Source organism: Somniosus microcephalus, chromosome 31 (assembly GCF_052327205.1).
Source record: "Somniosus microcephalus isolate GS21.2 chromosome 31, FLI_Smic_1.0, whole genome shotgun sequence".
Lineage (NCBI taxonomy): Eukaryota > Metazoa > Chordata > Chondrichthyes > Squaliformes > Somniosidae > Somniosus > Somniosus microcephalus.
Window position 1 is genome coordinate 5,392,293 of NC_141017.1, and position 72,089 is coordinate 5,464,381.

The 72,089-nt window shown below is 48.8% G+C and overlaps 1 protein-coding gene across 1 annotated transcript; it reads left to right on the forward strand.

Annotated features, from left to right (window-relative positions):
* Positions 1-8,141: 8,141 nt before the first annotated feature.
* Positions 8,142-59,812, forward strand: LOC147097544 (uncharacterized). Its single transcript, XM_085971396.1, has 5 exons — positions 8,142-8,203; positions 38,885-39,081; positions 39,276-39,730; positions 59,002-59,203; positions 59,697-59,812. The coding sequence occupies exons 1-5, from the start codon at positions 8,142-8,144 to the stop codon at positions 59,810-59,812; spliced, it is 1,032 nt and encodes a 343-aa protein (XP_085827522.1).
* Positions 59,813-72,089: the final 12,277 nt, after the last annotated feature.

Below are 72,089 nucleotides of genomic sequence, written 5' to 3' on the forward strand. Positions count from 1 at the left end.
TGTTGTTGGGGCCCATAGCATTTGTTGTATCTAATGTGCTCAGCAGTTTCTTGATATCACATGGAGTGAATTGAATTGGCTGAAGACTGGCGTCTGTGATGGTGGGGACTTCAGGGGGAGGCTGATATGGATCATCCACTCGGCACTTCTGGCTGAAGATGGTTGCAAATGCTTCTGCCTTGTCTTTTGAACTCACATGCTGGGCTCCACCATCATTGAGGATGGAGATGTTCATGGAGCCTCCTCCTCCCGTTAGTTGTTTAATGGTCCACCACCATTCATGACTGGATGTGGTAGGACTGCAGAGCTTTGATCTGATCCATTGGTTGTGGGATCACGTAGCCCTGTCTATAGTATGCTGCTTCTACTTTTTAGCATGCATGTATCCTGTGTTGCAGCTTCACCAGGTTGGCACCTCATTTTTAGGTACACCTGGTGCTGCTCCTGGCATGCCCTTCTACATTCCTCATTGAACCAGGGTTGGTCCCCTGGCTTGATGGTAATGGTAGGGTGAGGGATATGCCAGGGCATGAGGTCACAGATTGTGGTAGAATACAATTCTGCTGCTGCTGATGGCCCTCAGCACCTTCATGGATGCCCAGTTTGAGCAGCTAGATCTGTTCTGAATCTATCCCATTTAGCACGGTGGTTGTGCCACACAACACGATGGAGGGTGTCCTCAGTGTGAAGACGGGACTTCGTCTCCACAAGGACTGTGCAGTGGTCACTCCATGGACAGATACATCTGCGACAGGTAGACTGCTGAGGATTAGTCAAGTAGGTTTTTCCCTCATGTTGGTTCTCTCACCACCTGTCGCAGGCCCAGACTGGCAGCTATGTCCTTCAGGAATCGGCCAACTCGGTCAGTAGTGGTGTTACTGAGCCACTCTTGGCGATGGATATTGAAGTCCTCCACCCAGAGTACATTCTCTGCCCTTCCTACCCTCAGTGCTTCTTCCAAGTGGTGTTCAACATGGAAGAGTACTGATTCATCAGCTGAGGGAGGGCGGTAGGTGGTAATCAGCAGGAGGTTTCCTTGTCCATGTTTGACCTCATGCCATGAGACTTCATGGGGTCCAGAGTCAATGTTGAGAACTCCCAGGGCCACTCCCCACCGTGTCAGCACCTCTATTGAGTCTGTCCTACTGGTGGGACAGGACATACCCAGGGATGGAGATGGAAGAGTCTGGAAGGTATGATTCTGTGAGTATGACTATGTCAGGCTGTTTCTTGACTAGTCCGTGGGACAGCTCTCCCAATTTTGACACAAGTCCCCAGATGTTAGTGAGGAGGACTTTGCAGAGTCGACTAGGCTGGGTGCGCCTTTGTCGTGTCCGGTGCCTAGGTCGATGCCGGGTGGTCCATCCGGCTTTATTATTAATATACTTCTTTGTCGGGGTTTGGTATAACTGAATGGCTTGCTAGGTCATGTCAGAGGGCAGTTAAGAGTCAACCACATTGCTCTGGGTCTGGAGTCACTTATAGGCCAGACCAGGTAAGGGCGGCAGATTTCCTTCCCTAAAGGGCATTAGTGAACCAGATGGGTTTTTATGACAATCCGGTAGTTCCATGGTCACCATTACTGATACCAGCTTTTTATTCCAGATTTATTGAATTAACTGAATTTAAATTCCCCAGTTGCCGGGGTGGGATTTGAACTCATGTCTCCGGATCATTAGTCCAGGCCTCGGGATTACTAGTCCAGCAACATAAAAACCAAAGACTTGCATTTCTATAGCGCCTTTCACGACCCCAGGATGTCCCAAAGTGCTTTACAGCCAATGTGGGAAACGTGGCAGCCAATTGCGCACAGCAAGCTCCCACAAACAGCAGTGTGAGAATGACCAGATAACCGCTATGCTACCGTACCCCTATTGTAGCTGTGTACTATATATACACACACACACATTAAAAACTAACTCACATTGGCATCTTCAGCATTTGAGGTTTAATTGCAACAGCCAGCTCTTCTCTGAAGCTCACAAGCATTTCTATAAATCGGATTATTGCAGAGCTAACAGGACCAGCAGTGTTTATATCCGAGGCCTTTGAACCGCTCTACATTGGCCATTATACAGTAACAGCTGGAAGAAACACCGCATGTCCTTCAAAGTCATTAAACGAACAGATTTTAATGTCTGCAGTGCATTCTGCATGAAATGTTGTACTTATTAGATTTGTTCAAACGCACTTTAGCGCATACATCACATCAATGAGATTTTCTCGGGGAACAACTTTCAGCGACATCAGAGACCTGAGAGCCCCCCCATCCCTGTCCCCTGCAGATTATTGATTCTACAATTTACTCACGTTTCTTACCGATAAACTATTTTTCCTTTTCTCTCACAGCACACTGCAGCACAGCAGTAAAAACAGAGGTTGCTACTTGCCTGCGAAGCCTGTGACGGGTAAAGGCAGGAGAGGACCAGGTACAGAAAAAGGCTGTACTGAATCCCAGGAACCATATCGCCTCTGCTCCTTTACTCTTAGGGAATGCCTTCAAGATCTGCACGTGTGTGGGTTTTTTCTCCCCCCTACACCGGGAAAACTCCTAGTTTTCACTGGCAGGTGCATTCACATTGGGCTCATTGTGGAGTCAGTCGGTTTCACTCCCTGGACAGGATGACGACAAGTGGGAGTTCAGCAAAGTCTTTCAAGGGAGCTTCTTTTCCAGACTAGACTGAATTCACATACTCAGGTTTGTTCCCTTGCTGCGGGACGGGAGTTGATCTCCACTGGACTGTGTGCTCAGGGTGAAGGATTGCTTTGGTCTCAGGTTCCTGTCAGAATGATATTGTCCCGCCCCTTTAAGGAGCTGGAGGGCTGGTGGAATTGAGACAAAAACAATTGCTTCAACTTTGCAGCTATTATTATCTTAAGGTAGCAAATCGCGCTTTAAACAATTACCTTGATGATACACGTTAGTGACAAGGGCTACATCATAACAACAACATAATAAGTATGTTGTCAAATAAGGACTGATTTACAATTGGTTTATATGCGCACACATACATGTAAATGTAAAAACAGAATATTGTAAGGGTTCTATGTACACGATTTATGTTGCTTTCAGATTTCAAAATTGAGCCCCACAGACTGAGAATGTTAACAATAAAAGTTTACATCAACTGCATTCGTGCTTTTAAAACACTATCAAAATGGTCAGTGATAAGGTATCTTTTTAGCGTCAACAGGGATTAGAAAAATATTTTGCTGTGAATCCTGTCAAATGGCATCATTTCCCTGCTTAGCTTTTAAATTCCAATTACTATGCACTTATAATAAATAATAAAATGATGTAGCAAAATATATGTAATGATACAGCACCTTATCACATGCAAAGCGTTTGACGACCAATGCAACACTTTTCAAGTGCAGTTTCACACACATCAAATGAGATGAAATGAACCTGTAAGCTGCTTTTGGTGTCTTTGGTCGAGGGGAAAAGGTTAGGACAGTGGGAGAATTCCCGGCTCTTTTCAAGTAAGGATTAGGGGATGGGTGGGGTGCTGGGCGGGTGGTTTCGTCTGTTTCCGACTACTGCCCTGTTACAAAGCCTTAAACGTAGTGTGTGTGTGTTTTTAAGTACCTATTGGGCATATGGATACATAATGAAATCACATTTCCCCTTCGTTTGAAACCGTTCTGCCAGGACTCCTGAATCAACATTGCAAGATGCATGTGATTCAATTGTCCCTCGTGTTCATGAACATATCACCTGTATTGTATTGATTAAAGTAGTGATATTAGATTACTGTCTATCAGCTTTCTACTGTGAGTATCTGCTCTCTATATCCAGCAAAGAAAAAACCTTTCTGGGCTGTTTGATATGAAACGAATTCATCAGAAGGAGAGGAATGCGGCTGCTGCTAGTTTAACAGCCCAGAAAGGGCTGGATATAGAGAGAGCAGATACTCACAATAGAAAGCTGATAGGCAGTAATCTAATATCACTGCTTTAATTAATACAATACAGGTGATATTTTCATTTTCCAGGAATGCACACTTGAATTGACACCCATCTATGATATATATCACTGTTACAGTGAGGGGTGTGGGGTATATCACTGCTACAGTGAGGGGTGTGCGATATATCACTGTTACAGTGAGGGGTGTGGTATATATCGGAGTTACAGTGAGGGGTGTGGGTTATATCACTGTTACTGTGAGGGGTGTGGGGTGTATCACTGTTAAAGTGAGGGGTGTGGTGTATATCGGAGTTACAGTGAGGGGTGTGGGTTATATCACTGTTACAGTGAGGGGTGTGGGGTGTATCACTGTTACAGTGAGGGGTGTGGGGTATATCACTGTTACAGTGAGGGGTGTTGTGTATATCGGAGTTACAGTGAGGGGTGTTGTGTATATCGGAGTTACAGTGAGGGCTGTGGGTTATATCACTGTTACAGTGAGGGGTGTGGGGTATATCACTGTTACAGTGAGGGGTGTGGGGTATATCACTGTTACAGTGAGGGGTGTGGTGTATATCGGAGTTGCAGTGTGGGGTGTGGGTTATATCACTGTTACAGTGAGGGCTGTGGGTTATATCACTGTTAGGGTGCGGGGTGTGGGTTATATCACTGTTACAGTGAGGGCTGTGGGGTATATCTCTGTTACTGTGCAGCGTGTGGGATATATCACTGTTACAATGAGGAGTGTGGGGTATATCACTGTTATAGTGAGGGGTGTGGGGTATATTACTGTTACGGTGCGAGGTGTGGTTATATGTTCGAGGCCGGGACCCAGGAGTGAGGACGAGCCCAGCAGCGAGGTCAAGGCCCAGGAGTGGCGCAGCGTTGACCAGCAGCGGGGTCGGGGGTCGGGGCCCAGGGAAGGTGCAGCATGGGCCAAAGGCAAGGTCGGGAGGACCACAATGCATCCTACGAAACCCAGGCAGAGAGGACCTGCAGGAAGGAGGGAGGAGGACAGTAGGAGTATGTTTGTGTGTGTGTGCTAGGCCATTGTAGCAGAGCCTGGTCTCCAATTGTCTTGGATCCCCTTGCCATTGGACCAAGACCTTGCTCTGTCAAGCCCGTGTGGAGGCTGGTGTGCAACGGCCACCCCATGTTAAAAGAATTCACGCACAGGCATCTTCCACCCTTTAAAATGAAGTTCGGGACCTGGAACGTCATGGACAACCCCAACAGTGACAGACTACTGCTATCGTTGCCCAGGAGCTCAGACGTTTCAACCACCGTCTGCCCCACCTGTGACAGACTGTAGGTCCCGCATTGGACTCATCAGTCACCCGATTTTAATGTGGAAGCAAATCATCCTCGGTTCCGAGGGACTGCCTAAGAAGAAGAAGATATTAAAAAGCGTACATTTATATGTGATTTCTGTTCGTACAACCTTACTTCCTATTGTGACATTTTTGTCAACTTGTCCCCATTATAATTACTATGCCCACATTTGCCTATGTAAACATGTCACACTGTAATGACACCCTCCTGACAATGGTGGTGCTGTAGAGTTTCAATTTTCCAGCTCCCTGCTCCTCAGCCAAACTCCTATGTCCCAGGCAACTGTACTTCACTCCTTCCCAAACTACCACTGCTTTTGCTGTTTAAAAATCAAAATATTAGATACAATTAAGAACAGAATGCATGACTTTAAAACGAGGATGATGTCTGCACACTGTGGTCCAGTTATCACCTGCTCTCTAACCTCACTTCACTTGAAGACTACGCTTAATCTTGACTCCCCATGTGCAATGCCACCGGTGGTCGACTAGTATAATAGCTGAAAAAATGCCAAGGGTTTTTTCATATCCTCCATTTATATCGCACCTTATCACGCCTCTCAGAAATACCTCAACACTTCACAAACAATGGATTACTTTGGCAGGAAGATCCCAAAAACAACAGTGAGATGAATGGCCAGTTAATCAGATTGTGGCGGTGTTGGTTGAGGGAGGAATACTGGCCAGGTCACCGGAATAGCTCCCTCCTTCTCTTACAATACGGGAGCTTTTAACATTCATGCAAAAGGCAGGATGGACATCTCTTTTAATGCCTATCCGGAGGGCAGGGAGATCACTTCAGGAATGGATCACCATTCATAACAGCGGCGAAGCTGGATGGAGGAAATCCAGCCCCACAATCTTTTTTTTGCTAAAAGGTACCCCTAAAATGCTTTGTAAAACTGATTACCCTAGTGCTGTACGTATCTGGATTGAGACGATGGTGGTGGGGCTACCTCATTGTCCACATAAAGCAGGACCCAGCTAAGGTCCAGATTGATAGAAGTTAGGCTACCCATTAATGGCTCATCGTGAGTCCCAGTGGATGGAGTGACTGTCCAGACACTGAGAGAAGGTGGGTGATCCAGGGCTAATTGGACACAAAGGGGAGGGTTAGTTTGAAGGCTGGGTTGCAGACGAGCCAAATGTGATAGCTAGCAGTGCCCTCCGCTGGTTGTTATCTGGAAGGACTCCACAATAAATAATCGACTTCAGAAACACAGCTGGTGAGCGTCCTCTGCCGGACAAGAGGAAGAAGTGGCGACAAGGTTCTGGCTTAAAGGGGCAGGCATGTACAGAAGCCTGACATCGGTAGTGGGGAAAATGCTAGAGTCCATTATAAAAGATGTAATAGCAGAGCACTTGGAAAGCAGTGACAGGATTGGACAAAGTCAACATGGATTTACAAAAGGTAAATCGTGCTTGACTAATCTACTGGAATTTTTTGAGGATGTAACAGGTAAAATTGATAAGGGAGAACCAGTGGATGTGGTGTATTTGGACTTTCAGAAGGCTTTCGATGAGGTCCCGCTTAAGAGATTAGCGTGTAAAATTAAGGCACATGGGATTGGGGGCAAGGTATTGACTTGGATAGACAACTGGTTGGCAGATAGAAAGCAAAGAGTTGGAATAAACGGGTTGTTTTCCGAGTGGCAGGCAGTGACTAATGGGGTACCGCAAGGATCGGTCCTAGGACCCCAGCTGTTCACAATATATATTAATGACCTGGACGAGGGAATTGGATGTAGTATCTCCAAATTTGCAGATGACACAAAGCTGGGTGGGAGGGTATGCTGTGAGGAGGATGTCGTGAAACTCCAGTACGATTTGGACAGGTTGGGTGATTGGGCAGAAACATGGCAAATGCACTATAATGTGGATAAATGTGAGGTTATCCACTCTGGTGGCAAAAACAGGAAGGCAAATTATTATTTGAATGACAATAGATTGGGAGAAGGGGAAGTGCAAGGAGACCTGGGTGTTCTTGTGCACCAGTCGCTGAAGGTAAGCATGCAGGTGCAGCAGGCGGTTAAGAAGGCAAATGGTATGTTGGCCTTCGTAGCAAGAGGGTTCGAGTACAGGAACAAGGATGTCTTGCTGCAGTTGTGCAGGGCCTTGGTGAGACCACACCTTGAGTATTGTGTGCAGTTTTGGTCGCCTTATCTGAGGAAGGATGTGCTTGCCATGGAAGGAGTGCAGCGAAGATTCACCAGACTGATACCTGGGATGGCAGGAATGACGTACGAGGAGAGATTGGGTCGATTGGGCTTGTACTCACTGGAGTTTAGAAGATTGAGAGGGGATCTCATCGAAACCTATAAAATTCTGTCAGGCCTGGACAGACTAGATGCAGGAAGGATGTTCCCGATGGCCGGGGAGTCCAGAACTAGGGGTCATAGTCTAAGGATAAGGGGTAAGCCATTTAGGACTGAGATGAGGAGGAATTTCTTCACCCAGAGAGTGGTGAACCTGTGGAATTCTCTACCACAGAAGGCAGTGGAGGCCAATTCATTAAATATATTCAAGAAGGAGTTGGAGTTATTTCTTAAGGCTAACGGGATCAAGGGATATGGGGAGAAGGCAGGGACAGGGTACTGAATTTGGATGATCAGCCATGATCTCATTGAATGGCGGAGCAGGCTCGAGGGGCCGAATGGCCTACTCCTGCTCCTATCTTCTATGTCTATGTTTCTATGACACATTCAAAACTGTTCTGTGGTGAGATCCTACACTGTTTCTTTTGTGAACAGCCAAGCTAATGGGAATCAGCAACATATTTCAAAAATCAACAGAGGTGTTTAGAGAGAGGGTCGATTGGTTCCCCAGTGATTGTAGCTCCAGATTGTACTGATGTGTTTGTCGAACTGAAATTCTTCAGGTTGGAGGTTTCTCCAGCCCTAGAAATGGACGGCCTAATGGATGATACACAGGAGAATGGAGAGAGAATGAAGGAACTGAAGAAAAGGTTAGTGCTGGAATCACGATTGCAGAGATCGAGAGCTCAGTTGCTCATCAACCGGAAACATTGGCCCCCGATCTTTACTGGGGTGAGATTTCAAAGCAGGAGAGAGGATTTCTGGTCGGGAGTGGGTTTTTTCAACATCATCCCCACCCGGAAGCCAGCCTGATTGACAGGGGTGGGGGGGAGGCTGCAGAAAAGGCCGCAGCCCAGGAACAGGGATAAAGATCGCAAGGGTGGGGGGAGGGGGATACAGTGTGGCTTCGAGGGTCGGGGTGTTGGCGAGAGATTGGGGCAGAGATGAGGGCATCGGGAAGGTCGGTGATCACCGGGGGATCAGTGATTGTGGTGGGGGGGCTGGGGGAGGTCCGATCTTGGGGGGATCTGATTGTGGGGGGGTCCGATTGCATGGGGGCTCCGATCCCGGGGAATGAAGCAGGTTAGCTTGGGGGCCGGGGGGAAGCACACTTGCTGCTCCTGGCCCACAAGCTGGAAAGGCACTTCCAGCCTGTTCCTGTTCCATGCACCAGTCCTCCGTTTAGCACCCGGGGAAACCCGGCCAGCCAGCGTTAAAGCTGGACAAGAGAGAAAATCTCAGGCACACATCCTCATTCAAATATTTAAATCAGCAACCTGCCTCCTGGGAGCGGGTTGGTTGCCATTTTAGACTGGGTATTGTGCAATGAGAAGGGACTTATCAGCAATCTTCTTGTACGAGGCCCCTTGGGTCAGAGCGATCATAATATGATCGAGCTCTCAGTCGAGATGGAGAGTGAGGAAATTGAATCAGAGACTAAGGTCCAGAACTTAAATAAAGGGAATTACGAGGGTATGAGACGGGATTTGGGTAAGATTGATTGGGTGGTGTTTCTGGGGGGATTGACAGTGGATAGACAATGGCAAGCATTCAAAGATAGAATGGAAGAATTCCAGAACATGTTTATACCGGTTTGGCATAAAAATAAACCTAAAAAGGTGACTCAACCGTGGATAACGAGGGAAATTAGGGACAGCATAAAATCAAAAAAAAGGGCATATCAACTGGCAAAAAAAAGCACCAGACCGGAAGATTGGGGGCAGTACAGGATACAGCAAAAGAGGACAAAGGGATTAATCAGGAAGGGGAAAATAGAATACGAAAGTAAACTTGCAGCAAACATAAAGACAGACTGCAAAAGCTTTTATCGGTATATCAGGAGGAAAAGACTGGTAAAATCCCAAGTCGGTCCCTTGCAGTCCGATTCGGGAGAATATATAATGGAGAATAAGGAAATGGCAGACCAATTAAACTCATACTTTGGTTCTGTATTCACAAAGGAGGACACAAATAACCTCCCAGGAATATCGGCAAACATAGGGACTAATGAGAGGGAGGAGCTGACAGAAATTAGTATCTCTAGGGATATGGTGTTGGGTAAGTTGAGGGGACTGAAGGCCGACAAATCCCCGGGGCCTGATAAACTACATCCTAGGGTACTTAAGGAGGTGGCCCTGGAGATAGCAGATGCTCTAAGGATCATCTTCCGGAACTCCATTGACTCGGGAACAGTACCCGTGGATTGGAGGGTAGCTAATGTTACCCCAATATTTAAAAAGGGGGGTAGAGAGAAAGCAGGGAATTATAGACCAGTAAGCCTTACATCGGTTGTGGGCAAAATGCTAGAGTCCATTATTAAGGATAAAATAGCGGAGCACTTGACAAATGGGGAAAGGATCGGACAGAGTCAACATGGATTTACAAAGGGTAAATCGTGTTTGACTAATCTGCTGGAATTTTTTGAGGAAGTAACTGGTAAAATAGATGGGGGAGAGCCAGTGGATGTGGTGTACCTTGACTTCCAGAAAGCCTTCGATAAGGTTCCACACAAAAGATTATCATGCAAAATTAAGGCTCATGGGATTGGGGGCAAAGTATTAACGTGGATAGAGAACTGGCTGGCGGATAGAAAACAGAGAGTTGGAATAAACGGCTCGTTTTCGGAGTGGCAGGCAGTGACCAGCGGGGTGCCGCAAGGATCTGTCCTGGGACCCCAGCTGTTCACAATATATATAAATGATCTGGATCAGGGAATTGGATGCAATATTTCCAAATTCGCTGACGACACTAAACTAGGAGGAGGGGTGGGCTCTGATAAGGATGTCAGGAGGCTACAGTGCGATTTGGACAGGTTGGGGGAATGGGCGGATACGTGGCAGATGCACTATAATGTGGATAAATGCGAGGTTATCCACTTTGGGGGTAAAAACAGGAGGGTGGATTATTATCTAAATGGCAATAGATTGGGAGATGGGGAAGTGCAGAGGGACCTGGGTGTTCTTGTGCACCAGTCACTGAAGGAGAGCATGCAGGTGCAACAGGCGATTAAGAAGGCAAATGGTATGTTGGCCTTCATATCAAGGGGGTTCGAGTATAGGAATAGGGATACCTTACTACAGCTGTACAAGGTGCTGGTGAGACCGCATCTGGAGTATTGTGTACAGTTTTGGTCGCCCCATCTGCGGAAGGATGTTCTTGCCATGGAAAGAGTGCAGCGGCGATTCACCAGGCTGATACCTGGAATGGCGGGAATGACCTACGAGGAGAGATTGAATAGTTTGGGCTTGTACTCACTGGAGTTTAGAAGATTGAGAGGGGATCTCATCGAAACATATAAAATTATGGCAGGCCTGGACAGGCTGAATTCAGAGAGAATGTTTCCAATGGCAGGGGAGCACAGAACCAGGGGCCACAGTCTAAAAATAGCGGGCAAATCATTTAAAACAGAGATGAGGAAGAATTTCTTCACTCAAAGAGTGGTGAGCCTGTGGAATTCCCTGCCACAGAGGGCTGTGAAGGCTAATTCAATAAATATTTTCAAGAGAGAATTGGATATATTTCTGAAGGCTAAGGGGATTAAGGGTTACGGAGAAAAGGCGGGGACGGGGTACTGAACTGGTAAGATCAGCTATAATCTCAGACGAAGATCAGCCATGATCTCATTGAATGGCGGAGCAGGCTCGAAGGGCCGAATGGCCTACTCCTGTTCCTATCTCTATGAAACTATGAAACTCTATCCGCCATCCCACCACCGTTAACACTGGAAGTGGGCTGCCCGAGGCGGGTTTGACAATTTTTTAATTTTCACATCCCACCCGAAACCCACCCGTTTTGCGGGGTTAGAATTACCCCCAAAGATGCTGCCTGACCTGCTGAGTGTTTCCAGCATTTTCTGTTTTTATTTCTGATTTCCAGCATCCGCAGTATTTGGCTTTTGACTCACTTGCTTACTTGATGTAGCACGGGAATACACAGCTAATAGACTACCAACACCTGACAATTTATGTGCAAGATCATAAGAACATAAGAACATAAGAAATAGGAGCAGGAGTAGGCCAATCGGCCCCTCGAGCCCGCTCCGCCATTCAATAAGATCATGGCTGATCTGATCCTAACCGCCTATCCACTATCCCAGAACCATCTCCTGAATCTAACAGAATTAGACACACGAAATAGGAGCAGGATCAGGCTACACGGCCCCTGGGCCCGCTCCGCTACCCACAGGGCCATGACCGATCCGAACCTAGACTCATGTCCAAATTCCTGCCCGCTCCCCGTAACCCTTAATTCCCTTTACTTCTAGGAAACTGTCTATTTCTGTTTTAAACTTATGTAATGATGTAGCTTCTACAGCTTTTTGGGGCAGCATATTCCATGGACCTACCACCCTCTGAGTGAAGTAGTTCCTCCTCATCTCAGTTTTTAAAGAGCAGCCCCTTATTCTAAGACTATGCCCCCTAGTTCTAGTTTCACCCATCATCGGGAACATCTTCCCCGCTTCCACCCGATCCAACCCCTTCACAACCTTATATGTTTCAATAAGATCGCCTCTCATTCTTCTGAACTCCAATGAGTAGAATCCCAATCTACTCAACCTCTCCTCATATGTCCATCCCCTCATCCCCGGGATTAACCGAGTGAACCTTCTTTGTACTGACTCGAGAGCAAGTATGTCCTTTCTTAAGTATGGACACCAAAACTGTACGCAGTATTCCAGGTGCGGTCTCACCAATACCTTGTACAACTGAAGCAATACCTCCCTATTTTTATATTCTATCCCCCTAGCAATGAAAGCCAACATTCCATTGGCCTTCTTAATCACTTGCTGCACCTGCATACTAACCTTTTGAGTTTCGTGCACCAGGACCCCCAGATCCCTTTGTACTTCAGTACTTTCCAGTTTCTTGCCATTATCTATGATTTTTCCTGCCAAAGTGCATAACCTCACACTTTCCAGTATTGTATTCCATCTGCCAAATCTCTGCCCACTTACTTAGCCTGTCTATGTCCCCTTGCAGGTTTTTTATGTCCTCCTCACTCACTACTTTCCCTCCCATCTTAGTATCATCTGCAAACTTTGATATGTTACACTCGGTCCCCTCCTCCAAATCGTTAATATAGATTGTAAAGAGTTGGGGACCCAGCACTGACCCCTGCGGAACACCACTAGTTACTGATTGCCAGTCTGAGAATGAACCATTTATCCCAACTCTCTGCCTTCTGTTAGATAGCCAATCCTCTATCCATGCCAGAATATTACCCCCAATCCCGTGATTTTTTATCTTAAGCAATAATCTTTTGTGTGGCACCTTGTCAAATGCCTATTGGAAGTCTAAATACACTACATCCACTGGTTCCCCTTTATCCACCCTATACGTTACTTCCGCAAAGAACTCCAGCAAATTTGTCAAACATGACTTCCCCTTCATAAAACCATGCTGACTTTGTCCTATTAAATTATGATTATCCAAATGTCCTGTTACTGTCTCCTTAATAATGGACTCCAAAATTTTACCTACCACAGATGTTAGGCTAACCGGTCTATAGTTTCCAGCCTTCTGTCTACTGCCCTTTTTAAATAAGGGTGTTACATTTGCAGTTTTCCAGTCTGCTGGGACCTTTGCTGAGTCCAGGGAGTTTTGGAAAATTATTACCAATGCATCCACAATCCCTACCGCCACTTCCCTCAAGACCCTAGGATGTAAGCCATCAGGTCCAGGTGATTTATCCCCCTTGAGTTCCATTATTTTACCGAGTACCACTTCCTTAGTGATTTTGGTCGTGTTTAGCTCCTCCCCCCCTTTAGCCCCCTGTTTGTCCAGTGTTGGGATATTCTTAATGTCTTCTACTGTAAAGACTGATGTAAAATATTCATTCAGTGTTTTTGCCATCTCCATATTTCCCACCATTAATTTCCCGGTCTCATCCTCTAAGGGACCAACATTTACTTTAGCCACCCTTTTTCTTTTTATATAACTATAAAAACTCTTACTCTCTGTTTTTATATTTTTTGCTAATTTACTTTCATAATCTATCTTCCCTTTCTTAATCAATCTTTTTGTTATTTTTTGCTGTCTTTTAAAGTTTTCCCAATCCTCTATCCTCCCACTAGATTTGGCTACCTTATATGCCCTTATTTTTAGTCGAATACTATCCTTAATTTCTTTACTTAGCCACGGATGGCTGTCTTTTCTTTTACACCCTTTTCTTCTCAGTGGAATATATATTTTTTGGAAGTTGTAAAATAACTCCTTAAATGTACACCACTGATCATGTATCGTCTTACCCTTTAATCTATTTTCCCAATCCACTCTACTCAATTCTGCTCTCATACCTTCATAGTCTCCTTTATTCAAGCTTAGCACGCTTGTTTGAGATCCAACCTTCTCACCCTCTAATTGAATATGGAATTCAACCATGTTATGGTCACTCATTCCAAGGGGATCCTTTACTAGGACATTTTTAATTAATCCCGTCTCGTTACACAGGACCAGATCTAAGGTTGCTTGCCCCCTGGTCGGTTCAGTTACATACTGCTCAAGAAACCCATCCCTAATACACTCAATGAACTCATCCTCAAGGCAGCCCTGCCCAATTTGATTTGTCCAATTAATATGATAGTTAAAATCCCCCATAATTATAGATGTTCCCTTATTACAAGCCTCAACTATTTCCTGATTGATACTCCGTCCAACAGAGTTGCCACTGTTCGGAGGCCTATAGACTACGCCCACTAGTGTTTTTTTCCCCTTATTATTCCTTACCTCCACCCAAACTGTTTCATTATTCAGATCTTTTGACCCAATATCATTTCTCTGTATTACAGTGTGTAGGGGGTTTCTCTTGCTCGTTCTGGTCTCCTACCAGGCTTCGTGCAATAATTACCCTTGAGTGGTTCGACCCACTCTCCCCTACGGTTCTAGACATTGGACTTAGGTGCAGGGAACTGTAGTGCAGAGAAAGACTCAATAGACCAGGTTGAATAGCACGAAATGGATGCTTTTATTATTAAACAGTTTGCAGCATTATAAAATACATGTCATAAGCACAGATTAAAGCGACTACAAGCATGCACGTATCTATAAACTTAATTCCATGGAAATGGGAAACACACGGCACATCGAAAAAGGGGAAACACATTACGATTACCCTTACCCCCTCCCCTAGACCTAGACTAAGTTTTGACCTGAGGAACTCGGAATCATGCTCACCACTTTCAGATTCGCAAAAGAGGGGGTTCGCAGCCTTTTGGTACAGCTTTCCGTCGTCACGTGGATTTGGAAACTTCTGGCGCAGCTTGTTTTTCTCTCTCTCTCAGGCGATGAGGCAGTGGACACAGCCTTGATGAGCGCTCGTCATGGTTGAATCTGTTAACAAGCCGTTGAAGAACTGGATACACATGGGAGAATCCGAGAGTTTCTGGCCGAATGGTATGTCGAGGCCCTGACTGGCTAGGCCTGGAATGTCTTTTTATTTATTTCTCGCTCCCACCTGGCTCGGCGGTTTTTCAGAGGGTGTCTTCTCCTTCGGCTTGGGTCATCGCTGATCTCCCGACAAAAGTACCCAGGCCACCCTCCTTCGTCTTCCCGTCGTAGTCGAGCCTTGCCTGGCCGAGCTGGCTTCCCAGCCAAAGTCTTCTCGTCGTCACCGAAGTTACGAATTGTACCGAAGAAGTGAATCGTCCTACGAATGAAGCGTAGCCGTCGAGGTGAAGCGTTGCCTCCAGTGTGTGTGTCTCTTTCTTGATGGACTTTCAAATCCATAATTATACTCTTTTGGGACAGTCTTATCTCCCGCCAGATCATAGTCCAGTCTTTGTAATATTTTTGGCAGGCAGAAATCTCTGCAGGGGCGCTTTGTCTTGTAACGGGAGCCGGTGATAGCTTAACTGGCCTTCCTGGCCGATAATGTCTTTTACTTTGTCACCGTAACTCGGTTCGCATATTGATCGGTCTGGAGATTGCTCTTGATGGCTGTTAAACGGTTCTTCCTTTGTACAGTAAATGGGTTTAAGTGTTCATTCAATTGTCCGCCCATATCTTGATGGGCCCCATCCTGTTACCTGAAACTGTCTTGTACTTAGAATCCAATTAAATATGTATGCCCATTTCCCTGAGTTTCGGTTTCCCGATACTGGCTTTCGCGGGCTTACTGTCCTCAATCCACAAGCCTGTCTGGCTTGCAGTAACAGAAATCAAATGGTCCCAGAAACTGATCACGAGGTCCGGCGGCCATTTTGTATGCCCCTTTTTATAAAAGGGTTTTCTGTATAAGCTTCTTTTGGTCAATAAAGCTGTATTATTAATCCTGTTTTCTTGCGTGATTAGTTAATGAAAATTTTCGAATCTTACAAGTGATTCCTTCCTTTATTAACATAGCCACCCCAACTCCCCTTCCTTCCTGCCTGTCCTTCCTGATTGTTAAATAACCTGGTATGTTTAATTCCCAGGCATTGTCACCCTGCAGCCATGTTTCTGTAATGGCCACAAGATCATACCCATATGTAGTTATTTGTGCCATTAACTCGTCTATTTTGTTACGAATGCTACGTGCATTCAGATACAGAACTTTCAAAGATGTTTTGTGACACTTAGTTCCTGCTTTTGCCCTTTTTATTACTTTACCTTTTACTCCATACCTTCTGCCCCTTCCTGACATGCTCTGGTTTTTAATTTCCCCACTGCTACCTAAGTCTATGACCTTCTCTGTTGTCATTTTTATTATTTGCTCTCTAGGAACCTCCCCCCCACTAGTTAGTTTAAAGCCCTCTCTACAGCCCTAGTTATATGATCCGCCAGGACTCTAGTCCCAGCACTGGCCAAGTGAAGCCCATCCCGACGGAACAGCTCCCTCCTGCCCCAGTACTGGTGCCAGTGTCCCAGGAAGCAAAACCCATTTCTCCCACACCAGTCTTTGAGCCACACATTTAACTCTCTAATTTTATTTGTCCTAGCCAAATTCGCTCGTGGCTCAGGTAATAATCCAGAGATTATTACCCTTGTGGTTCTGCTTTTTAATTTGGCCCCTAGCTGCTCAAACTCCCTCAGCAGAACCTCCTTCCTTGTCCTATCTATGTCGTTGGTACCAACATGGACCACGACAACTGGATCCTCCCCCTCCCACTCCAAGTTTCTCTCCAGCCCAGAGGAGATGTCCTTAACCCCTGGCACCGGGTAGGCAACACAGCCTTCGGGACTCTCGCTCTCGGCTGCAAAGAACTCTATCTATCCCCCTAACGATACTATCCCCTACCGCTACAACATTTCTTTTAACTCCCCCCACTTGAATGGCCCCCTGCTCCACGGTGCTGTGGCCAGGTTGCTCATCCTCCCTGCAGTCCCTGCTCCTGTCCCCACAGGGAGTAAGAGCCTCGAACCTGTTGGACAAGTGCAAGGGCTGTGGCTCCTCCAACACTACCTCCTGGATCCCCGTACCTGCCTCACTTCTAGTCACACCATCCTGACCCTGGCCACGGACTACATCTGCATTAATTAATCTAATTGGTGTGACTACCTCGTGATACACAGAGTCCAGGTAACTCTCCCCCTCCCTGATGTGTCTCAGTATTTGAAGCTCGGACTCCAGCTCTTCAACACGGAGCCGGAATTCCTCGAGCAGCCAACACTTACTGCAAATGTGATCACCGTGAGCATCAATGGTGTTCACCAGCTCCCACATATTGCAGCAGCAACACATCACCTGATCTCCCATTCTATGTAATTAATTAAATTTATTAATATTATTCTTAAATATCCTCGGCCCCGATTCTAGATGGTGAATATCACACCTTTGAAACTATAAACCAAAGAGATTTAAGCTTAAAAGGGAGAAATATTTACCAACCAATCACTTACCCGCTTTCTGGTGACGTCACACTTGGATTACTTTTTACCTCTCTCCTTCCAGGCTGGAGACTGGAGATTGGTAAACCTTACCTGGTCTGTGGGGACTTTTATACCCCGCTCCGCCGCTCAGGTTTCCCGCCGACGCTGTGAGGCCTTACCTGGTCTCTGGGACTTTTATACCCCGCTCTGCCGTTCAGGTTTCCCGCCGACGCTGTGAGACCTTACCTGGTCTGTGGGGACTTTTATAGCCCCGCTCTGCCGCTCAGGTTTCCCGCCGACGCTGTGAGGCCTTACCTGGTCTGTGGGGACTTTTATAGCCCCGCTCTGCCGCTCAGGTTTCCCGCCGACGCTGTGAGGCCTTACCTGGTCTCTGGGACTTTTATAGCCCCGCTCTGCCGCTCAGGTTTCCCGCCGACGCTGTGAGGCCTTACCTGGTCTCTGGGACTTTTATAGCCCGCTCTGCCGCTCAGGTTTCCCGCCGACGCTGTGAGGCCTTACCTGGTCTGTGGGGACTTTTATACCCCGCTCTGCCGCTCAGGTTTCCCGCCGACGCTGTGAGGCCTTACCTGGTCTGTGGGGACTTTTATACCCCGCTCTGCCGCTCAGGTTTCCCGCCGATGCTGTGAGGCCTTACCTGGTCTCTGGGACTTTTATAGCCCCGCTCTGCCGCTCAGGTTTCCCGCCGACGCTGTGAGGCCTTACCTGGTCTCTGGGACTTTTATAGCCCCGCTCTGCCGCTCAGGTTTCCCGCCGACGCTGTGAGGCCTTACCTGGTCTGTGGGGACTTTTATACCCCACTCTGCCGCTCAGGTTTCCCGCCGACGCTGTGAGGCCTTACCTGGTCTCTGGGACTTTTATACCCCACTCTGCCGCTTAGGTTTCCCGCCGACGCTGTGAGGCCTTACCTGGTCTGTGGGGACTTTTATACCCCGCTCTGCCGCTCAGGTTTCCCGCCGACGCTGTGAGGCCTTACCTGGTCTCTGGGGCGTTTATAGCCCCGCTCTGCCGCTCAGGTTTCCTGCCGACGCTGTGAGGCCTTACCTGGTCTCTGGGGCGTTTATAGCCCCGCTCTGCCGCTCAGGTTTCCCGCCGACGCTGTGAGGCCTTACCTGGTCTCTGGGGCGTTTGTAGCCCCGCTCTGCCGCTCAGGTTTCCCGCCGACGCTGTGAGGCCTTACCTGGTCTCTGGGACTTTTATACCCCGCTCTGCCGCTCAGGTTTCCCGCCGACGCTGATTGGTTCCAATTGGTTCCACATCCCCAATGGCCCAGTGAGGCTCTGCCGACTGGGACAGGCCCAGGCCTGATCTCCGACTGTGCGGAGTTAGCTGGCGTCCAACTGGACAGCGGTAACAGGGCTACAGTATCTCTGGGATTGGAAATGGGAAATCAGCCAGGGTTCCCCACTGCTGATTGCTATCCGGCAAACTCTGCTGGAAGCGGATCTGTGTAGATGTTATGAAAGCAGATGATTGGCTGATGTCCCTTGTGGTCAAATAGCCTACCAACACTAACTGTCAAAGCTCACACATGACTAATGGGTCAGGTACCAGGGAGGGACCAGCATTCAAAGAACTAAAGCCAATGCCTTTAAGAGGAGTGGGAAGAAAAAGAAAATTGTTCGAATTTTTATCCAGTAAAAATGAATGCACCAGAGGACTGACGGTGCCACATGGCTAATGCAACTTATATCTTTAAGAAACAAATTGTCTACTATTTAGCAGTTTTGATTTAATGAAATCTTTACCTTTTTTTAATAAATTGATGGTGTCCTGTATTTATTCTTAATTCTTCACACGGCCTTGTGTGGATGAAACTGGTATTGTCCCCCTCTCCCTCAAATCTGCCGTCATCACCCCTCTCCTCAAAAAAGCAACCCTTGACCCCTCCGTCCTTGTAAACTACCACCCCATCTTCAACCTCCCTTTCCTCTCCGAAATCCTGGAACATGTTGTCGCCTCCCAAATCCATGCCCATCTTTCCCGCAACTCCATGTTTGAATCCCTCCAATCAGGTTTCCGCCCTTGCCACAGTACCAAAACAGCTCTCATCAAAGTCACAAATGACATTCTTTGTGACTGTGACAAAGGTGTAAACTATCCCTCCTCGTCCTTCTTGTCCTGTCTGCAGTCTTTGACATGGTTGACCACTCCATCCTTCTCCAACGCCTCTCCACCGTCATCCAGCTGGGTGGGACTGCACTCGCCTGGTTCCTTTCAGGAAAGTGGTAGATGGAGTTTAATACAGAGAAGTGTGAGGTGATGCATTTTGGCAGAAGGAACAGGGAGAGGCAATATACACTTAATGGCACAGTTTTAAAGAGTGTGCAGGGACAGAGGGACCTGGGAGTTAATGTGCATAGGTCCCTGAAGGTAGCAGGACATATTGAGAGAGTGGTTGGCAAAGCATATGGGATCTTGGGCTTCATAAATAGAGGTATTGAGTACAAAAGTAGAGAAGTTATGCTGAATCTTTATAAAGCGCTGGTTAGGCCACAACTGGAGTATTGCATCCAGTTCTGGTCACCACACTTTAGGAAGGATGTGAAGGACCTTGAGAGGGTGCAGAGGAGATTTACCAGAAGGGTTCTGGGGATTGGGGGATCTTAGCTACAAGGACAGGTTGGAGAAGCTGGATTTCTGTTCATTAGAGCAAAGGAGGTTGAGGGGTGATTTGATCGAGGTGTACAAGATTATGACGGGTTTGGATAGGCTAGACGGGGAAAGGCTGTTCCCACTAGTTGGTGGTACAAGGACTAGGGGACACGGATTTAAGGTTTTGGGCAAGAGATATAGGGGGGACGTGAGGAAAAACTTTTTTACGCAGCGAGTGGTGAGGACCTGGAACTCGCTGCCGACAGAAGTGGTGGAAGCGGAGACACTTCTGTTGCCTAGGCCCTAAGCTCTGGAATTCCCTCCCTAAACCTCTCCGCCTCGCTACCTCTCTTTCCTCCTTTAAGTCGCTCCTTAAAATCCATCTCTTTGACCAAGCTTTTGGTCACATGCACTAATTTCTCCTTATGTGGCTCGGTGTCAAATTTCTTTGTCTTTTAATACTCCTGTGAAGCGCCTTGGGATGTTTTACTATGTTAAAGGTGCTATATAAATACAAGTTGTTGTTGTTTACAATAACCCCACCGTAGTAATAGAGATAACCAATCTGGTCACATTAGTGATGTTGCAAACATAGTGGGAAGATTTCCTGAAATTGCTAGTTCGAGCAAAACCTTGAAAATTTTGTAAAGCAATGTGTGCTCAGAGGAAATGGACTCCTTGTATATGGAGTTGATTTTCACGGCCTCCTGCCCAGCAGGAACAGGATGATAATGGCAGTGGACCACCTGCTGCCCTCTTCCCAGTCCCAGTCTGGCCACTGCTGTTCTCGCCGGGGCCTTTCACCTGTTTCAGGCGGGAACCTACTTTTAGTACAGTCCCCGCTGCTTACAGTGGGCGCGTCAGTGTTAACGCGATTTCCCCTCTATACACGGTGGATGTTTAATGGTTCCATTAAAAGCCCGTTAATCTCCCCCATCGCTGATTAACTCTCCTGTATTAATCAGGAACACGGGAGGCACTGCTGGAACCCAGCGCTCTATATTTCCAACCCACTCACGCTATTCTCTGGTGCCAGGCACACTAATCATTCTGTAAAATTTTTGCACGATTCTCACACTGACGGGACATGGCAAAGAACCACGAACTCCTCACTGGCGCTTCCAGACTGATGCTGTCCGCAGAGATCAGTCAAATTCGCCCAGCTTCTCATCACCTGAATTCCTCGTCTGGCTCCACACAGAGAAACATAACAGGTAATTGCACCTTAACAAGGTGCGAACTACTCACTGAACGCCTGTTTCTGCCCGAAATAACCGACGCTGTTAGCGCCAACTTGGTCATTTACAATAATGGTAATGACAAATTGGCTAGTGCTATTTACCCAATTTAAACGTGTGCATTTAAGTGATAGGGATTGTATACTAATCAGGGTCCTGTGACGTACATAGGATCCCAATGTGATTTTGAGGTACCATTGGGCGGAGATGGGACTATGCACACTACACCCATTGGAACCAGGCATGCAGCAGCCTCACCAGCAGTCCTTAAAGGAACTGCTGCATACTGCTCAGAAAAAAGTAAGTACAAGTTTTTTGAAGAGATTTCTGTGGGGCCGGAAGGAGCACGAAAGTCACATTAATGAGGATATATGATAGACTGCCAGACAAAGGAAAGGAAGTTGTAGGTGAAATTTGCAGAGGGGCATGTGTTATGATAAGAGTTATAATTTTAGGAGATTTTAACTATCAAAAGTTAGGCTGGGATAGGAGAAATGTTTGTGGAAAGGAAATTGAGTTTTTTTGCAGTGTGTTCAGGATTGTTTTCTCAGTCGGTAGATTGCTATTCCAACAAGGAAGGCAGCATTGCTTGACCCTGGTTCTGTATAATTAAGCAGAGCGAGTAGACAACCCAGAAGTAGGGCAATGATCACAATATAATTAGGTTCAGTGTAAGAGTTGGAAAAGGAAAATGAAAAGCTGAGGGCCAGGGGTACTTGACTGGAAAAAGCAAATTGTAACGAGTTAATAAGAGACATTGCCCAAACAAAATGGAAGGAAAAGCTGGCAAATAGAATCTCAGATCAGTAATGGGAAAGGTGCAAATCAGGCACATTCCAGTAAGGACAATGGCAGTGCACCGAAGGTTGGGGTCCTAAAGATGAATAAGGGGAAGTAGATCAAATTTGAAACTGAAAAAAGAACCGACGCAGATAATAAAAATGAAAGCCAGGACAAATATAGATAGGAAAACTACAACAAGGAAGACTAGAAAAGCTAGGAGGATGTATGTACAAAAATGAGCAAAAAGAACAAAAGAGGCAACAACTAGCCATCTTTGTATAGGTATATTATTCTTAATAGGAAAAGCCAGGTAGATGCAGAACCACCAAGAGACAAGGAAGCAAACTTGTATTTGAGAGTCAGGGAATACTAAATGAGTATGTTGGTTTCAAAGAGGAGGTGGATATTGAGATGTAGAACCATCAGAGGTAGATGGGTGGAGGGGAACTTATTATGTAAATAATATTAAAGAAGCTGCTCAACCTTAAGGTAGGCAACTCATCAGGACTGCATGGTTTACAGCTATGAATCATTAGGGAAGCTAGGGAGGAATAGCAGAGGCTTTGACTATAATTTTCCAAAATTCAGTAGAAGAGAAAATTGTGCCAAAATATGCCATCCTATTCAAAACAGGAGATGAGGACAAGGCAGAAAATTATAGTCTAGTTAGTCTTATTTCAGTTATTAGTAAACCACTCGAGTCTATAATATCTAAAAACAAAGGAATAAAAGGGCCAAATGGAGTGTATGAGAATAGATTAGCAGCTAACATAAAAGAGAAACCAAAAGTCTTTTATAAACATATAAATAGTAAAAAGGTAGTCAAAGGAAGGGTGGGGCTAATTAGGAACCAAAAGGGAGATCTTCCTGGGGAGGCAGAGGGCTTGGCTGAGGTTCTAAATGAGTACTTTGCAATTGTCTTCACTAGAGAAGAGGATGCTGCCAATGTAGCAGTAGAGGAGGAGGTCGTAGCAATATTGGATAGGATAAAAATAGGAGATACTTAAAAAGTTGGCAGACCTCAAAGTAGAACAATCACTTGGTCCAGATCTTAGCATCATAGAATCATAGAATGGTTACAGCACAGAATGTGGCCATTTGGTCCGTCGAGCCCGTGCTGGCTCTCTGCAAGTGCACTTCAGCTAGTCCCACTTCCCCGCCCTTTCCCCATCGCCTTGCAAATTTCTTTCCTTCAGATACTTATCCAATTCCCTTTTGAAAGCCACGACTGAATCTGCCTCCACCACCCTTTCAGGCAGTGCATTCCAGATCCTAAACACTCGCTGCGTAAAAAAGTTTTTCCTCATGTCGCCTTTAGATCTTCTACCAGTCACCTTAAATCTGTGTCCTCTGGTTCACGACCCTCCGCCAATGGGAACAGTTTCTCTCTATCTACTCTGTCCAGATCCCTCATCTTGGACGGTAGCGAAAAACATGCATCGGCCGCCCGTTTCACCTGTCTGAGATCCGATAACTCAGCACAGACTGCAGATTAAACCAGGAGCTGAAACCCGTCCTGGGCGGGAGCTCGATTTTCTTCTCTATTGACTCCAATGGAACCGGGCAGAGTGTAAAACGGGCGGCCGATCCGCTGTCGCACGACTTGTGCTGCCGTCCAAGACAAATTTCACCCATTGGGTCCTTCCTGGTCTGTATGGTTTAGTTCCACAACGCAGGAGAACTTACCAACTGAGACAACCGTGGATTTTCAGACATATTTTTAAACCAGGGGGGTCATTGTGACTTTGGCGGGTAGCATAAAATGGGCGCTATCCGATCAGCCGCTCGTTATACATCTCTCCCGATTGTCATTTCTATTGAAGGGATGTATAACGGGCGGCTGATCTGATATCGGCCAAAGTCAAATTTACCCCGAGGTGTGTGTAGTGATCAATAGCATGTCATTCTATAGTGGACACTAGGTGGAGCCGTAGAGCTGTATATAGCTGTATGTATAAGACTACACTACCCAGCTATATATTATATGAAGACTACATTACCCATGAGGCTAGGCTACCCACAAGGCAGCAGTCAAGATGGAAGCCTCTACAAGATGCTGTACAAGTCCACATGTGCTCAATAAAAGTAGCTAGCAAAAGCTAGCTGTGTTCATAATAAGAATGTCTATTTATTAATGAACATAACATGGTACCAGGGTGGTGAAGATCTGCTGAAAATTGTGAAAAGCGACATGGAGAATTTGAAGACACCAGAGCATTTGAAACTCACAGAAAAAATCGACTACAATTGGCAGACTTTTAAACAGCAATTCGAACTCTACATTGCAGCCATCGGATTTGGTACGAAGCCAGACGCAAGGAAGATAGCGTTGCTGCTTACGGTTGCAGGCCCACAGGCGATAGAGGTATTTAATACATTTGTATTTAATCCAGTGGAGAACAGAGACAAATTAGACGATGTGCTACAGAAATTTGATGCACATTGTTCTCCCAAAAAGAATGAGACGTATGAAAGATACATCTTCCGTTCTCGGACACAGCAACAAAATGAGACTTTTGATAGTGTAGTGGCGCTTCTTAGTTTCCAAACAGGCAGGCCACTGAGCTGTGGGGCCTTTAACAACGAGTAGACGCGTGTCGAAATAAAACGTTCCCAAACGTAGCTTTGTCTTTTAAACTGTTTACTATAACACTTAACAAACGGAATTACAAAGCAAACACGTATAAACGAACACGCGTCTACTCGTTGTTAAAGGCCCCACAGCTCAGTGGCCTGCCTGTTTGGAAACTAAGAAGCGCCACTACATTAGTCAAAAACTCGCTCCCTAAGAAGGAAGGGACGGAATCGTCGGCGAACGTATACATGAATGGTCACGGAGCCAGACGACAATATAAGAAAGCGAAGGTACAGTGACTGTTACTTGCTTTGTTCATTCTATTGAGAAGCTAAATAAGAGCTGCGGGTAAAATGGCCGAGGCCTTGCGGAGCCAGGAGCTTCCCTCAGCCAGAAGGATTGCTAGCCAAAAGAGGGAAATAAAGCTCACCCCAAAGGCAATGGAAGAGAAGTTACATAGAAGCATAGGTGCAAGGAAGGCTAAATTAGCTCAGATAACTGGAAAAATGAAGATAATTGATCGCCTCATGGAAGATAATGCTAATATTAAGAAAGCTGAAGACATAATGTATTACGATTTCTCCAAGCTGCATGAAGAATTTAATGTACTCAATGAAGGTGTATTAGCACTTCTGTCTGAAGAAGAGGGAAACGATGATCAGCACAACTGGTTTGATCTTAAATCAACCAGCATTAAGGACTATATCAAGGCCACGGAACAGTGGATTTTAAAGATTCGTCAAGATGCTGATACAGCAGAGAAAGATAAAGTTGACGATGAAGTCGGACCAGACGATAGCATTTCAGAGACTTCCGCCAGACCGAGCAAAAATCGAAAAGAAGGTAGCTCTGTTTCTGGACGCAGGTCAGTCGCTTCCACCACAAGCTCGTCGCGACGCATGAGAGCGGAGGCTGAACGGGCGGCGTTGATGGCGCGCGCAGCATCTTTAGCGGAGAAGCAAGCTCTTGAATGGGAAGAGGCCCGACTGCAGGTCCAAGAGGCCCGACTGCAGGTCCAAGAGGCCCAACTGCAGGCCCAACAGGCCCAACTGCAGGCCCAAGTGCAGGCCCAACGGGCCCAGGTGCAGGCAAAGAAAGAACAGCTGGAGATAAAAACAGCTATCGAGGTCTCAGACGCCAGGTTGAGTGCGTACGAAGATTATGAAGGCTCACGGGATGGCGGGAGCCACTGCCAGTCAACGTTGTCACATAGAGTTGGATCCAGGGCACCCTCAAGAGTTACAACAGAGCCCGAAGGCAATCCCCTGGCATTACAGCGTGGAAGAGTGGCCTCGTCACTAACAGGAGCACGTGATGCTACCCCAGACGTCAGACGGTCTAGACTAGACCCTGCTGATGACCACCAGAGGCCTGAAGACACAGGGAGAAGCCTATACCGAGTGATGCAACGTCAGAACGAAATTACAGAGATGCTTGTAAAACAACAGAATCTGTTTCGACTCCCTCAAAGAGACATACCAGTGTTCCAAGGCGACCCACTCAAGTATAAGCCCTTCATCAGATCCTTTGAACAAGCCATTGACTCCAAAACAGAGAGCAGCAGTGATAAGTTGTACTACCTGGGACAGTACACCAGTGGTAAACCACAAGACCTGGTCAGAAGCTGTGAACACATGAGACCGGACCGGGGATACATAGAAGCCAGGAAGTTGCTGCAGGAGCACTATGGTAACGAGCTGAAGATAGCCACTGCATATATTGAAAAGGCTACCAAGTGGCCCCAGATCAGATCGGAGGACGGAGAGGCATTGAACGCATACGTTCTTTTCCTCATAGGATGTCGCAACACCATGGAGGATGTTGAATTCATGGAAGAGATGGACAATCCTACGACTATGAGAATCATCATCACTAAGCTTCCTTACAGGATGAGAGAACAATGGAGAAGAACAGCCTTTGAGATAATGGAGAGACGGAAAAGTAGAGCCAGGTTTGCAGACTTAGTGAATTTCATAGACAAACAGGCTAAAATTGCTAGGGACCCATTGTTTGGAAACATCCAGGATGTCAGCCCGACTACTGATGGAAGAGTGAAAGCCAAGCCTGTTGAATCAAAGACTCTCAGGAAAGGTGGTTCCAGGGGAAGCAGCTTTGCAACTATCGTCACTCAGGCCAAGGAAGAAAGGTCCCAGAACTCCTCTACCAAAAGGAGCAGCACAGGGACGTCTGCTGATGCCTTTCAGAAGCCATGCTTATTCTGCCAGAAGAATCATACATTGGATTTCTGCAGCGACATCAAGGCACAGCCACATAAGGACAGAATCGAATTCCTGAAGTGCAACGGCCTATGTTTTGGATGTCTCTCTCAGGGGCACCTGAGTAGAAACTGTAAGCAAAGAACAACATGCAGAGAGTGCACTCGGAAACATCCCAGTCTGCTGCATATCCATAAAGAAGAACAAGTCCCTAAGAAGAGTGAAGAAAACAATACCGACGAGACGGTTGTTTCAAGTGCTCTGGTGTCGCTAGAACCAGAGACTTGTGGACTTACTGGGGCCGGTGACAGTGATTGTATTCTTGCCATCGTACCAGTAAGGATCAAGTCTAAGAGGAGTGAGAAGGTTGTGGAGACTTACGCCTTCATGGATCCAGGTAGTTCAGCAACGTTCTGCACAGAATCACTCATGCGACAGCTGAACGTTAGAGGCAGAAGAACAGAAATCCTATTACGCACCATGGGTCATGAGAAGGCAATGCAAAGTTATATCCTGTCAGACCTAGAAGTGTGCGGACTTGAAGAGAAGGACTTCATAGACCTGCCTAATGTTTTCACACAGAGGGAGATTCCTGTTAGAATAGGGAACCTAGCCCTGCAGAAGGATGTGGATAGATGGCCTTACCTAGAAAAGGTGCGTCTCCCATACATTGAAGCAGAAATTGGCCTATTAATTGGAACCAATGCCTACAAAACTATGGAGCCATGGCAGGTGATAAACAGCAAGGATGACAGACCCTACGCCGTCAGGACAGCCCTTGGATGGGTAGTCAATGGACCGGTAAGGAGAGATGATGGCAACAAGTCGAACAAGGAGGAACGACAAAATGTCACAGTTAATCGCATCTCGATCGCAAGCATTGAAGAGCTGTTGATACAGCAGTTCAACACAGACTTCTCAGAACGCAGCTGTGAGGAAAAGACAGAGATGTCACAAGAAGACCATGGATTTGATGACAAGGTCTACACAGTTCATTGATGGCCACTATCACATTGGTTTGCCACTGAGAAGACAGACCGCGAAGATGCCGAACAATCGCTGCATAGCAGTGCAACGCGCCATCAGTCTAAAGAGAAAGCTGAACAAGAACCCCGACTTTCACGAAGACTACAAAGACTTCATGAGAAACATCATAGCGAAAGGCTATGCTGTAAAAGTGCCTGAAGAACAGTTGAACAGAGACAATGGAAGGGTCTGGTACATTCCTCATCACGGGGTGTATCACCCAAAGAAGAAAAAGATCCGTGTAGTGTTTAACTGCGCTGCCTCATTCAGAGGAACTTCACTGAGTGATCAGCTGCTTCAAGGTCCTGATCTTACTAATACCCTCATTGGCGTCTTGACTAGGTTTAGACAAGAGCTCGTTGCCATGATGGCAGACATAGAATCAATGTTCTACCAAGTCAGAATCCCTGATGAAGATGCTGATCTTCTGCGTTTCCTTTGGTGGCCAGGTGGCGACGTTAGTCAAGCGATGGTGGAATGTAGAATGGCCGTACACTTGTTTGGAGCCACATCATCTCCCAGCTGTGCAAGCTACGCTCTCAGAAAAACTGCAGAAGATGGCAAAGGCAAAGCACCATCAGAGGCCGTGGAGACAATCTTCAGAAACTTTTATGTCGATGACTGTCTGAAGTCCGTGTCAACAGAAGACGATGCCATCGCACTGTCAAGAGACCTTAGAACTCTGTGTTCGAATGGAGGATTCCACCTGACTAAGTGGATAAGCAACAGCAGAGCAGTTCTAGCTTCTATCCCAGAAAAGGAAAGAGCCACTGAAGTCAAAGATCTGGACCTGAGCCACGATGTCCTTCCTATCGAGAGAGCTCTTGGTGTACAATGGTGCATCGAGTCAGACACGTTCAACTTCAGGATAATGGTGAACGAAAGACCATCCACAAGACGAGGGATTCTCTCCGTGGTCAGTTCCATCTACGACCCTCTCGGATTCCTGGCACCACTCATTCTGCCGGTGAAGCTGATGCCACGAGAGCTGTGTAGAGACAAGAGAGGATGGGATGAAGATATCCCAGAAGGTCAAGCTCAGAGATGGCACAGATGGCTGACAGATTTGCAACAACTTTCTAGCTTCAACGTCAGTAGATGCATCAAGCCCGCGAGCTTTGGAGTTACAAGGACGGCTCAACTACATCATTTCTCGGACGCCAGTGAGGACGGCTATGGCACGGCTACTTACCTCTTGCTGACAAATCAACAGGGCCAGAAACATTGTGCCTTCCTCATGGGGAAATCCAGGGTGGCTCCGCTGAAGCAGGTCGCCATCCCGAGACTGGAATTGACGGCAGCGGTTGTTGCAGTTAAAGTTGACCAGGTGATGCGTAAAGAGTTACAGCTCCCATTAGAAGAATCTGTCTTCTGGACGGATAGCACGACGGTGCTGAAGTATATAATGAGAAGATACGCTTCAAGACCTTCGTAGCAAACAGAATCTCATCCATTAGAGAAGCTACACAACCATCTCAATGGAGGTATGTAAACACCTCATTAAACCCAGCAGATCAAGCCTCACGGGGATTGAAGGCTGAAAACTTCACGAGGAGCGAAACTTGGATACAAGGCCCAAGTTATCTGCTGGAAACAGAGAGATCATGGCCAGAAAGACCAGATATGCCAAGTCAGATTGCTGAAGACGACGTCGAAGTCAAGAGATCAGTCACAGTAAATCTCATAAATACGAAAGTGAACTTCGACACAGTGAACAAGCTTGTTAACCATTTCTCAGGATGGCACCAGTTGAGGAAAGCAGTTGCATGGTTCCTAAGGTTGAAAGAGTTGCTGCTACACCGGAGCGGTAAGAGAAAAGAGTACCGAGCCACTATCCATCAGTCTGAAAGTAACCCTGATAAGCAGAGAATGCTTCTACAGCAGTACATGCATCAGCACAAGACCACATTGGGCAAGAATTCACTGACCGTGGAGGATTTGGCCAAGGCTGAGAAGGAGATAGTTCGCTTCAGTCAAAGACAAAGATACCCAGAAGAAATCGAAGCTCTACAGCGAAATACTCCAATCAAGAAAGGTAGTCATATCGACAAGCTGGACCCTACACTGCAAGATGGAGTACTGAGGGTGGGAGGGAGACTAAACAAATCTGCTATGCCAGAGGAGGCCAAGCATCCTGCTATCCTTTCTAAGGACCTCCGGGTTGCTACCCTCATTCTTCAGCATATACACCAGAGTATTGGACACAGTGGGAGGAATCACGTGCTTGCGAAGCTAAGACAAAGATACTGGATTCCAGGAGCTAATTCCGTAATAAGAAAAATACTCTCTGAATGCATTGTTTGCAGACGGTTACATGCTAGAGCTGGGGAGCAGAAAATGGCAGACCTGCCTGAAGACCGTTTGTTACCAGACAAGCCCCCATTTACAAACGTAGGGGTGGACTATTTTGGGCCTTTCGAGGTAAAGCGAGGACGGAGCCTTGTCAAGAGATATGGTGTGCTTTTCACTTGTTTGACCATCAGAGCAGTTCATATTGAGGTGGCACACACGTTTGACACTGATTCCTGTATTAACGCCTTGCGGCGCTTTGTCTGTAGAAAAGGACAGGTGTCCATTATGCGTTCTGATAATGGCACCAATTTCGTCGGAGCGGAGAGAGAACTACGGGGAGCGATTGAAGGTTGGAATCAGCTTAAAATACAGGAAGCCATGATGCAAACAGGAATTAAGTGGATCTTCAATCCTCCGGCTGCATCCCACCACGGAGGTGTCTGGGAAAGACAGATACGCACCGTAAGAAAACTACTCAGTTCTGTACTGAAGCAGCAAGCGCTTGACGACGAGGGACTCCAAACCGTTCTGTGCGAGGTCGAAGCCATCATTAATGACCGACCGATAACTAAGACATCAGATGATCCCAATGACCTCGAAGCCCTGACTCCGAACCACCTGTTGTTGTTGAAAACACAGCCAGCCATGCCCCCGGGAGTCTTCAAAAAGGAAGATCTGTATGCCCGTCGGAAGTGGAGGCAAGTTCAGTATATGTCAGACCTTTTCTGGACCAGATGGACAAGAGAATACTTACCTCTGCTACAGGAGCATCAAAAATGGTCCAAAACAAAGAGGAACTTCATTGTCGGAGACATTGTCTTAATCGTGGATGATTCAGCCCCTAGAAATTCTTGGTTGATGGGAAAAATAATTAAGACCATGCCAGACTCCAGAGGCGTCGTTCGTCGCGTTTGTTTGCAAACCAAGACCAGTACCCTGGAAAGACCGATCACAAAGCTCTGCCTGCTACAAGAAGTAGCGTGAAAGGTTCCTGAACGAAAAAAGTGGACATTTATATTGTAAATATGTTGAACTCATTAGTTTATGACTCTTAAGAATGTTTGAGTAATTGATATGCTTCATGTGCCTAGTCAATTAGGGGCCGGAATGTAAGAGCCATAAAAGCTTAAGAAAATACTTTAAAATAGTGGCTAAATGGCATAATACAGTTAATTTACCTGACCGACTTATTGTATTAAGAAACCCCCTATTTTCTTGCTCCAGTAGTATAGTCCGACACCCCCTTCATTCTTGCCACAATGGAACAGTCCTTAAGCCACACATGGGTGCAGCCATTTTACAGTTTAAACTGCACGTGGTCGAAAGAGGCAGAAGCTGTGAGGTTTGGAGCAGTACAGTTTTTGACCATGTTCGTTTATACGTGTTTGCTTTGTAATTCCGTTTGTTAAGTGTTATAGTAAACAGTTTAAAAGACAAAGCTACGTTTGGGAACGTTTTATTTCGACACGCGTCTACTCGTTGTTAAAGGCCCCACAGCTCAGTGGCCTGCCTGTTTGGAAACTAAGAAGCGCCACTACAGATAGCTTTATAACTGATCTGAAACTGAAAGCACAGACATGTAATTTCTCTGAGCTCAAAGCATCCATGATTCGTGACCAGATTGTGTTTGGTATTCATGATAAAAAAAGTCAGGGAACGTTTGTTGAGAGAAACTGAACTAAATTTGGAAAATGCGGTGAAAATATGCCAAGCCAGCGAGCTAGCTCGAAAGCACGCACAGACTTTCAGTGAAATCACGAATGAAAAGCAATCGGAGGATGAAATTTTAAATTGTAAACGCTGTGGTTACAAACACCAGTTAAGACAATGCCCAGCATTTGGAAAAATGTGCACAAAGTGTAATGGAAAGAATCACTTTGCCAAACAATGCTTTTCAAAAGTACAAACTAAGAAAGGGCAACGAGTTAATGTAATTGAAGACACTGATTTAAGTGAGACATTTTTTGTAGGAATGGTGTCATGTGACAATATCAAAAAGGATACAGAAAATGTGCAGCCCTCAGAAATGGACAATGGCATAGTGGTTAGCACTGTTGCCTCACAGTGCCAGGGACCCGGGTTCGAATCTGGCCTCGGGCGACTGTCTGTGTGGAGTTTGCACATTCTCCCCGTGTTTGCGTGGGTTTTCTCCGGGTGCTCCGGTTTCCTCCCACAGTCCAAAGATGTGCGGGTTAGGTTGATTGGCTATGATAAATTGAACCTTAGTGTTAGGGGGATTAAATACGTGGGGTTACAGGGATAGGGTGGGATATGTGTTGGTGTAGGGGTTACGGGGATCGGGTGGGATATGTGTCGGTGCAGGCTCGATGGGCCGAAATGGCCTCTATCTGCACTGTGGGGTTTCTGTGATTCTGTGATAAATTAATGCAGTAAAAGAGGACAAATGGATGATCCCGCTGCAGGTAAATGGAGCATTAGTTACCTTGAAACTAGACACTGGGGCAAAAGCAAACTTAATCAGTATGAGTGACATTAACAATATGAAAGAAAAGCCCAAAATACAGAAAAAGTCAGTACTACTGAAGGACTATAATGGACAGAAAATAGATAGCTTAGGTGTATGCAGACTTAAAGTGACTGTCAAAGACAAAGTGCATCATCTCATGTTTTCTGTTGTGGCTGAAAGGCTTGATTCACTACTGGGTGACAAAGCTTGTGAGGACTTAGAACTGGTCAAAAGAGTCTACCGTATAAACTGTGCCATAAGCAGACCAGATGACTCGGTGGATTCTGTAGTGAATAATTTCCAGGATGTGTTCAAAGGATTTGGAGTTCTACCATTCACTTACAAGATCCAGCTAAAGCAGGATGCTCAGCCAGTGGTACATGCTCCACGAAGAGTTCCAGCACCCCTGCGTGACCGGCTCAAGAATGAACTGGACAGAATGACCACACTAGGTGTCATCAGGAAAGTCAAAGAGCCAACAGACTGGGTTAACTCCATGGTATGTGTAAAGAAAAAGAACAATGATCTAAGAATATGCATGGATCCAAAGGACTTAAATGCAAACACAAAACGTGAACACTACCAGATTCCCAAGCGAGAAGAAATCCCCAGTGAAATGTCAGGTGCCAGATACTTTACAAAGCTCGATGCCTCACAAGGATTTTGGCAACTAAAACTGGATGAAGAGAGCACCAAATACTGTACCTTCAACACACCATTTGGCAGGTATTGTTTCCTCAGAATGCCTTTCGGGATAATATCTGCATCTGAAATCTTTCATAGAGCGATGGAACACATAATTGAAGGTCTGGAAGGAGTTCGGGTCTATGTTGATGACATCATCATCTGGGGCTCCACACTGAAAGAACACAATGAGAGACTGACTAAAGTGCTACAGAGCATACGCCGGAATGGACTGAAGCTCAACAAAGCCAAGTGTCAGTTTGGCGTCCAGGAAGTCACTTTCCTAGGAGATAATCTATCTGGTAAAGGAATAAAGCCAGATATGGAAAAAGTAAACGCCATACTCAAAATGCCCCGACCCACTGACAAAAAAGGAGTGCTACGCATCATGGGGATGATAAACTTCATTGGAAAGTTCATTCCTAACTTGTCAGCCAAGACAGCCTGTCTGCGAGACCTGCTACATAAAACAAATGAGTTCGCATGGACAGAAAGACATGAACAAGAGTGGATAAACCTCAAAACAGTGCTGACAACCACACCTGTACTCACCTTCTTTGACCCAACCAAACGAATCAAAGTGTCAACGGATGCATCAAAAGATGGCCGAGGTGCGGTCTTGCTACAAGCAGAGGGTGAAGATTGGAAGCCTGTTGCCTATGCCTCCAGGTCTATGACTGATACTGAGTGTCGATATGCCCAGATTGAAAAGGAATGTCTAGGCTTGGTAGTTGGACTAGAAAAGTTTCATGGCTACATATATGGACTTCCCACCTTCACAGTTGAGACAGACCACAGCCCTCTGGTTGCCATCATAAAAAAAAACCTGAATGAGATGTCTCCAAGGATTCAACGACTCATGATGAAGCTGCAAAGATATGTCTATGAACTGATCTACACACCAGGCAAATACATAGTGTTAGCAGATGAACTATCCCGAGCACCCACAATGAGTCATGGGAGCTCTACTGAAGAAGACATGGATGTTCATGTGAGTATGGTCACTGCTGCGCTGCCCGTGTCAGACACAAAATCAAAGCAAATAGCAGAAGAAACAGTAAAAGATACAGTATTACAAACAGTGATAGAGAACATTCATCATGGTTGGCCAAAAGGTTCCTGTCCAAAATATTTTCACATAAGGTCAGAATTGAGTGTCGCAAGTGGACTATTACTAAAACAGAACAGAATAGTCATTCCACAGGCTCTACGTCAAGACATGCTCAAAAGGATTCATGAGGGACACCTCGGAATTGAAAAATGCAAAAGGAGAGCAAGAGACACTGTTTAATGGCCTGGCATAAATAAGGACATTGAGAACATGATAGGCAAATGTGAGACATGTCAGAAACACCAAAACAAACAAGCAAAGGAACCAATTATAGTAGCTGACATACCAACAGCAGCATGGCAAAAGGTTGGTATGGACCTTTTTCATTTAAATGGTAAAGACTATCTAATAGTGATTGACTACTATTCTAACTATCCTGAGATGGTGCTGCTCTCAAGCACCACAGCAAGCAGTGTCATAATGCATGTGAAATCCATCTTCGCCAGACATGGAATTCCCAGGATTGCCGTTAGCGACAATGGTCCGTGCTTCAACTGTAAGGAGTGGCAACAGTTTGCAGCACATTATGACTTTCAGCACATCACATCCAGTCCTTTGTATGCTCAGTCAAATGGTAAGGCAGAGAAAGGTGTTCAAGTTCTCAAGCAGCTACTGAAGAAAGCAACAGAAAGCAAGTCTGATCCTTATCTCACCCTGCTGAGCTACCGAGCCTCACCTTTAGACTGTGGTTCTTCACCTGCTGAACTACTAATGGGTCGCAAGTTGCGCACCACGCTACCCTGCTGTGCAAAAGAAAAGCAGAGTGAGGAACTGAGACAGAGACTTCAACTGTTAAAGCTGAAACAGAAATCATACTATGACAAGTCATCCAAAACTCTAAAACCATTGACAAAGGATGATGTTGTCAGGATTGAGGATCCAGATGCATGGAACAGGAAAGCTACAGTTCTTGAGGAAGTAGGACCAAGGTCATACACTGTGAGAACTGAGGAAGGACAGATTCTCAGGAGGAACCGCCGTTCCCTCCTAAAAACACAAGAGACTATTCAAGACCAGATTGATGACAATGCCGCAACTGCATCTTGTCATTCACCGCCCGAACAATCTCATGAAGACACATCAGACATACCCGTGTTGAGAAGATCCACACGTGAAGTAAAAGAGCCTGATAGACTTAATCTTTGAGTACAATGTAAAGCTTTGAAAATGTGTTGACTGTTTTGAAAATGTTTATGTTTATAGAGCACTAACAAAGGTGTTACTGATATTATCTTTATTGTTTTCTTGAAAGTTGATTGATATTGATTTTGTTAAACCTCAACAAAAGGGGGATGTAGTGATCAATAGCATGTCATTCTATAGTGGACACTAGGTGGAGTCGTAGAGCTGTATATAGCTGTATGTATAAGACTACACTACCCAGCTATATATTATATTAAGCTACATTACCCATGAGGCTAGGCTACCCACAAGGCAGCAGTCAAGATGGAAGCCTCTACAAGATGCTGTACAAGTCCACATGTGCTCAATAAAAGTAGCTAGCAAAAGCTAGCTGTGTTCATAATAAGAATGTCTATTTATTAATGAACATAACAGTGTGGGCCTGCTAATGGAAGCTGCCTTTTACAGTGAGAACAAGGAAAGAGTTTTGGGAGTGAGGCTGAATTGTAACATACAGAACAAGCCACTCCTGACACGTCACCAATGTTATTGCTGTATTACTGGGGAATTTATCAGCCTCACAGTCTGAGCGCTGGAATCATTTATAAAATGGCTGCCCCGGGTGTTCAGACTTCCCTGGAGCCGACACTCAGGGAGTTGATGATTTCTAAATCCATCACAATGTTGGAACGAAGAAACAATTCCAGAATCAATTAGCTGCTTTTTGTCTTCAGCATTTAATATTTCTGCCTAAAGTATTCAAAAATATCTTCAGAATACAGCATAAAAAGATCTGAACTCGCTGCTCAAACACCAGATCCACCTGAAGGTGCAGAGTCATTCAGTGCGTTCAACAGTGATCAGAGTGGACACCAAGAGGCTGAGACTCTGCTTAACTGTGTCTGTCCTACTCGGGCTTGTAATTGTGGCAACAGGAGCAGATCAACAGATGGCTGATTTCTGCCATGAAGTTTACTGCCTTGAGCCCTTAGGGACCATTTCATTCAAAGTCAGTATAGTCAGGAGCCCACTGTTTGCTGCCATGTTTGTGCCAGCTCATTTTACTTTTGTCACTGAGAGACAGAAAGACATTTTGTCAGTGCTTGATTTTGTGTCTTGTGGAAACATTTAAGTCATGTTCTACAGAGGGGGAGAAACCTGCTTTAAGAAATTATGTTAAAATCTACCTTCTGTTCCAAAAAGGATCTTTCATCTAATTGATAAAAACATTCCTGCTTGTCCATTCAATGAGAGGCTTGATACAGTCCCATCATTAAATTATCTCATCAATAATTCCCATAATTCGTGATGTGTATCAGGAAATTGAAGTTTTATTGCCTCCAAAATAATGTCTCTTTGCTTCCTGACATAATACACCAATCCGAATCTTTACTCCTTACACCAAAACATATTCCCATTTAATTTCTAGATTTTCATTTGTTTGCCTGATATAAAACTTGGGAACCAATCATTTAACCCCTTTTGATCTAATTAATTAAACCAAAACCTCCATACAAAGTACACATAATTGCCTTTGTGATCAATTGTTTCTTATAGTCTTTGTTGTTCTGATACAACATCTCCTGTCTGCCTATTTATTCCTTTAAACAGTCCCTTTAATTGCTTGTACATGGTTTATCATGTTCCCACATTCTCCTTATGTCAATTCACCTGATTTCCTTCCCAAATTGCACTTAGTAAAATCGTGTACCATTTCTCATAGCACTGGATGATGAAATTCTACAATCATACGCTTACATCAATCGGAAAGCAAAGGTACCAAGAAAAATTTAACAGAGTAGGAAAATTTGTGTGACATCAATACTTTCAAACACACTTCCTCCAATTGCCATCAAACTCAGGGGTATTTTAAGATCTCAGTTTTAACTGTTCGATTTGTTCTTGCGGTTGTTATGGGATATGGAAATTCTGTTCTATCCCGAACATTGTGCACATTTCTTTCATGACCCAGCCCACAAAGCATTGTCCATTATCACCAGCAATCGCCTCCAACTCCCGACTTCAAAAGAACTTGTTCCACAAGAATTTTCGCAGTAGTGAGCCTGGTGGTATCGCTTCGAGCTGAAACTTAAAAACCTAATACAACTTGTCTTTACATTCAGCAATTCAAGGTGGCAAATAGAAGTAAGGGGTTAATTACTTGTTCACTGTGAAAAGCCCTTGGGGGTGGGGAGGAGTCAGCCAGCACGGTGGCAGTTTCAGACGTGCTGTTTAAGTCAATAATAAAACAGCTTTGAAAAAGATCAAATTGTAACTTTGTAATTCTCCAAAGCTGCCTTTTTATCCTCTTTAAAAAATCTCTTTGTGAATTTCAACAGCGGTATATTATAAATTCGGGTCAAAATAAATCCACACCAGTGTCTTTGTATTGGCCCCGATTTTGCGGTCCATGATGACGGCGAACTGGCAGTGTTTGCCATCATTTTGCCTTTGAAACTAACTGAACTTCATGATTTAGTGCAGGCACAGCCCAATGCAGAAATCCAGAAGTTGCGGTCTGTCATTCACTGCTCCTCCACAGGCTGCGCTGTTCCCCCCCCCTGGCCCGGCCCACCACACAGAGCTGGCAATCAGTGTACTGCCCCTCCGACAGTGCAGCACTCCCTCAGTACTGCCCCGCCGACAGTGCAGCACTGCCTCCAGTATTACCCCTCCGACAGTGCAGAGCTCTCTCCAGTACTGCCCCTCCGACAGTGCAACGCTCTCTCCAGTACTGCCCATCCGACAGTGCAGCGCTCCCTCAATACTGGCCCTACAACAGTGCAGTGCTCTCTTAGTACTGGCCCTGCAACAGGACGGCGCTCCCTCAGTAATGCCCCTCTGACAGTGCAGCGCTCCCTCAGTACTGCCCCTGCAACAGTGCAGTGCTCCCTCAGTACTTGTTATTGACAGTGCAGCGCTCCCTCAGTACTGCCCCTGCAACAGTGCAGTGCTACCTCAGTACTTGTTATTGACAGTGCAGCACAGTACTGGCCCCTCCGTCAGTGCGGCGCTCCCTCAGTTCTGCCCCTCTGACAGTGCAGCACACCCTTCAGTACTGCCCCTGCAACAGTGCAATGCTCCCTCAGTACTGCCCCTCCGACAGTGCAGCGCTCCCTCAGTACCGCCCCTCCGACAATGCAGGGCTTCCTCAGTACTGCCCCTCCGGCAGTGCAGCGTTCCCTCAGTACTGGCCCTCCGACAGTGCAGTGCTCCCACAGTACTGCCCCTCCGACAGTGCAGCGCTCCCTCAATACTGCCCCTCCGACAGTGCAGCGCTTCCTCAGTACTGGCCCTGCAACAGTGCAGCGCTGTCTCAGTACTGGCCCTGCAACAGTGCAGTTCTCCCTCAGTAGTGCCCCTCCGACAGTGCGGCGCTCCCTCAGTACTGCCCCTCCGACAGTGTGGCGCTCCCTCAGTAATGCCCCTCCGACAGTGCGGCGCTCCCTCAGTACTGCCCCTCCGACAGTGTGGCGCTCCCTCAGTACTGCCCCTCCGACAGTGCGGCGCTCCCTCAGTACTGCCCCTCCGACAGTGCGGCGCTCCCTCAGTACTGCCCCTCCGACAGTGCGGCGCTCCCTCAGTACTGCCCCGCCGACAGTGCGGCGCCCCCTCAGTACTGCCCCTCCGACAGTGCGGCGCTCCCTCAATACTGCCCCTCCGACAGTGCAGCGCAGTACTGGCCCCTCCACCAGTGCGGCGCTCCCTCATTACTGCCCCACTGACAGTGCGGCGCTCCCTCAGTACTGCCCCTCCGACAGTGTGGCGCTCCCTCAGTAATGCCCCTCCGACAGTGCGGCGCTCCCTCAGTACTGCCCCTCCGACAGTGTGGCGCTCCCTCAGTACTGCCCCTCCGACAGTGCGGTGCTCCCTCAGTACTGCCCCTCCGACAGTGCGGCGCTCCCTCAGTACTGCCCCTCCGACAGTGCGGCGCTCCCTCAGTACTGCCCCTCCGACAGTGTGGCGCTCCCTCAGTAATGCCCCTCCGACAGTGCGGCGCTCCCTCAGTACTGCCCCTCCGACAGTGTGGCGCTCCCTCAGTACTGCCCCTCCGACAGTGCGGCGCTCCCTCAGTACTGCCCCTCCGACAGTGCGGCGCTCCCTCAGTACTGCCCCTCCGACAGTGCGGCGCTCTCTCAGTACTGCCCCTCCGACAGTGCGGCGCTCCCTCAGCACTGCCCCGCCGACAGTGCGGCGCCCCCTCAGTACTGCCCCTCCGACAGTGCGGCGCCCCCTCAATACTGCCCCTCCGACAGTGCAGCACAGTACTGGCCCCTCCACCAGTGCGGCGCTCCCTCATTACTGCCCCACTGACAGTGCGGCGCTCCCTCAGTACTGGCCCCTCCACCAGTGCGGCGATCCCTCAGTACTACCCCTCCGACAGTGCGGCGCTCCCTCAGTACTGCCCCTCCGACAGTGCGGCGCTCCCTCAGTACTGCCCCTCCGACAGTGCGGCGCTCTCTCAGTACTGCCCCTCCGACAGTGCGGCGCTCCCTCAGTACTGCCCCGCCAACAGTGCGGCGCCCCCTCAGTACTGCCCCTCCGACAGTGCGGCGCTCCCTCAATACTGCCCCTCCGACAGTGCAGCACAGTACTGGCCCCTCCACCAGTGCGGCGCTCCCTCATTACTGCCCCACTGACAGTGCGGCGCTCCCTCAGTACTGGCCCCTCCACCAGTGCGGCGATCCCTCAGTACTACCCCTCCGACAGTGCAGCGATCCCTCAGTACTGCCCCTCCGACAGTACTGCCCCTCCAACAGTGCAGCGATCCCTCAGTACTGGCCCCTCCACCAGTGCGGCGATCCCTCAGTACTACCCCTCCGAGAGTGCAGCGATCCCTCAGTACTGCCCCTCCGACAGTACTGCCCCTCCAACAGTGCAGCGATCCCTCAGTACTGCCCCTCCGACAGTGCAGCAATGAACAGGTTAAATGTGAACTAATGTGGTAGGTTGGGGTTAGAGTAACACTTTTGGGGGGAAGGGAATTTACTTGCACCTTAAGCACATTTTGCAAAGATAATAAGACGTATTATATCTGCGAGGGCTTGTATCAATGAGCTGTGTTATATTTTTACCCTGTCTCAGTCATGTGTTCTATAACTCCATCACATTTTCTGTATTTCAACTAAAGAGAAACAGCAAGAGAGGGAGAGAAAGAGAGGGGGAGAGAGAATGAGAGACAGTACTGAAGGGCAGTACAGTTGCCACGATTACCCTCCCATGGGCGTATGATCATTTTTAGAAAGTGCAATCTAGGTCACGGAACACTTTCCAGCAATGCTACAGGAGACCTGCTGGTATTTTCAGATGGTCTTTCTTGGCTCATCACTAAGTGATATTGCATTCTTCTGCATAGTTTCTTATCTCTCATAACTTCCTTATTATCTCAGCACATTTTTCATTGCTTTGTTTTTTGAGTGCTGTATATTTTGCATTTCAGGTTTTACAGAAGTCGGCAACAAGATGGAGATTAATGAGGAAGAGTTTTCCGCAAGAATGACAAAGTATTTACAGCACAGAAACAAGCCATTCGGCCCGTCAGCTCCATGGCGGTGTTTATGCTCCACACCAGCCTGCTCCCACCCTTCTTCATCTCACCCCGTCAACATATCCTTCGATTCCTTTCTCCCTCATGTGCTTATCTAGCTTCCCCTTAAATGTATCTCTGCTATTCACCTCAACCACTCCCTGTGGTAGTGAGTTCCACATTCTCACCACTCTCTGGGTAAAGAAGTGTTAGCGGATTTCCCTGTGGTTACCATCGCAACAAAGATTGCCCTTCAGTACTCTCTCCCTCCTTCTATCTTTATCCCTCAATCTCCCTCAAGTAAATTCCCTCCCCAAAAAAGTGTTATTGTCACCCCAACCCATGCCCGTTCATTGCTGCACTGGCAGAGGGGCGGCACTGAGGGAGCGCTGCACTGGCGGAGGGGCGGCACTGAGGGAGCGCTGCACTGGCGGAGGGGCGGCACTGAGGGAGCGCTGCACTGGCGGAGGAGCGGCACTGAGGGAGCGCTGCACTGGCGGAGGGGCGGCACTGAGGGAGCGCTGCACTGGCGGAGGGGCGGCACTGAGGGAGCGCTGCACTGGTGGAGGGGCGGCACTGAGGGAGCGCTGCACTGTCGGAGGGGCGGCACTGAGGGAGCGCTGCACTGTCGGAGGGGCGGAACTGAGGGAGCGATGCACTGTCGGAGGGGCGGCACTGAGGGAGCGATGCACTGTCGGAGGGGCGGCACTGAGGGAGGGCTGCACTGTCGGAGGGGCGGCACTGAGGGAGTGATGCACTGTCGGAGGGGCGGCGCTGAGGGAGTGATGCACTGTCGGAGGGGCGGCGCTGAGGGAGGGCTGCACTGTCGGAGGGGCGGCGCTGAGGGAGTGATGCACTGTCGGAGGGGCGGCGCTGAGGGAGTGATGCACTGTCGGAGGGGCGGCGCTGAGGGAGTGATGCACTGTCGGAGGGGCGGCGCTGAGGGAGTGATGCACTGTCGGAGGGGCGGCGCTGAGGGAGTGATGCACTGTCGGAGGGGCGGCGCTGAGGGAGGGCTGCACTGTCGGAGGGGCGGCGCTGAGGGAGCGCTGCACTGGCGGAGGGGCGGCGCTGAGGGAGCGCTGCACTGGCGGAGGGGCGGCGCTGAGGGAGCGCTGCACTGTCGGAGGGGCGGCACTGAGGGAGCGCTGCACTGTCGGAGGGGCGGTACTGAGGGAGCGCTGCACTGTCGGAGGGGCGGTACTGAGGGAGCGCAGCACTGTCGGAGGGGCGGTACTGAGGGAGCGCAGCACTGTCGGAGGGGCGGTACTGAGGGAGCGCCGCACTGTCGGAGGGGCGGTACTGAGGGAGCGCCGCACTGTCGGAGGGGCGGTACTGAGGGAGCGCCGCACTGTCGGAGGGGCAGTACTGAGGGAGCGCCGCACTGTCGGAGGGGCAGTACTGAGGGAGCGCCGCACTGTCGGAGGGGCAGTACTGAGGGATTGCTGCACTGTCGGAGGGGCAGCACTGGAGGGTGTGCTGCACTGTCGGAGGGGCAGCACTGGAGGGTGTGCTGCACTGTCGGAGGGGCAGTACTGAGGGATTGCTGCACTGTCGGAGGGGCAGTACTGGAGGGTGTGCTGCACTGTCGGAGGGTCAGCACTGATGAGCGCTGCACTGTCGGATGGTCAGTACTGAGGGATTGCTGCACTGTCGGAGGGGCAGTACTGGAGGGTGTGCTGCACTGTCGGAGGGTCAGTACTGAGGGAGCGCTGCACTGTCGGAGGGGCAGTGCACGGAACGCCGCACTGTCGACGGGGCAGTACTGAGGGAACGCTGCACTGTTGGAGGGGCAGTACTGAGGGAGCGCTGCACAGTCGGCAGGGCAGTACTGAGGGGGGGAGGGGGAGGGGGGAGCGGAGGGGGAGGAGGGGGGGAGGGGGTGGGGGTGGAGGAGGGGAGGGGGGGTGGGGTGAGGGGGTGAGGGGGAGGGGAGGGAGGAGAGCGGTGGGGAGGGAGAGAGCGGGGCGGGGGGGGAAAGCGGGACCGGTGGGGAGAGCCGGGGGGGGAGCTGGGGGGAGAGCAGGGGGAGAGTGGGGTGGGGGGGAGAGTGGGGTGGGGGGGAGAGCGGGGGGGGAGAGTGGGGCGGGGGGAGAGCAGGGGTGAGAGTGGGGCGGGGGGAGAGCGGGGGTGAGAGTGGGGCGGGGGGGTGAGCGGGGGGGGTGAGCGGGGGAGGGAGAGCGGGGGAGAGAGTGGGGGGCAGGGCGGGAGGCAGAGCGGGGGCAGAGCGGGGGGCAGAGCAGGGGGAGAGCGGGGGGCAGAGCAGGGAGAGAGCGGGGGCAGAGCGCGGGGGGCAGAGCAGGGGGAGAGCGGGGGGCAGAGCTGCGAGAGAGCGGGGGGCAGAGCGGGGGAGTGAGCGGGGGAGGGAGAGCGGGGGGCAGAGCGGGGGAGTGAGCGGGTGAGGGAGAGCGGGGGAGAGAGCAGGGGGCAGAGCAGGGGGAGAGCGGGGGGCAGAGCGGGGGAGTGAGCGGGGGAGGGAGAGCGGGGGAGAGAGCAGGGGGCAGAGCAGGGGGAGAGCGGGGGTGAGAGCGGGGGAGTGAGCGGGGGAGGGAGAGCGGGGGAGAGAGCGGGGGCAGAGCGGGGGAGGGAGAGCGAGGGAGAGAGTGGGAGCAGGGCGGGGGCAGAGCGGGGGAGAGAGCGGGGGGCAGAGCGGGGGAGGGAGAGCGGGGGGAGAGTGGGGGCAGGGCGGGGGGCAGAGCGGGGGAGTGAGCGGGGGAGGGAGAGCGGGGGAGAGAGTGGGGGCAGGGCGGGGGGCAGAGCGGGGGAGGGAGAGCGGAGGAGAGAGTGGGGGGGAGAGAGCGGGGGGGAGAGCGGGGGAGAGAGCGGGGAGCAGAGCGGGGGAGGGAGAGCGGGGGAGAGAGCGGGGGCAGAGCGGGGAGCAGAGCGGGGGAGGGAGAGCGGGGGAGAGAGTGGGGGGCAGAGCAGGGAGAGCGCAGGGAGGGAGAGCGGGGGAGTGAGCGGGGGAGGGAGAGCGGGGGAGAGCGGAGGGCAGAGCGGGGGAGGGAGAGCGGGGGAGAGAGTGGGGGGCAGGGCGGGGGCAGAGTGGGGGGAGAGCGCGGGGGGAGTGAGAACGAGAGCAAAAAAAAACCAAGGAGTGACATCACAGGATAGCAGGTAGGTGATTGGTTGGTGAGTCTGACAGTGTTGTTTCATTCTCAAAGCTAGTGCAGTGGTTTAAATTAAGAGCTGGGGAACTATCACTATTACGTTAATAAACAATAACTTAACTAGATAAACTAATTAATTAATATAACTATAAATAATCATTTGATTAAAAACTTTAACTAATTAAATAAGCAAATAAAATAATAAAGTCCAGAGATGGCAGGGACTGAGGGTCAGGACTGTAGTATGTGGGAGTTTGTGGACAGCGAGACTGTCTCGGATTCCCACATCGGCAGGAAATGTCTCTGCCTTCAGTCACTCCGGCTCAGAGTCATTGAGCTGGAGTGCGCGTTAGAGACACTCCGAAACTTAAGGGAGGGGGAGGAATTTCTGGACAGTTTTATCCCGAATACAGTCACACCTCAGAGGAAAGCACAGGTTCAGGAAGGGGAGGGTGTGACTGTTTGGGAGACGGGTAGTGCGGACTTAGGAGAGGTTGAGAAGGAGGTCCGGCAGACGCTGGTCCTGTCCAACAGGTACGATGTACTCGCTACCTGTGAGGACAAGGAGAAAGACTGCGGGGAGGAGAGCCACAATGCAGACCAAGGCACCGTGGCTCAGAAGGCTGTCCAAGGGGGGGAAGAGCAGAATGGAAATGTGGTAGTGATAGGGGATTCTATAATAAGGGGGATAGATAGCCTCCTCTGCAGCCAAGAACAAGAATCCCGATTGGTGTGCTGCCTACCCAGTGCCAGGGTAAGGGATATCTCACAGCAGCTGAAGAGGAACTTGGAAAGGGAGGAAGTAAATCCAGTTGTCGTGGTCCATGTCTGAACAAACGACATAGGTAGGAACAGGGAGGAGGTCCTGCTGAGGGAGTATCAGGAGTTAGGAGCAAAATTAAAAAGCAGGACCTCGAGGGTAATAATCTCTGGATTACTGCCCGAGCCACGTGCAAATTGGCATAGAAACAGACAGATCAGGAGAATTAACACATGGCTAAAGGGCTGGTGTGGGAAAGAGGGGTTCCTTTTCATGGGACAGGAAGGAGCTGTACCGATGGGACCGGCTCCACCTGAACCGGGGTGGGACCCGTGTCCTAGCGGAAATGGGAAATAGGGAGGTGACAAAGGCTTTAAACTAGTAAGAAGGGGGGAGGGATCGACAAGAAATGAAACCAGCCTAAATATAAACAAGGAAAGGAGAGCATAGGAAAGAGTAAAGAAAGGGAGGACATTGATGGCTAGGGAATAAATAGAGTTAAAAAACAGGAGTTTAAAAAGACGGTTAAAAATAAAGTGAGAGGAACTACTATTAAAAATGAGTTAAACTGTCTGTACAACAATGCACACAGTGTCCATAATAAAACAGGGGAGCTGGAGGCAATCATGCGTTGTGAGGAACCAGACATAGTAGGGATTACTGAGACATGTTAAATTCAGCGCGAGTTTAGCGGCGGCGGTAACCGGTACCACCCCACTCCGCTGCACAGGCGATGACGATGTCATCACCGTGCTCAGCGCCCAGTTTTCACCCCGCCTGCAAATTTGGCCGCACGTCCCCTGAATCTGTGCTGGACGATGACAGCAACCGACTTAAGGGGCAGGAACGGACAACAGGAGGCGCGTGGGGCGGTTAGTAAAGGGGAGGTGGCGAGGGGGGAAAAATAAAATCGGCCGACTTGCTTGTTGTGGCTCGTTGCGTCTTTGAGCGCGGGGTCCATGCCGCGATCTGGCAGCCCAGCACTTCACTTGTGTGCCGGGCTGCTGGCACGGCACCCCGCTCCCCGGTGGTCCAGGTAGGGCCCCACAGAGTTGTGGGCTTGGGCCCTCCCCTTTAATGAGGGGAACAGCCCTTCCAATACACAGCACGACGTGGCCCAGTGCAAAGCGCTGCAGAACGCACTGCCCCGATATTCGGGGTTAGTGCTCTAAGAAGGAAGTGGAGCGTTTGAATTAGCGCTCCACCTCCCTCTTGGGGCGCTAAAACTGAAGTTAGTGATCGCCGGTGCTATTTTTGCGCCGGGCACTAAATTTAGCGCCCAGGCAATGTTGGTTGCTGACGAACTTTTCCCCCATGGACTTTCAAAAGGCATTTGATGAAGTATCACATAATAGACTTATTCAGAAAATAGAAGGATATGGTATCAAAGGGACAGTGGTAACTTGATACATTATTGGCTAAGGGATAGGAGGCAGAGAGTAGTGGTGAACCAATGTTTTTCTGACTGGAGGGAAGTGTGCAGTGGGGGTCTCAAGGGGTCAGTATTAGGACTATTGCTTTTTTGTTATATATAAATGACCTGGACTTGAGTATAGGGAGCACAATTTCGAAGTTTGCGGACTATACAAAACTTGGCAACGTAGTAAATAGTGAGCAGGGTAGTAGCAGATTTCAGGAGGACATAGACAGACTGGTGAAATGGGCAGATACATGGCAGCTGCAATTTACTGCAGATAAGTGTGAAGTGATGAACTTTGGAAGGAACAACATGGAGAGGCAGTATAATCTAAATGGTACTATTTTAAGGGGGTGCAAGAACAGAGGGACCTGGGGGTACATATTCACAAATCCTTGAAGGTGGCAGGGCAAGTTGATAAGACAGTTAAGAAAGTGTATGAGATACATGGCTTTGTAAATAGGGCTATTGGATACAAAAACAAGGGAGTCATGCTAAACCTTTACAAATCATTGGTTAGGCCTCAGCTGGAATATTGTGTCCAATTCTGGGCACCGCACTTTAGGAAGGATGTCAAGGCCTTGGAGAGGGTAGAGACGAGGTTTATCAGGATGATACCAGGGATGAGGGACTTCAGTTATGTGGAGAGATTGAAGAAGCTGGGGTTGTTCTCCTTAGAGCTGAGAAGGTTGAGGTGAGAGCGAATAGAGGTATTCCAAATTGAGGTGTTCTGATAGATCAAGTAGGGAGAAATTGTTTCCTCTGGCAAGTGGGTGGGCAACCAGAGGTCATAGCTTTCATATAATTGGTAAAAGAACCAGAGGGGAAATGAGAACTTTCTTCACACAGAGAAGGTCTGTTAAGGTCTGAACGCGTTACCTGAAAGGGAATCAGATTCCATAAGAATTTTCAAAAGGCAATTAGACATGTACTTGAAGGCGACTAATTTGCAGAGTTATGGCGGAAAAGTTGGGGTGTGGGATTAATTGGACAGCTCTTCAAAGAGCCGGCACGGACATGATGGGCCGAATGGCTTCCTTCTGTAAAGTATGTGTCTATACTTAATCCAATAATGAAGAGACAGCTTGGAAGATTCAACGTAGGTCTTTACTTAATACCAACAGGCGGGAACTGAGGGGAGATCAGTACCCACAGTACTATTTATACCCCTATGGCCAGGAGTGGTACTATGGTATCACTACGCCCTACAAAGTAGTGCTGCCCTGGCCATAGGTTTAAAGTAACATACCTATTACATACACAACATTCCTCCCCTTTTAATTAAAACGTAATTGTGCAATTAAGTCAATAGATGCCCCATAACTAGGGCGAATAACATTTGGTAACACAATATACATAACATATTTACATCAAGAGTTGTCTACTTATCTATCTATATATATAAAGCGGCTCTTCTGTCTGTCCCGATGTCTGTCCTGATGTCTGTCTGTCCTGATATCTGTCTGTCCGTTCTCTATACGTTTGAAAGTTACAGAGCGTACCGACGCGCGCGTTGCCTCAAAAGAAAGCTTGCGATTCCGGACCGGTCATAGGCGTATTTACGTTTCTGCCGGACAAAAATCCTGCCCGCGGTATCCCAAAAACATTCAGCGTTCCGCTCATTAGCATCTCATTAGCGACCGTGTGACGTCGAGGTCCACCAATCGGACGGCGGGTTCCTTCCTACAGTTGAGTGTCGAGTGACTCGACGATTGGCCAATCCTACGCTTCGGTGACCTGACCGGTCGACCAATCGGTGCGTGTGTGGGCGGGCCTTATCCTTCTGAACCGAGGTGAGTGGCCGCCATCTTGATTTTTCACAATTTTTTCCCCCACACTTTCTGTGTGTTAGGGAACTAAGGTAAATATTTAATGATGTGTTGGGGGGGGAGAGCCTCGGGAAATCACGGGGGGGGGAGAGCCTCGGGAAATCGCGGGGGGGGGAGCCTCGGGAAATTGCGCGGGAGGGAGAGCCTCGGGAAATCGCGGGGGGTGAGAGCCTCGGGAAATCGCGGGGGGGAGAGCCTCGGGAAATCGCGGGGGGGGAGAGCCTCGGGAAATCGCGGGGGGGGAGAGCCTCGGGAAATCGCGGGGGGGGGAGAGCCTCGGGAAATCGCGGGGCAGGGGGAGGGGCCAGAGAGAGGGACAGAGGGGAGTGGGGGAGCGGGGGCGTGGGGGAGGGGAGGGGTGGGGGTGGGCGAGGGGAGGGAGGGAGAGGAGGGGAGGGGAGGGAGAGGAGGGAGAGAGGGGAGGGGAGGGAGGGATAGGACAGGGAGAGGACATGACAGGGAGAGGGGGGACACACAGGGGCAGGGAGACCAAGCGCCCCAAAATTGCCCTCGCAACACGGGGCTCCCCAGCTAGTATATATATAAACAGAAACATGTTATAGATTCAGTCTCTGAGGAGGCCTCCTATCTCGACTAGGATAACGTCTTTCTCTAGTCGGTCTCGGTGTAGGCGGCGGTACTTCTGTCACCCCTTCATTGCTGGACGCATCGGTGTCTGATGGCACATCCTGTGCCGTGGAGATCACTGGAGTGCTGAACTCCTCGCAATCCTGAGCCCTCTGTAACGACGAGCTGGGCCGTGATTCCGCTGTAACAATGTGCTGAGACGTTTGAGGTAGTGAATCAGTTGGGTTTCTGGACTCCACAAGTTGATCAGCATGTCGTCTGATTATGCCTTCCCCTGTCTCAACTGTGTACATCAAGGGTCCCTGGTGGGCCTTTATCGTACCAGACTGCCACTTTTCATTCCGATAATCACGGGCCAACACTTGCTGCCCCACCTCGAAGCTCCGTGTCTGTCTGTCAGGAGCCCTACGAAATACTCGGTTTTCCACATCTCTCCGAATGTTTGGTCTGAGCAATTCAAGGCGAGACCTTAACCTTCTATTAAAGAACATGACGGCGGGGGCCTGGTTGGTCACCGTATGTGCAGCATTACGGTATGCGAATAGGAAGTTGTCCACCTTGTGTTGTAGTGGCAACCTTTCCTCCCCCATCGCCTTGATGGCCTTTTTAAAAGTCTGTACAAAGCGCTCTGCCAGCCCATTTGTAGCCGGATGATATGGTGCGGACGTATAATGTCGCACTCCATTCCTTTTTAGGAATGCTTGAAATTCTTCTGCCACAAATTGTGGCCCATTGTCCGAACAGACTTGCTCGGGCACCCCGTTTCGGGCAAAAATGGTCCTTAAGACTGTGACCGTCTTTTCGGCTGTCGTTGATGACATCTTTATGACCTCCGGCCATTTTGAATGGGCGTCCACTACAATAAGGAACATCGCATCCAGGAAGGGGCCAGCGAAGTCCACGTGGATCCTTTGCCATGGCGTTGAGGGCCACTCAAGGCCTGGCACCCTTGGCACGCTTTTGCTACTTCCTCAATGTCCCTGTCAATGCCGGGCCACCAGACGTAGGCTCTGGCGCGGCTTTTCATTTTGACACCCCCCAGATGACCTTCGTGTAAGTCCTGCAACACTTTATGTTGTAATTTTTGAGGGACGACCACCCTGGCTCCGCACATCAATGTGCCCCGGCATACGGACAACTGGTCCTTCCTTGCCGAAAAGGCCGGCAATGATGCGTCACCCTGCGCCGGCCAGCCTTTCACGGTTAACTCGTAAACCCTTGCCAATGTCGGGTCGTTTCGTGTTTCCCGCTCGATACATTGGCTGGTGATGGGCAAGTGTTCCATAACAGCCGTATGATATATTTCCACGGGGTCCTGTACTATCTCTTCGATCTCGGCAGGCAAGGGTAGCCGCGACAGGCCATCCGCATTGCCATGCTGTTTGGTACCCTTATATTCGATAAGGTACTGGTGTGCTCCTAACAACAGTGACCATCTCTGTAGCCTTTGGGCCGTCATCAGGGGCACCCCTTTTGTTGGATTAAATATCGACACCAACGGTTGATGATCCGTCAGTAGTGTGAAACGTTGCCCATGCAGGTAGTGGTGGAATTTTTTTACACCCCACACCAGACTGAGGGCCTCCCTGTCGATTTGCGCATAGTTTCTTTCGGCTGTAGTTAACGACCTTGAGGCAAATGCTATTGGCCTCTCCGTCCCGTTGGGAAATTTGTGTGACAACACTGCCCCTATGCCGTACGGGGAGGCGTCACATGCCAACCTCATTGGCATTTTTGGGTCAAAGTGTGCGAGCACTTCCTTTGATGTAATGAGTTGTTTACCCTTTTTAAAAGCAGCCTCACACGCTTCGTCCCAATTCCAGGAGACTCCCTTTTGCAGCAATGAATTTAGTGGATGTAAAATGGACGATAAGTTCGGGAGGAACTTATGGTAATAGTTTATAAGGCCTAAGAATGATCGTAACTGAGATACATTCTCAGGGGGCGGGGCCTTCACTGCTGCCTCTCACTACTGCCTCGATCTTTTCCGGGGACTTATGCAGGCCTTCCTTATCTATAATGTGACCACAGTATGAGATACGTTCCTGGAAAAACTCACATTTCTGCTTGTTCGCCCTGAGTCCGTATTGTTGCAACCGCAGAAGTACTCGCTCCAGGTTAGCGAGGTGGTCGTTATCCGTTTGTCCTGTCACCAGGATGTCATCCAGGTAGCACTGCGTTCCTGGAATGCCCTGTAGGACCGGTTTCATGGTCCTCTGCCATATTGCCGGGGCGGACGCCACACCAAATACCAGGCGATTGTACTGGTACAATCCCTTGTGTGTGTTAATCGTTAGGAGCTTTTTCGAGTCCTGTTCCACCTCCATCTGTAAATAAGCTTGACAAAGGTCAATCTTCGTAAAGTGTCTACCCCCAGCTAACGATGCGAATATGTCCTCTATCCGCGGCAGCGGATACTGTACCGTGTGCAGGACTGGGTTAAATGTTATCTTAAAATCCCCGCAAATGCGAACCTTCTTTGGTTCCCCCGGTGTGTTATTTGCAGATTTCTTTATAACTGGGACGATGGGCGTGGCCCACTCACTCCACTCAATCTTTGTAAGGACACCTGCACTCTCTAAGGCATCCAGTTCTGCTTCCACAGCTGGCTGAATGGCATAAGGCACCGGTCTGGCCTTACAAAACTTGGGGTTTGCGTCTTGAGCAATAGTTATTTTTGCTCTAATGTCCTTTAAGGTCCCCAGCCCTTGTTGGAACACCTCTGGCGTTTTTGCCAATATTTTTGACAGCCTGCTTGTAATGGTTGTATCATCCTTTGTGGTCTCTACTTTTAACTCATGTATCGACTTCCAGTCGAAATGGATTTTTCTTATCCATTCCCTACCCAAAAGTGGTGGTCCACCGTTTGGTAGGATGTATAAATAAAGTCCTGGCACTTTCCTGCCGTTGTATTTAACTGTTACTTGCATTTTTCCCTTCGGGTAAACTTTTTGTCCCGTATATGTTTTTAATTTGATTTCGGTATCCTTTAAGGGAATGCGTTTGAACAGCCTGTTATAATCTTGTTCATTAATTACTGATAGGGCTGAACCCGTGTCCAGCTCCATATTAACTTCGACGCCTGCTACCTTCATTTTAACCCACATTGTGCTGTGGTCCTCCGTTTTGTCTACACCATATAACTTGAGACATCCCAGACCTTTAGGCTCTGCTTTTGTGCCTTCCTGTGACTCGTCTGAGCTACTGTCAGATATCTTATGTATTTTTGTCCTTGCCTTGGTGCTGCTCAGACTGCCCCCACTATTGGGTTTCGTACCCGACCGACAAACTTTCGCTATATGCCCCTTTTTTCCACACTGCCGGCATATTTTATCACGAAACCAACAATTACTTTAGTCGTGGGCGGTTTTGCCACAACGGTAGCATTTACCTTTGTGAAATGTCACCTCATGGGTGTCATAGCAGGTTGTGTTTTGTCGCATTTGAGCAGCACCCTGTGCTGCTGCTTCTTGGGCAGATGCTATTTCAATCGCCTGATCTAGGCTGAGCTGTTTCTTGGCTAGCAACCGTTTTCGTGTACTGTCATTTAACATGCCACAGACAAGTCTGTCTCTGATCGCGTCCGCCAACATGGCTCCAAACTGGCAATGTTTGGACAACCTTCTGAGCTCAGCTAAATAGGCTGCCTGCGACTCATCATTCCTTTGGTCGCGTCTGTAGAAGCGGTACCTTTCCGCTATAAATGGTGGCTTAGGGTTTAAATGTACCTTTAACGTATCAACAATTTGGGCATACGTTTTGTCTGCTGGCTTTTCTGGAGTAAGAAGATTCCTCAGCAGACCGTATGTTTTTGCCCCCATACAATTTAATAAGGTTGCTACCTTTTTGTCATCTTCCACCTTGTTTACTATGCAATAAAGTTCATGCCTTTCGATATAGGCATCCCACTCTTCTGTGTCCTCAAGAAATGCTGACAACCAACCTTCCTTAGACATTTTAAACTGCTGAAGAGCTTTTCCCGCCTTTCTCCACTAGATGGCGTTTTTTAATTTTTTTATTTTAAACTGCTGAAGAGAAAAAAAAAACTTTTCTCCTTTGGCCACTAGATGGCCTTTTTCCCGCCTTTTCTCCCTCTGCTGTCAACGACCTCTCTCCAGCTTCGTTATTTTTGGCCCTTGCAGCTCCCGTTATTGCCACCGCCGCTATTAACAAAGACCTTCCCCTCTCGTGGCTTGCTAGTCCTCGTGGCTCCGTTTGTTCCCCAGATCGCCTGCCCGTTCTGGCCCTTGCAGCTCCCGTTCCCCGGGAAGGATTTCAGTTTACCTGGCCCTGGGTGGACTTTTGCCCCGTGGCTGGAGCGCCCGTTCAGCCTCTTCTCTCAGCTGCTGCAGCCTCCGCTGGAACCCTCTCTCTCTCGCTCCGTTGCTGCCGCTCCTCCCGAACCCAGAGTGCTGGGCGGCCTCCTTCGGTCGACGCTGGACTCTGCAGGCTGGCTGGTAAGAAACCTCTCTCCTTCTCTCTCCGTACTGCTGCCGTTCCTTTGTTGCACCATGTACTGGTGAGTTCGAACCTTACTCGTCGCCAGTGTAAAGTATGTGTCTATACTTGATATACCTATCAATTCATCCAATGAAAAGCGACGAGTTAAGAAAGTAACTATAGGTTTTTATTGGCTAAATAACAGAGCCCACCCTCGTGGGTGATCGGATACAACAAGGAGGAATGCCAGCCAGTCGACTACCTTTATACCTGGGCAGGTAGGTGGAGTCATGGGCGGAGTCAGCAGTGGTCAGCCCAGGTATAGCAGCGTGACAAGAGGCGACCTCGTATAGTGATACAACAGTGTGAACACTGATAACCATAGAGTAACGATATAATAGTGATAACTATAGTGTAACGATAGTGAACGATAAAAGTGGTTTACCACATTCACCCCTTGTTTAGATTTGAGTCCGGCGGGGTGAAGTGTACTACCAGTTCTGGTATGTCAGTCTGTCCGGAGGCCTCGTAAGCCTTTCTGATCGTCGCAGCGGCGGTGTTGCATTATCCGGTGTTAATGCTGGTGTCTGCGTGGTCGGCGAAGGCTCGTGGGGTTCCGGCATGCCGTCTACCTGGTCTGGAATTGGGGGGGTGGTGGGGGGGTGAAGGTGGTGTCTCCAGAGTGCCCGAGGGTGCGAGGTCTCGTAAGGAAACTGTGTCCTCCCGCCCGTCTGGGTATGCCACATAGGCGTACTGGGGGTTGGCGTGCAGGAGGTCCACCCTCTCGACCAGGGGGTCCGTTTTATGGGCCCTCACGTGCTTTCGCAGCAAGACGGGCCCCGGAGAGGTCAGCCAGGTTGGTAGCGTGGTTCCCGTAGTCGACTTCCTGGGGAAAGCAAACATTCGTTCATGGGGGGTGGCGTTGATGGCAGTGCAAAGTAGTGACCGGGTGGAATGCAGCGCTGCTGGGAGGACTTCCTGCCAGCGGGAGGTTGGGAGGCCCTTAGACTTTAAGGCTAAGAGGACGGCCTTCCAGACAGTCGCGTTCTCTCTTTCTACCTGGCCGTTCCCTCGGGGGTTGTAGCTGGTGGTCCTGCTTGCAGCAATACCTCTCGCTAGTAGGAACTGACGGAGTTCCTCGCTCATGAAGGAGGAGCCCCGGTCACTATGTATATAGTTTGGGAACCCGAACAAGGCGAAGAGGTCGTTCAGGCATTTAATGACCGTGGTACTGGTCATGTCTGGGCAGGGGAAGGCAAAGGGGAAACGGGAGTACTCATCAACAATGTTGAGGAAGTACACATTACGGTCAGAGGACGGGAGGGGCCCCTTAAAGTCGATGCTCAGGCGCTCGAAGGGGCGGGTGGCCTTGATCAGGCTTGCTCTGTCCGGCCTAAAGAAGTGCGGTTTGCACTCGGCACAGGTCTGGCAGTTCCTGGTCATGGTCCTGACCTCCTCGATGGAGTAGGGCAGGTTGCGGGCCTTAATGAAGTGGTAAAGTCTGGTGACCCCGGGGTGGCAGAGGTCGTTGTGGAGGGTCTGAAGTCTATCACTTTGCGCGCTGGCGCATGTAATTCGTGACAGAGCATCGGGGGATTCGTTCAGCTTACCTGGCCGGTACAAGATATCATAATCGTAGGTGGAGAGCTCGATTCTCCACCTCAAGATCTTGTCATTCTTGATTTTGCCCCTCAGCTTGTTATTAAACATAAAAGCGACCGAACGTTGGTCGGTAAGGAGGGTAAATCGTTTGCCTGCCAGGTAGTGCCTCCAGCGTCGTACCGCCTCCACAATCGCCTGGGCCTCCTTCTCGACCGACGAGTGTCGGATCTCAGGGCCCTGTAGGGTCCTTGAGAAGAAGGCCACCGGTCTCCCCTCCTGGTTAAGGGTGGCGGCTAGGGCGAAGTCGGATGCATCGCTCTCGACTTGGAAGGGGATGGACTCATCCACTGCGTGCATAGTGGCCTTGGCAATGTCTCCCTTAATGAGGGAGAAGGCTGCGCACGCTTCCTCCGTAAGGGGGAAGGATGTGGACTTCATGAGGGGTCTGGCTTTGTCCGCATAATTGGGCACCCATTGGGCATAGTAGGCGAAGAGCCCCAGGGTTCTCTTCAGTGCCTTTGGACAGTGGGGGAGGGGTAACTCCATGAGGGGGCGCATTCTTTCGGGGTCGGGGCCGATGACTCCGTTCTCTACTACACAGCCGAGGATGGCAAGGCGCGAGGTGTTAAACACACATTTATCCTTATTGTAGGTGAGGTTCAGCCGTTGGGCCGTACGGAGGAATCTCTCCAGATTAACATCGTGGTCCTGCCGGTCGCGGCCGCAGATGGTGACGTTATCTAGATAGGGGAATGTGGCGTGCAGCCCGTTCTGGTCAACCATCCGGTCCATCTCCCTTTGGAAGACCGAAACCCCGTTGGTGACGCCGAAGGGAACCCTAAGGAAGTGGTAGAGGCGGCCGTTCGCCTCGAAGGCTGTATATTGGCGGTCCTCAGGGCGGATAGGGAGTTGGTGATAGGCCGACTTAAGGTCGATGGTGGAGAATACCCAGTACTGCGCAATCTGATTGACCATATCAGATATGCGGGGAAGGGGGTATGCGTCCAGCTGGGTGTACCTGTTTATGGTCTGGCTGTAGTCGATGACCAGGCGGTTTTTATTGCCGGTCTTAACGACCATGACCTGGGCACGCCAGGGGCTGGTGCTCCCCTCGATGATGCCCTCCTTCAGGAGACGCTGCACCTCAGAGCTAATGAAAGCTCTGTCCCCGGCGCTGTACCGCCTGCTCTTGGTTGCGACGGGTTTGCAGTCGGGGGTGAGGTTAGCGAACAGGGAAGGTGGCGGGACCTTGAGGGTGGATAGGCCGCAGGTGTTACGCGGTGGGCGGTTTAAAATCTGCTGGTTGTCGACTGTGAGTGGGGGGAGGGGTCCGCCGTATGCTAGCGTGACACTTTGGAGGTGGGATTGGAAGTCTAGGCCTAGTAGGACGGCAGCGCATAGCTGGGGCAGGACGAGGAGTTTAAAATTTTTATACTCCGTACCCTTAACTGACAGGGTCACAACACAGTAGCCGCTGATGTCTGTGGCGTGTGACCTCGATGCCATCGAGATCCGGTTGCGCGTTGGCAGGACAGGGAGGGAGTAGTGGCTCACCGTGTCTGGGTGGATGAAGCTCTCCGTGCTTCCGCTGTCGAACAGGCAGGTCGTGGCGTGGCCGTTTACTTTGATGTCCATCATCGACTAGGACAGGTGATGCGGGTGGGCCTGGTCCAGTGTGACGGAGGCTAGTGTATAGCTGAACGTGTTGTTGTAGTCTGCGGTTGAGGCGGTAGTCGGGTCTAGAGGCACAGTGGCGGTCGGGCGTGGTGGGTAAAATGGCGTCTCCCACGAGGTTGGACAAAATGGCAGAGAAGATGGCTGCCCCCATAACTCACATGAGGCACTGCTGGTGTCGGTTGCCTGTATCAAAGATGGCCGCCCCCATGACTCACATGTGGGGATGCTGGCCTCTGTTGCCTTGAAGGGAGATGGCCGCCCCCACAGCTCGCATGAGGCACTGCTGGCCTCTGATGATCCACTTTTGCAGGCCTTAGCGAAGTGGCCTTTCTTCATGCAGTTTGAGCAGGTAGAGTTCCTGGCTGGGCAGCGTGACCTCGGGTGTTTCGCCTGGCCGCAGAAGAAGCAGCCGGCGGCCCGATCGCGGGGGTCCGATGTCGGAGCCGGTACCGGGGGTGGCGGTCTCGATCGGGTCCGGGACGCCGACGCTGAGGTAGGTCCCAGGGGGGTTGCTGCGGGGGGTATCGCGGTCGGGGTCGGTCCCAAGTCCCAGGGTCGCGAGTTACAGTACCTTGAGTATGCCTCGAGGTCCCGATGGGCCACCTCTAGAGAGAGAGCGAGGGCTGCAGCTTTGTCCAGGTCGAGGTCCCTTGCTTCCAGTAGTCTTTGCCGTGAGTAGTCGGACCGCAGGCCTTTCACGAAGGCTTCGCGGACATTGTCTTCAGTATTTTCTGCCGCCGTTACCGCTTTAAAGTTACAGTCTCTGCCGAGTGCTTGTAGCACCCGTAAAAATTCCTCCACGGGCTCTCCTGGCTGTTGCGGGCGGGATCTTAGGAGGTGTCTGGCATACATGGAATTTACCGGGGTTTGGTACTGTCTTTTCAGCCGGTTGATGGCGTCCTCGTATGTTTTAAGGTCCCGGGTGAGTGCGAATACTTTAGGGCTCACTTGGGCGTTCAGAACTCTTAGCATGGATTTCTGAGTCACGCCAGATTCTCCCAGGTAGGCTTCGAAGCAGCTCAGCCAGTGTTCGAAGTCGAGGGCTGAGTTTGCTGCCTGTGGGTTTAGATCCAGGTACGGTGGTCTGAGGGCTCGCAGCCAGGCCGGCTGCTGTGGCTGTTGTAGCTGGGCGTCTGGCTGGTCGCTTGGCTGGTCGTTTGACTGCTCAGGTGTCGACATTTTAAAATTTAGCCAATAAAATTGATATACCTATCAATTCATCCAATGAAAAGCGACGAGTTAAGAAAGTAACTATAGGTTTTTATTGGCTAAATAACAGAGCCCACCCTCGTGGGTGATCGGATACAACAAGGAGGAATGCCAGCCAGTCGACTACCTATATACCTGGGCAGGTAGGTGGAGTCATGGGCGGAGTCAGCAGTGGTCAGCCCAGGTATAGCAGCGTGACAAGAGGCGACCTCGTATAGTGATACAACAGTGTGAACAGTGATAACCATAGAGTAATGATATAACAGTGATAACTATAGTGTAACGATAGTGAACGATAAAAGTGGTTTACCACAATACTTAATCCAAAAATGAAGAGACAGCTTGGAAGATTCAACGTAGGTCTTTATTAATACCAACAGGCGGGAACTGAGGGGAGATCAGTACCCACAGTACTATTTATACCCCTATGGCCAGGAGTGGTACTAAGGTATCACTACGCCCTACAAAGTAGTGCTGCCCTGGCCATAGGTTTAAAGTAACATACCTATTACATACACAACACCTTCTGTCCTATCAGATTCTATAATTCCATGACTGTGCCATTGAGGCAGATTTACTGTAAAATATGTGGCTTTGCTCTGCAAATTTCAGTGTCAGCATCGAGCACTCCCAGGGCAGGCACAGCACTCGTTAGATATAGTGCCGAGCTCCCGCTTAATAACAAAGTAACTCGAGGCTTTTCTGCTTGTGCCCGGATGGAAATTTCCCACATCCTGCGCCCTGAACAAGTTGATACAAGTTGTTCAGACGGGATTATGTTGCCAGCTGTCAGGATAGTTTGATTGCTGTTTTGAATGACTCAGTATAAACTCTGAGAACAGTTCCCGAATCACTCCAAAAGACTCTTTAAACCACAAGTGAGTTCATCTTTTTGACACTGCATCAGCACACACTGGGTTCTTGCTCCTAATAACATGTGTGTATGTGTGCCTTTACTGGAACAGTTTATTACTGAAATATAGACTGGCATTTATATCGTGCCTTTCACCAACTCAGGACGTCCCAAAGCGCTTTACAACTAATGAAGTGTAGTCACTGTTGTAATGTAGCAAACTTCGCAGTCAATATGCGCACAGCAAGCTCCCACAAACAGGAATGTGAGATGACCAGATCAACGGATTTTTAGTGATTTTTTTAGTGATGTGGGTTGAAGGATCAATATTGGCCACAGGACACCGGGGAGGACTCTCCTGCTCTTCTTCCAAAACTGGGCGTGGGATCTTTTACGTCCACCTCAGAGGGCAGAAGTGACATCAGTTTAATGTCTCATCTGAAAGAGGGCGCCTCTGGCAGTGCAGCACTCCCTCAGTACTGCCCCTCCAACAGTGCGGAGCTCCCTCAGTACTGCCCCTCCAACAGTGTGGCGCTCCCTCAGTACTGCCCCTGCAACAGTGCGGCGCTCCCTCAGTACTGCCCCTCCGACAGTGCAGCGCTCCCTCAGTACTGACCTGCCGACAGTGCGGCGCTCCCTCAGTACTGCCCCTCCGACAGTGCAGCGCTCCCTCAGTACTGCCCCTCCGACAGTGCAGCGCTCCCTCAGTACTGACCTGCCGACAGTGCGGTGTTCCCTCAGTACTGCCCCGCCGACAGTGCGGTGTTCCCTCAGTACTGCCCCGCCGACAGTGCAATGCTCCCTCAGTACTGCCCCTCCGACTGTGCAGTGCACCATCAGTACCGCCCTTCCAACAGTACTGACCCTCCCTCAGTACTGCCCCTCCAACAGTGCGGTGCTCCCTCAGTACTGCCCCTCCAACAGTGCGGTGCTCCCTCAGTACTGACCCTCCCACAGTGCAGCGCTCCCTCAGTACCGCCCCTCCAACAGTACTGACCCTCCCTCAGTACTGCCCCTCCGACTGTGCAGTGCACCATCAGTACCGCCCTTCCAACAGTGCAGCGCACCATCAGTACTGCCTTTCCAACAGTGCAGTGCTCCCTCAGTACTGCCCCTCCAACAGTGCAGCACTCCCTCAGTACCGCCCCTCCCACAGGGCAGCGCACCATCAGTACCACCCCTCCCACAGTGCAGCGCACCATCAGTACTACCCCTCCAACAGTGCGGCGCTCCCTCAGTACTGACCCTCCAACAGTGCGGCGCTCCCTCAGTACTGACCCTCCAACAGGGCAGCGCACCATCAGTACTGTTGTGTATGTAATATGTATGTCACTTTAAACCTATGGCCAGGGCAGCACTACTTTGTAGGGCGTAGTGATACCGTAGTACCACTCCTGGCCATAGGGGTATAAATAGTACTGTGGGTACTGATCTCCCCTCAGTTCCCGCCTGTGGGTATGAAGTAAAGACCTAAGTTAAACCCTTCCAAGCTGTCTCTTCCTTTTTTGTATCAAGTATATTCGCATACTTTACACTGGCGACTAGGAACGTTCGAACTCACCAGTACAAGGTGCAACAAAGGATCGGTCGCAGTACGGGGAGAGAAGCTTCTTACCAGCCTGCAGAGTCCAGCGTCGACCGAAGGAGGCCGCCCAGTTCAGGAGGAGCGGCAGCAACGGAGCGAGAGAGAGAGGTTCCAGCGGAGGCTGCGGCAGCTGAGAGAAGAGGCTGAACGGGCGCTCCAGCCACGGGGCAAAAGTCCACCCAGGGCCAGGTAAACTGCAATCCTTCCCGGGGAACGCGAGCTGCAAGGGCCAGAACGGGCAGGTGATCTGGGGAACAAACGGAGCCACGAGGACTAGCGGGCCACGAGAGGGGAAGGTCGTTGTAATAGCGGCGGTGGCAATAACGGGAGCTGCAAGGGCCAAAAATAACGAACCTGGAGAGACGTCGTTGACAGCAGAGGGAGAAAAGGCGGGAAAAGCGCCATCTAGTGGACAAAGGGGAAAAGTTTTTCTCTTCAGCAGTTTAAAATGAACAGCGCCATCTAGTGGACAAAGGGGAAAAGTTTTTCTCTTCAGCAGTTTAAAATGAACAGCGCCATCTAGTGGAAAAGGGGAAAAGTTTTTCTCTTAGAAAAAAAATAACAGCGCCATCTAGTGGAAAAAGGGGAAAAGTTTTTCTCTTAGAAAAAAAATAACAGCGCCATCTAGTGGAAAAAGGTGGGAAAACCTCTTCAGTAGTTTTAAAAATGGCTAAAGAAGCTCGGTTGTCAGAATTTGTTGCCGACATAGAAGATTGGGACGCATATGTAGAAAGGCATGAACTTTATTGCATAGTAAACAAGGTGAAAGATGACGAAAAGGCAGCAACCTTATTAAATTCTATGGGGGCAAAAACATACGGTCTGCTGAGGAATCTTCTTACTCCAGAAAAGCCAGCAGACAAAACGTATGCCCAAATTGTTGATACGTTAAAGGAACATTTAAACCCTAAGCCACCATTTATAGCGGAAAGGTACCGCTTTTACAGACGCGACCAAAGGAATGATGAGTCGCAGGCAGCCTATTTGGCTGAGCTCAGACGGTTGTCCAAACATTGCCAGTTTGGAGCCTTTTTGGCGGAAGCGATCAGAGACAGATTTGTCTGTGGCATGTTAAATGAGAGTACACGAAAACGGTTGCTGGCCAAGAAACAGCTCAGCCTAGATCAGGCAATGGAAATAGCATTGGCACATGAAGCGGCAGCACAGGGTGCTGCTCAAATACGACAAAATACAACCGGCTATGACACCCATGAGGTGACATTTCACAAAGGTAAATGCTACCGTTGTGGCAAAACCACCCACGACCAAAGTAATTGTTGGTTTCGTGATAAAATATGCCGGCAGTGTGGGAAAAAGGGGCATATAGCGAAAGTTTGTCGGTCGGGTACGAAACCCAATAGTGGGGGCAATCCGAGCAGTACCAAGGCAAGGACAAAAATACATAAGATATCTGACAGTAGCTCAGACGAGTCACAGGAAGGCACAAAAGCAGAGCCTAAAGGTCTGGGATGTCTCAAGTTATATGGTGTAGACAAAACGGAGGACCACAGCACAATGTGGGTTAAAATGAAGGTAGCAGGCGTCGAAGTTAATATGGAGCTGGACACGGGTTCAGCCCTATCAGTAATTAATGAACAAGATTATAACAGGCTGTTCAAACGCATTCCCTTAAAGGATACCGAAATCAAATTAAAAACATATACGGGACAAAAAGTTTACCCGAAGGGAAAAATTCAAGTAACAGTTAAATACAACGGCAGAAAAGTGCCAGGACTTTATTTATACGTCCTACCAAATGGTGGACCACCACTTTTGGGTAGGGAATGGATAAGAAAAATCCATTTCGACTGGAAGTCAATACACGAGTTAAAAGTAGAGACCACCAAGGATGATACAACCATTACAAACAGGCTGTCGAAAATATTGGCAAAAACGCCAGAGGTGTTCCAACAAGGGCTGGGGACCTTAAAGGACATTAGAGCAAAAATAACTATTGCTCAAGACGCAAACCCCAAGTTTTGTAAGGCCTTACGCCATTCGGCCAGCTGTGGAAGCAGAACTGGATGCCTTAGAGAGTGCAGGTGTCCTTACAAAGATTGAGTGGAGTGAGTGGGCCACGCCCATCGTCCCAGTTATAAAGAAATCTGCAAATAACACGCCGGGGGAACCAAAGAAGGTTCGCATTTGCGGGGATTTTAGGATAACTATTAACCCAGTCCTGCACACGGTACAGTATCCGCTGCCGCGGATAGAGGACATATTCGCATCGTTAGCTGGGGGTAGACACTTTACGAAGATTGACCTTTGTCAAGCTTATTTACAGATGGAGGTGGAGCAGGACTCGAAAAAGCTCCTAACGATTAACACACACAAGGGATTGTACCAGTACAATCGCCTGGTATTTGGTGTGGCGTCCGCCCCAGCCATATGGCAGAGGACCATGGAACAGGTCCTACAGGGCATTCCAGGAACGCAGTGCTACCTGGATGACATCCTGGTAACAGGACAAACGGATAACGACCACCTCGCTAACCTGGAGCGAGTACTTCTGCGGTTGCAACAATACGGACTCAGGGCGAACATGCAGAAATGTGAGTTTTTCCAGGAACGTATCTCATACTGTGGTCACATTATAGATAAGGAAGGCCTGCATAAGTCCCCAGAAAAGATCGAGGCAGTAGTGAAGGCCCCGACCCTGAGAATGTATCTCAGTTACGATCATTCTTAGGCCTTATAAACTATTACCATAAGTTCCTCCCGAACTTATCGTCCATTTTACATCCACTAAATTCATTGCTGCAAAAGGGAGTCTCCTGGAATTGGGACGAAGCGTGTGAGGCTGCTTTTAAAAAGGGTAAACAACTCATTACATCAAAGGAAGTGCTCGCACACTTTGACCCAAAAATGCCAATGAGGTTGGCATGTGACGCCTCCCCGTATGGTATAGGGGCAGTGTTGTCACACAGATTTCCCAATGGGATGGAGAGGCCAATAGCATTTGCCTCAAGGTCGTTAACTACAGCCGAAAGAAACTACGCGCAAATCGACAGGGAGGCCCTCAGTCTGGTGTGGGGGGTAAAAAAATTCCACCACTACCTGCATGGGCAACGTTTCACACTACTGACGGATCATCAACCGTTGGTGTCGATATTTAATCCAACAAAAGGGGTGCCCCTGATGACGTCCCAAAGGCTACAGAGATGGTCACTGTTCTTAGGAGCACACCAGTACCTTATCAAATATAAGGGTACCAAACAGCATGGCAATGCGGATGGCCTGTCGCGGCTACCATTGCCTGCCGAGATCGAAGAGATAGTACAGGACCCCGTGGAAATATACCATACGGCGGTTATGGAACACTTGCCCATCACCAGCCAATGTATCGAGCGGGAAACACAGAATGACCCGACACTGGCAATGGTTTACGAATTGACCGTGAAAGGCTGGCCGGCGCAGGGTGACGCATCATTGCCGGCCTTTTCGGCAAGGAAGGACCAGTTGTCCGTATGCCGGGGCACATTGATGTGCGGAGCCAGGGTGGTGGTCCCTCAAAAATTACAACATAAAGTGTTGCGGGACTTACACGAAGGTCATCTGGGGGGTGTCAAAATGAAAAGCCTCGCCAGAGCCTACGTCTGGTGGCCCGGCATTGACAGGGACATCGAGGAAGTAGCAAAAGCATGCCAAGGGTGCCAGATGGTACAGAACGTACCACCCCAAGCCCCACTACATCCGTGGGAGTGGCCCTCAACGCCGTGGCAAAGGATCCATGTGGACTTCGCTGGGCCCTTCATGGATGCGATGTTCCTTATTGTAGTGGACGCCCACTCAAAATGGCCGGAGGTCATAAAGATGTCATCAACGACAGCCGAAAAGACGGTCGCAGCCTTAAGGACCATTTTTGCCTGAAACGGGGTGCCCGAGCAAGTCTGTTCGGACAATGGGCCACAATTTGTGGCAGAAGAATTTCAAGCATTCCTAAAAAGGAATGGAGTGCGACATTATACGTCCGCACCATATCATCCGGCTACAAATGGGCTGGCAGAGCGATTTGTACAGACTTTTAAAAAGGCCATCAAGGCGATGGGGGAGGAAAGGTTGCCACTACAACACAAGGTGGACAATTTCCTATTCGCGTACCGTAATGCTGCACATACGGTGACCAACCAGGCCCCCGCCGTCATGTTCTTTAATAGAAGGTTAAGGTCTCGCCTCGAATTGCTCAGACCAAACATCCGGAGAGATGTGGAAAACCGAGTATTTCGTAGGGCTCCTGACAGACAGACACGGAGCTTCGTGGTGGGACAGCAAGTGTTGGCCCGTGATTATAGAAATGAAAAGTGGCGGTCTGGTACGATAAAGGCCCGCCAGGGACCTTTGATGTACACAGTGGATACTGGGGACGGCATAATCAGACGACATGCTGATCAACTTGTGGAGTCCAGAAACCCAACTGATTCACTACCTCAAACGTCTCAGCACATTGTTCCAGCGGAATCACGGCCCAGCTCGTCGCTACAGAAGTCTCAGGATTGCGAGGAGTTCAGCACTCCAGTGAGCTCCACGGCACAGGATGTGCCATCAGACACCGACGACTCCAGCGATGAAGTGGTGACGGAAGTACCGCCGCCTACACCGAGACCGACTAGAGAAAGACGTTATCCTAGTCGAGACAGGAGGCCTCCTCAGAGACTGAATCTATAACATGTTTCTTTTTATATATATATAGGTAGACAACTCTGATGTAAATATGTTATGTATGTTGTGTTACCAAATGTTATTAGCCCTAGTTATGGTGCATCTGTTGACTTAATTGCACGGATACGTTTTAATTAAAAGGGGAGGAATGTTGTGTATGTAATATGTATGTCACTTTAAACCTATGGCCAGGGCAGCACTACTTTGTAGGGCGTAGTGATACCGTAGTACCACTCCTGGCCATAGGGGTATAAATAGTACCGTGGGTACTGATCTCCCCTCAATTCCCGCCTGTGGGTATGAAGTAAAGACCTAAGTTAAACCCTTCCAAGCTGTCTCTTCCTTTTTTGTATCAAGTACATTCGCATACTTTACAAGTACTGACCCTCCCACAGTGCAGCGCACCATCAGTACTACCCCTCCAACAGTGCGGCGCTCCCTCAGTACCGCCCCTCCGACAGTGCAGTGCACCATCAGTACGACCCCTCCAACAGTGTGGCGCTCCCTCAGTACCGCCCCTCCGACAGTGCAGTGCACCATCAGTGTTACCCCTCCAACAGTGCGGCGCTCCCTCAGTACTGACCCTCCCACAGTGCAGCGCTCCCTCAGTACGGCCGCTCCGACTGTGCAGATCTCCCTCAATGCTGGCACTGGGGCAATGTCGGGAGTTTCAGAGAAGGCACGGGGGCAATTGGACAAGGGGAGAGCTTTTTCAGAGGGAGGGTCACAGTGCCTATCTATTCTAATCCCATTTTCCAGCACTTGGTCCATAGCCTTGTATGCTATAGCATTTCAAGTGCTCATCTAAATGCTTCTTGAATGTTGTGAGGGTTCCTGCCTCTACCACCCTTTCAGGCAGTGAGTTCCAGATTCCAACCACCCACTGGGTGAAAAAGGTTTTCCTCAAATCCCCTCTAAACCTCCTGCCCCTTACCTTGAAACTATGCCCCCTGGTTATTAACCCCTCTACTAAGGGGAATAGTCCTTTTTTATCTACCCTATCTATGCCCCTCATAATTTTGTACACCTCAATCAGATTCCCCCCTCAGCCTCCTCTGCTCTAAGGGAAACAACCCCAGACTGTCCAGTCTCTCTTCATAGCTGAAACGCTCCAGCCCAGGTAACATCCTGGTGAATCTCCTCTGCACCCTCTCCAATGCAATCACATCCTTCCTATAGTGTGGCGACCAGAACTGCACACAGTATTCCAGCTGTGGCCTAACTAGCGTTTTGTACAGTTCCATCATAACCTCCCTGCTCTTATATTCTATGCCTCGGCTAATGAAGGCAAGTATCCCATATGCCTTCTTAACTACCTTATCTACCTGTCCTGCTGCCTTCAGGGATCTATGTAAATGCACACCAAGGTCCCTCTGATCCTCTGTCCTTCCTAGGGTCCTACCATTCATTGTGTATTCCCTTGCCTTGTTAGTCCTCCCAAAATGCATCACCTCACACTTTTCAGGGTTAAATTCCATTTGCCACTGTTCTGCCTATCTGACCAACCCCTCTATATTGTCCTGTAGCCTGAGGCTTCCCTCCTCACTATTTACCACTCTACCAATTTTCGTGTCATCTGCAAACTTACTGATCATACCTCCTACATTCATATCTAAATCATTAATGTACACTACAAACAGCAAGGGACCCAACACCAATCCCTGCGGTACACCACTGGACACAGGCTTCCAGTCATAAAAACAACCTTCAACCATCACCTTCTGCCTCCTGCCACTAAGCCAATTTTGGATCTAATGTGCCAAATTGCCGTGGATCCCATGGGCTCTTACCTTCTTGACCAGTCTCCCATGCGGGACTTTGTCTAAAGCCTTACTGAAGTCCATGTAGACTACATCAACTGCATTACCCTCATCCACACACCTAGTCACCCCCTCGAAAAATTCAATCAAATTGGTTAGACATGATCACCCCCTGACAAAGCCATGCTGACTATCCTTGATTAATCCTTGTCTCTCCAAGTGGAGCCTAATTCTGTCCCTCAGAATTTTTTCTAGGCCTGGTAGCACTGCCATTAAGAAGTATCACCATGGCGAACTTCGACCCTAGTGCTGAGTTCAGTGCTGGGTCCTAAGCTCACCAGGTAAACCCCGTGTGAATACAGACTCACAGAGGCGCTGTCAGCACCTGTTAAAGGGACACACACATTGTTCAAGTAAGTTTGCATTTAAGCTTTCGGACTGTTTTTAAAAATTTTGTTGAAGTAGTGGCTTGTTGCAATAGATGATAAAAGTTTTTTAAGTGTGTAGGGAGTGCTGCTGAATGTTTGCAAGGCCTCGGATAGTAAAGGATGTCCTCTGAGAAGACAAAAAATGCTGCAAATACTCAGTAGGTCAGGCAACATCCGTGGAGAGAGAAACAGAGTTCACGGTCGGGAACCTGCTGTCAAAACATGCCCACCTGCATTTCCTGATGTCAGGTTTGCCAGCGCTGAGCCGTCCCCAACAGGCAGCGGTGGGGGACCCAATTCAAATCATTAACAATGCTTTTTTCCCCAGCTTTTTCAATTTGACAGTTTGCCCACCCGTTTCCTGCAGTGCCTAGACCTTGTCTTTGAAGCTGAGGCAGGAGGTCACTTGCCATTGAATCAGATGTGGAGTTGACAGCTTCAGATGTCAAGTCAAAGCTCCCCGCTGATTGAGAAATGTTCCCTTAACCACTAGCTTCTCTAAACTGCATTTCCACTACAGATTCACAAGTCTCCATCCAGTCTGACTTCATTACCTCTCCCACCATTGACAGATCGCTTCTGTCATCTCTGTTTCACCTGCCATCTATTCCATCAGCATGGGTGTACTTTATATTGTCTCACCTTGGTCCTCAGAATCTGACCACAATCAGCCCCAACACCAGCATCACCAGGCACACCAGCAGCACCAACAATCACACCAACCTTCTCTGCAATCACCTGATGCTGCACAGAATAGAGGGCATCAGCACCCGACCAGATTTCTGCCCGGGACGCCAGGGATGGCCTCAACAATGCCACATTTACTTCACTTGACGCTGCACACCCTGGCTGCCACATGATGTGCCAAGTTGGCACCATCCCACACCAACAACATAATGCATCCCTACAATGCCCAAGCCATAGAAAAGCAGAGTGTTTTTTGAATGTTGAGAGATTGGGAAATATTGATATTCAGAGGGACCTGGGTGTCCTTGTACATGAATCATTGAAAGTTAACATGCAGGTACAGCAAGTAATTAGGAAAGCAAATGGTATGTTGGCCTTTATTACAAGAGGATTTGAGTATAAGAGTAAAGACGTCTTACTGCAATTATATAGGGCCCTGGTGAGACCCAACCTGGAGTATTGTGTACAGTTTTGATCTCATTACCTAAGGAAGGATAAACTTGCCATAGAGGGAGTGCAACGAAGGTTCACCAGACTAGTTCTGGGATGGGGGGATTGTCCTATGAGGAGAGATTGAGTAGACTAGGCCTATATTCTCTAGGGTTTAGAAGACTGAGAGGCAATCTCATTGAAACATACAAAATACTTACAGGGCTTGACAGGTTAGTTGCAGGGAGGATGTTTCCGCTGGCTGGGGAGTTTAGAACCAGGAGTCACAGTCTCAGAGTATGTGTCGGCCATTTAGGACTGAGATGAGGAGAAATTTCTTCACTCAGAGGGTGGTGAATCTTTGGAATTCTCTACCCCAGAGGGCTGTGGAGGTTCAGTCATTGAGTATATTCAAGACAGAGATCGATAGATTTTTGAATAATAAGGGAATCAAGGGATATGGGGATAGTGCAGGAAAGCGGAGATGAGGTAGAAGATCAGCCATGATCTTATTGAATGGCGGAGCAAGCTGAAAGGGCCGAATTGCTTACTCCTGCTCCTGTTTCTGATGTTCTTATGTTCTTATTTCTTTCACACTCATCACCATTGTGGGGAGGGGGTACCGTTATGTCTCACCATTCACTGCAACACACGAAGCCACTTCCAAAGATGCACACAAATCTGTCCAAGAATGCAAAGTGTTGAAAATAAAGATTTCAATGTTTGACGGCACATTAACAGAAACTTAACATGAACATTGGCTAAAACACACAAGTGCCGACCCTTGTGTGTTGTTAGTTAGTATGATTGGACTAGGATGAGGGTGAGTGTGAGGGGTAACTAGTGAGATGGGGATGTGATAATATAGATAGAGAGGGATGGGTGGAGGTGCAAGGTAAGTTGGTGTGAGTAATGATGTGCAGCAGTAGGGTAGGGAAGGCAGAGCGATGGGGATATAATGAGTGGCACAACAGGATGAGGTTGAGTGTGCCTTTGCAGTAACGTTTTGTGATCTACTGACATCATTGAAAGGTTTGCGCCACTGCAGCCTGGTCCTCCTGATGACGCTCCTGCTTGTGTCCTCCTATGCAATGTGCAACTAGGCTGTGTTGATCTCCTGGGGAGGTCTCTTCCGACTTTGGAAGGGAAGAGAACCTCCCGGTGTGCTGTGACTCCCTCCATAAGCATATGGAGAGAGTCATGGGAGAGCCTGGGTGCAGCCGTGCACCTCTGTGCAGTGATTGTCAGTGTTTGCAGCACCTCAATGCTGTAGAACACTGAAAGCACAAATGTCAAAGTAAATATTGTTATAAAACACATTTTGTTGTGCACTTGAGTAGTAACAAATTCAGTCATCTGGTTATAATCATTTTATTCTTTAACTTCAGTATTAAAAGCAATTTACAACCTGAGTATTGTCACAGACAGAGTGTACGAACTTAGGCATGGGTCCTGTCTCGAGCTGCTTGAACAAATGAAAAAGTTTATATTTATACATTGTTTTCTTATCAAACTGGAACTGGCATTGCATAATATGTTCATCTCTGGCTACAGCATAGTCCAGAGATTCAAGGCTACATTTTCTTCAACATGATGCACACAAAAATACCATGGCCTTGCTGTGGTAAGCCTAACCCTTCTAGTTTCTAGACATTCTTACCATAAATAAACATATCCAAGGCTGGTTGGTTGCGAACACCAGCAGTTGCTAAGTGAAATCTGTATCTCTCTCTCTCACTCTATCTCTCTCTCTCTCGAATGATGCCATCCACCTTTTTTCCCTATATTCAATGAACTAAACATGAACACCGTTCAGAAGCTGAATTAACCGAGTTCCATACGCCAACACTTTGTATCTCACTCATGCTGTACCTGCCTTGGGAGTGTTTGATGGGATAGTGTAGAGGGAGCTTTACTCTGTATCTAACTTGTGTTACATAGAAACATAGAAGATAGGAGCAGGAGTAGGCCCCTCGAGCCTATTCTGCCAATTAATGAGATCATGGCTGATCATCCAAACTCAGTACCCTGTCCCTGCTTTCTCCCCATATCCCTTGATCCCTTCAGCCTTAAGAAATATATCGAACTCCTTCTTGAATATAATTAATGAATTGGAATCAACTGCCTTGTGTGGTAGAGAATTCCACAGGTTCACCACTCTCTGGGTGAAGAAATTCCTCCTCATCTCAGTCCTAAATGGCTTACCCCTTATCCTTAGACTGTGACCCCTGGTTCTGGACTCCCCTGCCATCGGGAACATCCTTCCTGCATCTAGTCTGTCTAGTCCTGTTAGAATTTTATAAGTTTCAATGAGATCCCCTCTCATTCTTCTAAACTCCAGCGAGTACAAGCCCAATCGACCCAATCTCTCTTCATACGTCTGTCATAAATCTCATCATCGAGAAACTAACTATGAAATAACACTGGACGGCCAGCTGGTGGCGCCGTCCAAGGAGCATAAATACTCGGGCGTTGGCCCCAGCTTGCCAGGGACGTTTTGTAAAGACAAGGGAGCTAGTGGATACAACTAGACCTCCATGTTCTGAAATAAGTTGATTAAAGCCTTGCTTTATGCTCAAACCAAGTGCGTAGTGAGTTTTATTACGTCAACGTCATTCCTGCCATTCCAGGTATCAGCCTGGTGAATCTTTGTTGCACTCCCTCCATGGCAAGAACATCCTTCCTCAGATAAGGCGACCAAAACTGCACACAATACTCAAGGTGTGGTCTCACCAAGGCCCTGTACAACTGCAGCAAGACATCCTTGTTACTGTACTCGAACCCTCTTGCTACAAAGGCCATTTGCCTTCTTAACCGCCTGCTGCACCTGCATGCTTACCTTCAGCGATTGGTGCACAAGGACACCCAGGTCTCGTTGCACTTCCCCTTTTCCCAATCCATTGCCGTTCAGATAATAATCTGCCTTCCTGTTTTTGCCACCAAAGTGGATAACCTCTCATTTATCCACATTATACTGTATCTGCCATGCATCTGCCCAATCACCCAACCTGTCCAAATCATACTGGAGTTTCTTGGCATCCTCCTCACAGCACACACACCCACCCAGCTTTGTGTCGTCTGCAAACTTGGAAATATTACATCTAGTTCCCTCGTCTAGATCACTAATATATATTGTGAATAACTGGGGTCCTAGCACCGATCCCTGTGGTACCCCACTAGTCACTGCCTGCCACTTGGAAAAAGACCCGTTTATTCCAACTCTTTGCTTCCTGTCTGCCAGCCAGTTCTCTATCCAAGTCAGTACCTTACCCCCAGTCCCATGTGCTTTAACTTTGCACGCTAATCCCTTATGCACGACCTTATTAAAAGCCTTCTGAAAGTCCAAATACACCACATGCAGTGGTTCTCCCTTATCTATTCTACCAGTTACATCCTCAAAAAATTCCAGCAGATTAGTCAAGCACGATTTACCTTTTGCAAATCCATGCTGACTTTTTCCGATCCTGTCACTGTTTTCCAAGTGCTCTGCTATTACATCTTTTATAATGGACTCTAGCATTTTCCCCACTACCGTTTTCTCTCTACCAGCTTTTTTAAATAGTGGGGTTACATTAGCTACCCTACAATCCATGGGAACTGTTCCAGAGTCTATAGAATTTTGGAAGATGACCAGCAATGCATCTACTATTTCTAGGGCCACTTCCTTAAGTACCCTAGGATGTAGATTATCAGGCCCTGGGGATTTATCGGCCTTCAATCCCGTCAATTTCCCTAACACCATTTCCATACAAATACTGATTTCTTTCAGTTCCTCCCTCTCATTAGATCCTATGTTCCCCGACATCTCTGGGAGGTTATTTGCGTCCTCCTTTGTGAAGACAGAACCAAAGTATGTATTTAAGTGGTCAGCCATTTCTTTGTTCCCCATTATAAATTCCCCTGATTCTGACTACAAGGGACCTACGCTTGACTTCACCAATCTTTTTCTCTTCACATATGTATAGAAGCTTTTACAGTCAATTTTTATGTTCCCTGCAAGCTTACTCTCATACTCTACTTTCCCCCTCTTAATTAATCCCTTTGTCCTCCTTTGCTGAATCCTAAAC

Bases quoted from the DNA above. Each gene is read 5' to 3' on its own strand.
- LOC147097544 (XM_085971396.1), top strand. From the start codon at position 8,142: ATGGACGGCCTAATGGATGATACACAGGAGAATGGAGAGAGAATGAAG. The intron at 8,204-38,884 runs GTTAGTGCTGGA...GCGCTCCCTCAG, and splicing joins ATGAAGGAACTGAAGAAAAG to TAATGCCCCTCCGACAGTGC. The intron at 39,731-59,001 runs GTACTGGCCCCT...CCCCTCCAACAG, and splicing joins CCCTCCGACAGTGCAGCACA to TGTGGCGCTCCCTCAGTACT.